Here is a 69822-nt window from a genome sequence, read left to right on the forward strand (position 1 = left end):
TCTGCTTCTGTCAGACTTGAATACACAGTAACTAGACCCACTAGAGCTTGAGGACCTGCTCTGTGACATAGGGAGCTTCTTTGGCAAAAGGGTGTCTCAAATACTATAGCAAAGCTAAACTATATTTTCCTCTCCTTCTCCCCCCCCCCCCCCCCCCCCAGAGGGCAAGTGCTTATACTAATGAGTTTGGATTCAAACATGTCCGGTAAGGACAGAATCAAAATGTGTGGCTTCTTTTTCCTCAAAAATGGGAGCGTTGCAAGCCCCTTAACCCTAAGCAGCAAAACCTCTGATTATTGTTCAGTTCAGAATCTTCTGAAACAGGCACACAGGCTAGTTTTGGAGAGTAGGGTCCTTCTGATTCTGCTCGGCGCCTGATTGCCTCAAACACAGGAGTCTTCAGCATTATTTGGTAGGACTCTAGGGTCTTTCCTCAAAACCTTCCCCAGACCATTTCCTGCAAGAATGCACTCAGTATCTTCCTGGGAGTGAGTACAGTAACTCCTCACTTAATGTCCTCCGGCTTAATGTTGTTTCAAAGTTACATCGCTGCTCAATTAGGGAACATGCTCGTTTAAAGTTGTGCAATGCCCCCTTATAAGGTCGTTTGGCTGCCTGCTCTGTCCACTGCTTGTAAGATTCTGTGGAAGAGCAATGACTTTACAAGGGAGCATTGCACAAGTTACTCTTCTCCACCTCCTCCCCCTCCCTCCCAGTGCTTCCCTGCCGCCAAACAGCTGTTTGGCAGCGCTTAGGGCTTTGGGGGTGTGGGGAAGGAGTGGGGCTGGAGCGGGGGTAGGAAGAGGTGGGACTGCAGTGGAGCTGGGACAGGAAGAGGCTGGCCTGGAGCATCCCCCAGCAAAGTCGGCACCTGTTCTTCTCTGGGGAAGCTGCTGCTGGGAAGGTGCTTCCTAGTGTCCTTGCCTGCAGCGGGCTGTGCCTGTGTGAGGTAAGCCAGGGGCACTTCCAAACCACAGTACCTTACAGTACTGTACAGTATACGGTATAATGCCTTTTGTCTGCCCCAAAAAAATTTCCTTGGAACCTAACCCCCCGCATTTACATTAAATCTATGGGAAAATCGGATTCCTTTAACATCGTTTCACTTAAAGCTGCATTTTTCAGGAACATAACTACAACGTTAAGTGAGGAGTTACAGTACAGCAAATCTAGTCCTTTCTGGCAAAGACCTCCATAAAGCTTTATACTGCCGAAGGAAAGAGACAAATAATTTCCAGATACTTTCGGATGCAGGGCAGGCGTCAGGGATGTCTGTCACTTACTGTTGCATTCAAGGCACTGGTTGGTATATGTGTCGCTAAAATTGACTGCATTTCTGCACTGAAATGGACAAAAATTGTTTGCCATTCTAAATATAAAGCTGCATTTGTGTGGGAAGTTTGTATTGTATTGTCATTTTTAGCACTTTTTTCACTGCTTTGGTTAGTCAATAAATTTGTTTTTGAAGATAAACTCATCTTTATTCGTTCACCACATGTTCTACAGAATGTATAGCAGTACTCAGAGCATTCAATACTTGTAAGTGTACAGCACCACAGATCTCTTAGGTTCAAGAAAACACCCTAGTCATATGTAAATGTACAGCAAGCACCGCATAATTCATAGTCTCAGTGAAAGTGTGATAGTGTATAACGGTAGAGGAGAACAGAATAATTCATTGGATGACAGGGGTGTAAATGTACACCAAGCACTACACAATTCTTAACAGGTCCCAGAATTTCAGGGCTACGTAGAGTACAGTCTGTCATATCACACTACAAAGTCACAAATATTATGCAGGACACAACAGGCAGCTATCACTATTGGGATATTTCTCTCACAAGATTGGATCGCAGTGAATAAACTAACACCTACATGCCTTCAAAAGCACAACTGTCATTCAGCACCTGCTGAGCTGGTAGTTGAATCTTTCTTTGGTGTTGTCAAGGTGGCTGGTATATGGCTTCAGGAGCCAGAGGAGCATGTGGTATGCTGGGTCCCCCAGGATTACTGCTGGTATTTCAACATCACCAGTGGTAATCCACCAGTCAGGAAAGAATGTCCCTGCTTGCAGCTTTCTGAACAGTCCTGTGTTCTTAAAGTTGCAAGCATCATGCACCTTCCCTGACCAGCCCACACCGATATCAGTGAAACATCCCAGGTGATCCACCAAGACTTGCAAAACTACAGAAAAGAAGCCCTTTCTGTTGATGTACTCTGGGGCAAGGTGGTGGTGTCAAAATAGGGGTAGGCATACTGTTTGTTTGTCCCACCACAGTTCAGCAGCCTCATTGCTGCAAATTCAACCGTGACATCCTGCACATTGCGGAGAGTCACAGACCTGCATAGCAGGACATGATTAATGGCCCTACACACTTATATGAAAACCGCCCCCACTGAGGATTTTCCAACTCTGTAATGATTTCCCACTGACCCGTAGCAATCAGGCATTGCAAGCTTTCATAGTGCAATCATCACTCGCTTCCGAACTGTCTCATTTGTTCATCCACTGGAGAGGTGAGCTCTGCGCACAGATCCAGGAATATGGCCTTTTGTATCCTGGAGTTCTGCAGCTACTTCTAGTCATCCCAAACCTTCATTGTGATGTGATCCCACCAGTCAGTGCTCATTTCTTGGGCCCGGAGTTGGTGCTCCGCCGTCTGCAGCTGCTTCATGAATGCCACCAACAGCCTTGAATTGTTTTTCACTATGTCCATCAGCAGTCCGTCCTCGAAAAAATCATCATGTCCCCCATTGTTGTGGTTCTTCCTGCATCTCTGATAATACTGGAGGATAATGCGTCCTATATTTGCAACATTCATGAGACTATACAGAGCTGTGCAGACTTCATCCTGCAGTCAGAGGGTGGACAGTGCCATGTGGGTTTGTGGGATCTCTCTTTAAAATAAAAGTGTGAATTATGGGATAGAGAAAGTTGCATGCTGGGAACTTACCTCCAGCTCCCAGTGACCCCTTGATACTTTGTTAGTCTCACTCTGTTCAGACAGCCTCCCTTCTTGCTTAGTTCCTGTAGAACTTTCAGATGCGAAAGGCTGTATTCCAGGTAGAGAAGCCTCTGGTGTCTGTGACCCCTGGCTAATGGGGTTCAAAATTGTGACCAGAGCATCGTAGACTCCCTTCTCTTTCAGGGTTTTACTCCTCTTCATGTAGGGCTCTCAAACAGGCCTTTGGCTCCTTCCCAGGCTTCTTTTGCATGTGTTTCCCTTTAAGCACTTTTCCTTTGACAAGGTGAGCCCTCCTGCCTTTCCCCAGTCTCCTTGACAGAGTCATTAAGTTCTATCATCTCCCTTTGCTGCTTTCCTTGGTCTGGTATTTTTGTTATTCGCATGCTTTGATGGCAGCATGCAGTTCCCATGACATTTGGACTGCAAGTCCCATAATCCCTGTCTTTGGCAGAGACCATATCACAAAAGTGAGCTGGACTTTGACTCTCATAAAGGTTGATGCTCCCATCTTGCAACACTCCCAGGTTGAATTTTGTTGACACTTGAAGCTAAAGTCAAGGAGGAAATTGAAAAGCTGTAAAGTTTCATTGCTCTGTTAAAGCATTCGTAAATTTAATGACGTTATAAAAACTAATGCTGGTTACAAACACTTTCAGAAAATTTCTTCAAAATGGATTATTGTCAATAATATTTGTAATTTATGTACATTATTTTCAGATGGTGAACTGAATGTTCTGGATGACATTTTGACTGATGCTCCAGACCAAGATGATGAGCTGTATAATCCTGATAGTGAGCAAGATAAAAATGAGAAAAAGGGTATGTGGCTTTACTACTCAGATATCTTGCTAAAAAGTAGACAGCAACATTTTACAGTGCAGGATGATTAAAGTCTGCAAGGTGACAATGTTCATACCCCCGGTAATGGAATCCCAAACGGTTTTTGTGCAACTGCGTTATGATGTAATCTCTGACCTGAATAAACATAATAAAGTAGAGCTTCTCTTTAGCTGAAGATGACAGTGAATCTGGGTTTTCTGCAGATATAGCTGATATCGTACAAATTATTTTTTGGTCTAGTAAACTGAATACAGGAGTAGGAACAAGAAAGTCTTCTTTTCCAGCTTTGCTAGTAACTTGTTTGGCCTTGCGCTTGTCACTTAGCCTTTCAGCATCAGTTTCTCCGTCTCTCACTATGGAAAACGTGAATGTGACTGGGAGGTTAAGGACTTAATATTTGTAAAATGCTATAATCTTGAAAGGTTAATTATTTTTAAGAGTGCTTTGGAACTGAAACTTCAAGACAGTAAAGCTGATTTTAAGGAGAAATGTTATCAAACGTAAAAAGAATTAGTCTAATCTGATGTGTAAAATAACTTTGAAATTGGTCTCTATTGGTCTTTATTTAAGGGTCAAAAAGAAAAAGTGACAGGATGGAAAGTGCTGAAAGCAAAAGACAGAAGCCTTCTATGCATTCATCAAGGCAAATGATTCCAAAGCCACCTAGCTCATCAGTTAGCAATAATAAAAGAATGGTGAGTACAAAAGGAAAGCCACTGTCGGAGTACAAGAATGAGGAATATCAGAGGTCTGATAGAAACAAGCGCCCAGATGATCGAAAGACCCGTATGTCAAGCAGCAGTTCAAGGGAACCATATAAAGGACAACTTGAAAAGACTTGCATGAGGAAAAGAGATGTTGACAGAAGGGCAAAGTCTTCCACACCAGATGGTTCTGAGGTAGTAAAAGTTATTGCAGCCTTAGAAATAAAACAATTGTTTGAGGCTTTTATAAGGCACATTCTCTTAAGGCACTTTGTGCATCCAGACAATGTGTTCTATGACTGCTGATTGATTTTCTCTTTGAACATCAGAGAATTAGGCACGACGTAGATAGAAGACTGAGCAGATCCAGCCATTCTTCTAAAGAAGACGTGAACTCTGAGGAATATGGCTCAGAACATGAGACTGGCAGCAGCGGTTCCTCCGAGCAAGGAAACACAGAAAATGAGGAGGAAGGAATGGAAGAAGAGGAAGATGATGAAGGGGAGGAGGATGAAGAGGTAGAAGAAGAGGAGGAGGAAGAAGAATATGAACAAGATGAGAGAGATCAAAAGGAAGGAAATGACTATGACACACGAAGTGAAGCCAGTGATTCTGATTCTGAATCCGCATCCTTCACAGATGGGTCAGTCAGATCTGGTTCCGGCTCGGATGCTTCAGGTAGATTGCTTCTTATTATACTACTTGATATCTGATTTTTCTTATTTGTTTTAAATCTACTGATATTTCAAGATTGACTTCTTCTTTTTGGCTTGTGCTAGTGAGGATTAGCTTTGACTTTGGTCATCAGGTGATTTTTTTTTTTTTTTTTTTTTTTAAGTGAATTTTTACAGCAAGACAATATAGTGGAACATTAGTACGAAGGGTTGCCTGGAAATAATGACTTTCCGCTATAGTAGGATCAAATTGCTGTAGATGAATTGGATTTGGCTTTGCTGTTTTAACACTTAAAGCTTCTGCAGTCAATACTACTTGACACTTCTTATATAGATTCGCTTATGATTTATCTTTTAAAGTTGATGGCAAGAAGTTCAATATAAATCAAGATGTGTGGCTGGGTGGAATAGTGAGGCTATTGCCTTAGCAATTTCTCCAAAGGTGAGAGAGAGAGAGAGAGAGAGAGAACATGGCTGGGTCTTGGTAAAAATGCATTTAGTGTTCTCATTCATTTGAGAGAACACCACACAACTTGGAATGATGAGGAGTCCAGGATCAGAATAATAGGGGAAATAGGGACTTAAGAAAATTGCATGGCAACTGCCCGCACCATGCCTGGTTCTCGCTTTTTCTGCTAGTGTTTAATTTTCAGGAATATTAAATTCCTCTCAGAATTTAAGAATCAGTGAAGCCCTTTTTATGAGGTGTTGCTAAATTTATTGATTACTTGGTTCTTTTGGCATAGACTAACTTGGAAGATAGGATGAAATCTTGAAAAAGATCATATAATATAATTTGGCTCAATGGAGAGATCACTTGATGGTATTTCTTTATTGTTGTTTGGTTTTGATGAGACGCATGCTTACAATCTTGTTAAAAAAGGTTCCTGTCACGTTAGCTTCCTTGATTTGAGGGTTTCATAGCTGGTCCTCCTGAGTAATTTAGACACAGGTGGGCCAGCGTTGGTATTTGGAGTTAGAGAGTGAGAACAGCTTAAAAAATAAGATGCTGTAGTAATTTTTCTTCCCCAAGAAAAATGTTTGAGGTATAATTTAACTTTTAGAGGAAAAGAGACCTATTGACAGTGTTCCCCAGTGTTTTATTTATTATTACTTCTGTCACTTTTCTGAGGTTTCAGATACAGAGAGTAGCATTAGGGGCAGTGGCAGTGGTCACAACACAATTTTCCTATTTGGTGTCACTGCAAATTTCTAAAGCATTGGAGAGAAGAACTAAAGCAGCCCCAAACCTAGTGAATCACTTCTGCATCTTAAACTTTGTATGGAACTTGCAGATTTCTTGCTGTTCACCTTTCCCTCATGAACTACACGTTTGAAAATTAGGGTAAATTATTGTACATGATATTTCGGGAGGAGGGACCTTAGGACAGAAACCTAAATCTTGTTAGAACCATATATCCTTGTAGTTATCACAAATCGCACTTACTGTTGCCAGTACTTTCATCCCATTCTTGTCTTCCCTGTGTGATATTTACAGTACTGCTTATCTTTGTTTTGGGATTTTTAGATGAGAAAAAGAAGGAAAGGAAGAGAGCTAGAGGTATCTCTCCAATTGTTTTTGATAGAAGTGGAAGTTCTGCATCAGAATCCTATGCAGGTATTTTTTTTCCTTTTACTGCCTGTCATGCTGACTTGTATCAAATCTTGAAATGTGAACACTGTAGAAATTTGTGGGGTATGCAGCTTAATATTTTAATTGTTAATTTTGTATTGACTTTTGGCATGTTCTGTGTGGATAATTTTGGGGAAGTAGGCTTTCTTGTTACTTTAATGCTATTCTGTTGCTTAAGTGGAATTTTCACTTTTTAAAAAAACTTGGAAGATGATGATTCAGTGACTAGTTTTCTGAGTAGGAAACTGTTCAAACAAAAACCAACCAAAACAACCCAAAAAACTAAAACAAAACACTCGTGCACATTGAGCAGTATTTTTGTGTGTGTGGGTGCGCGCCAGGAGGAATAATTTGTCATGAATGAAAATTGTATGTGACAAGGCTGTAGAAATTGTATCTTATCTCTATCAAGGCTCAATCTGAACAAATGTACTTTGGCTAAACACAGGTTCAGAAAAGAAGCATGAGAAATTATCATCTTCCGTTCGTGCTGTCCAAAAAGGTATCATTTAAATTTGAATTTTTAATGCATGCCCCATCACAAGCCATTGTCTCTGTCCATTCATTGATGTTATGTCAAAGTGGTAATGTTCCGATATAACAATCTGAATACTTGATTTGTGAGTGTAAACAGTGATGCATCTCCATCCTGATTTATTTTTGCATGTCATTAGAGGTGCAAAAAACGTCAATTATTTGCTTGTTGCAGGAGCAGCAAAGTAGCAATGAGATGCCCTTACTTGAAAAGGGGAATGTTTTAACAATACTCTATTCAACAATGCCTGATGCAAACGTTTCACATTACCTATCGTGGCGCTGTAAGCTGGGATACAAGTATATCGGAACATCACTAGGCTATGTTTGATTTTTATCTGAAGTTACTTAATTTTTTTTTCATTTTTTTTTTTTTTTTTTTAATAAAAGCTTGGCATTGCGTGCTCTTTGGCGTTGATTTCAAGGTTGAAGCTGGGGGTGGAAGGTTTTAACTCTTGATTTAGGTAGGGGTTGGGAGGGCTAAAAATTAACACCCACTACCTAGTGGAAATAATTTTTAAAAGTTTAAACTTGAGCTTATTTAAAATTTTGTTTTTCAGACCAAACCAGTAAACTTAAATATATTCTCCAAGATGCAAGATTTTTTCTCATCAAGAGTAACAACCATGAAAATGTCTCACTTGCCAAAGCTAAGGTACGTCAAACTTTTCCTGAAACTGATTTTTTTATCATGAAACTTAGTACAGAAAGGGACTGACACTCAAGCCCGTATTATCTCCTGTGCCAAAATTGCAAACCTGTTTTTAGCTTCCTAATTCTCAAATTGTAGCTGCTCTGGCTCCAACACAAATCAGAGCAGCTCCTTGACTGCTCTTAACTTATGCCAGCAGGCTGTAATTACTAAGGACTGTATGCCAGATGAGAATTGGAGTGTAGTTTTTATTCACCACTGAGACACCTCCTATATCAAGAGGGCAGTTGGTGATGGATGGCCCAGCCAACTTTATGCCACCTGAGTTATTCTCTTCCCTTGCCAGGGGCATAGCTGGGAAGCTACAGCCAGATTCTGGCCTCTAAATATACCTCTTTCAGTACATGGTGAGAGTTTGATCTGTGTGTAATTCCAAGTAAAACAAACGAAAAATTGAGTTGATGTCTGTTATTCCTGCAACAAGATTCTCTTAATATTAAATTTTGGCAAAAGAAAAATTTAGGCTGTTGTATTAAAGAATCAATGTAATGTTTTTGTATTCAGATGTCTAGATAATACTTAGTCCTGCCTTGAGTGCAGGGTACTGAATTAGATGACCACTTGAGGTCCCTTCCAGTCCTATGATTCTATGTTTTGGAGTATGGTCATGTAGGAAGTTAGTCTGGAAAACAGAAGTTCTTCTTCAAATGATGGTCCCTATCTGTATTGCACTGGGGGTTATATACATGCACCAAGCGCTCTGAGCTGAAGATTTTGAAAGTAGTAGTAGTCTGCTGGTCCACATGCGCCCTTGCCTCTGCCTCATGGTGTCAACCAAGGCGATAAAAGGGCGGGGCATACCGACTGCACCCTCAGTTCCTTCTCACCGCCGCATGGTCTGAGTTGGAGCCTTTTCTCTTCTCTCGTCTCTTGTGATGCATTTTCCTAAATACAGAAAAAGGACTTTTTTACTCTTGTATATAGTTAGTATTTTGTTACTGTTGTAGCAGTTTGTGTTAGAAGTAGTTTTTAAGATTTTAAGGACTTTGGGATGCCTTTTTACCTGCTAACCGCCTCCCCAACACCTAGGCCTGGGTATTGGATTACGCCAAAGACGTCAGGGTTCAAGATCTGCACGTCTCATTGAGGTGCAGTATCTGCCTCTGCTCCCAGCCCATACCTGGGAAGGCCAGACTCTCCGCCTCAAGAAGGACCTCATCAAGGTTGCCATGAGGCTGCACTCAGATCCAGGCTGGGGAAAACACCCCCACCACCCCGGTACATCGGCCTGAGCAGTTGAGGAACGTGTCTTCTACTGTGGAGTTCCGGTCCGGTTCTACTGGTACGAGCACTACAGATCCCGTGCAGGGGGCCTAGCCGTGAGGCAAGGAAGCGTGTGCATAAGCATGACAGTAATTCTGCCTCAAAGCCCAAGAAGGATGTTGCATTCTCCATGAGTTCCAGGCATGAAGAAGTGGTGCATTCCAAGGATCACAAACATGACAAGAAGTTGTATAGAACACTGGATCTGCCAGTTCTGGTTACAGAGCCATGTACCCTTTCTGGATCGATATCTCCAAAGTCACAGGAATTGTTGGTTCTGATGCAGTCCTCCATTCCATTCCCAGTTCCATCTGTGGCATGCATGGCACTGTCACTGGGGAGGCTCAAGTCAGCTCCTGGACCTCATGAACTGTTTGTCCTGGATGAGGTTACATCGCCATGTCTCCCGGTTCATTTGCCCCATAAGAGACCCCGTTCCTCTGCATTGGACTTGCCACCTTTGGGTTATGTTCCTGAGCACATCCCTGCGACTCACTTGGATCCACTCGATCTGACGGCAGCACCATTCGAACAAGGATCTGACTTCTCAGTGTCTGAGGACTCAGATGGAGCACCTGATCTGCCTCTCCCATTCCATCGGCATGAATACCCAAAAGCCCCATGAGCTCAGTGGCAATATCCTCCCTTTCCTCAGCACAGGAGCCACTGGTACCCCACTCCGTGGGGGACCCCTGTAGCAACCGCAAAATCCTCCTGGTTGGCCATACTAGGGGTCTTGGAACCTTCCTGATCTGCCTAAGAGGAATTCCCGCATCTCGCCACTCTGTCCTTCAACTATGCCATTTTCCAACTGGCCTGTACTGGCATACCCTGGCCACTTGCACACCCACCCCAAAAGAGACGACAAAAAAGATACTATGTACCAATAAAGGGTTTGAGTTTCTGCTTTCTCACCCCAACCCCACCACACTCCAATTCCCTGGTTATTCAGGCTGGTACTAAACGGGCCAGGCAGCAACACCCACGTTCCACTCCAACACACAAAGAGGGTAAGAGAGATTTGGACCTCCTAGATCATAAGGTCTTTTCTTCAGCCAGCCTTCAGTTTTGTATCTCTAATTGCTTGGCGTTACTGACAAAATATGACTTTTTGAATTATGACCAAGCAGGCTCATGCCCGCTTCCAGGCTATTTTAAAAGAAGGCAAACTGGTCACCTGGACAATGCTTCAGGCCATGGTGGATTCAGTGGACCCATCTTCATGCACTGTGGCTACAGGGATCGTCATGGGGAGGGAATCCTAGCTGCATTCATGTTGTTTCCCAAGGGAGGTGCAGAACACAATTGAGGATCTCCCTTTTGATGAATCTCACCTCTTCAGCTAGAAGACTGACGATTCTCTGCACTCCCTCAAAGACTCTAGATCCACCCTAAGATCACTGGGTATTTATACACCCATGTGCAAATTCTATCATCCACCTCCTGCACAATGACACCGAGCTCCTCAATTCTTCCATCACCAACCCTATGAGCCTCCCCATAAGTGTCAAAAGATCCAACGGCCCTGTTTGCATGGTCTGTCAGCTCAGTCTTTGACATCACACACTCCGTCTTTGTGTAAGCAATAATTCTTTGTGCTGTTAGCCATCAACCATCTTGCATCCCACAGTTCATACAACCCACTCCTTTCAGGGCTGTCCAGCACTCTTTCTACCAGCCTGGAGTGTAATAACAATGGACAAGTGAATCCTGTATGATGTTCAACATAGCTATATGATCAAGTTCACAGTGCTACCTCATCCACATCCCCCGTCCCAATCCCACCTCTTAGACAACTCTCACAATAGTATCTGCGCCTTAGAGGCGGACTGCAGAGAGGGGTGATAGAGCCTGTTCGCATGACCTTTCAGGGCGCAGGGTTCTACTCCACCTATTTCCTGGTACCCAAGAAAAAGGGGGGAAGGAGACAAAACCCTAGATCTCCGTGGTCTCAACCATATGTGGTCATTCTCACAGCCATCATATTTTGCTAGAAAGAGGCATGTGGTATCCAGCAAGATGTTTACTTCCACATAGGTATCCACCCAACCTACAGATGGTTCTTGAGATTTACAATCGTCCCTTGGCCTTCCAGTACAGAGTTCTGCCATTCGGGCTCACCATTGCTCCTCGGGTCTTCCTGTCATGTTCTCGTCATGTCATACAACACCGCCACTGTTCACTACATAAACAAGCGAGGGGGCACAAGGTCACCAGCGCTGTGTGTGGAGGCATCGCACACAGTATCCTGTTGTCAGTGGTTTATCTCCTAGGGACTCAGAATATGATTGTGGATGTTCTCAGCAGGAATTTCATGGCTGACCACAAATGAGAGCTAAACAATTCCGTGGTCACAGGCATTTTCGGCTGTTGGGTGACTCTGACCAAGGATCTCTTTGCCTCCCATGCCAGCACCGAATGAAGACTGTACTGTTCTGGGGCAGGTTCGGAGCCTGTTCCCAAGGTGACACCCTAGTCATCTGCTGGTCAAACCAGTTCAATTATGCCTTCTCTCCCCTATCTCTCCTGCCCTGGGTCCTCCCCAAGATTCCGCGGGGGAGAGCATGACTGTCATCCTGATCGCCCCATCCTGGCCTCTCTAGTTGTGGTTTCTGCTTATTCTCCGCCTGTCGAACCATACTTCATTTCTGTTACCAACATTCCCAGAGCTGCTCTCAACACATAACAGCAGGATCAGCTATCCTGATCCACGGACGCTTCACTTGAGACCCTGGTTTTTGGATGGGCATCTTGACTAGAACGGGAGTGCTCATTGGCCGTACAAGGTGCCCTCGTGAGTAAGCAGGAAAGAATCCACTTGGCGATCCTACCAAGCCGAGTGGAAACATTTTGCTTCCTGGGCCCTGCAGAAAGATCTTGCCCCTGAGGCCATGGGCATTCCTCTTTTTTTGGAATATCTCCTGTCCCTGAAAGTGTTGGAACTCAACTCTTATCAACATACACGTAGCAGCCATTAGTGCTTTCCACACTCTTGTGGAGGGGCACTTGGTTTTCACTCACATATTAACTGCAAGGTTCTGGAAGGGCCTCATATCCTCCCATTCATCCCATCATTCCCCAGAACTAAGGCTGTCAAGCGATTAAAAAAAATTACTCGTGACTAATCATGTGATTAAACAATAGACTACTATTTATTTAAATATTTTGGATGTTTTCTACATTTTCAAATATGTTGGTTTCAATTACAACACAATACAAAGTTTACAGTGCTCACTTTATTTTTGATTACAAATATTTGCACTGTAAAAAACAAAAAGGAATAGTATTTTTCAATTCACCTAATACAAATACTGTAGTGCAATTTCTTTATCATGAAAGTTGAACTTACAAGTGTATAATTATGTACAATGTAAAACTTCGGAGCCTACAAGTCCAGTCAGACGACCTACTTGTTCAGCCAATCGCTCAGACAAACAAGTTTGTTTACATTTGCTGGAGATAATGCTGCTTGCTTCTTGTTTACAATGTTACCTGAAAGTGAGAACAGGCGTTTGCATGGCACTGTTGTAGGCATCGCAGGATATTTACATGCCAGATGTGCTAAAGATTCCTATGTCCCTTGATCCTTCAACCACCATTCCAGAGGACAAGCGTCCATGCCGATGATGGGTTTTGCTTGATAACAATCCAAAGTAGAGTGGACCGACTCATGTTCATTTTCATCATCTGAGTCAGATGTAGACCAGCAGAAGGTTGATTTTTTTGGTGATATGGGTTCTGTAGTTTCTGCTTCGGAGTGTTGCTCTTTTAAGACTTCTGAAAGCATGCTCCACCTCTCATCCCTCTCAGATTTTGGAAGGCACTTCAGATTCTTAAACCTTGGGTTGAGTGCTGTAGCTATCTTTAGAAATTTCACATTGGTATCTTCGCATTTTGTCAAATTTGCAGTGAAAGTGTTCTTAAAATGAACAACATGTGCTGAGTCATCATCCGAGACTGCTATAACATGAACTATATGGCAGAATGCGAATAAAACAGGAGACATACAATTCTTCCCCAAGGAGTTCAGTCAAGAACTTAATGCATTAATTTTTTTTTTTTTAAACGAGCATCATCAGCATGGAAGCATGTCCTCTGGAAGGATGGCCAAATCATGAAGAGGCATATGAATCTTTAGCGCATCCGGGACGTAAATATCTTACTACGCCAGCTGCAACAGTGCCATGTGCCTGTTCTCACTTTCAGGTGACGCTGTAATTAAGAAGTGGGAAGCATTATCTCCCGTAAATGTAAACAAACTTGTTTCTCTTAGCAATTGGCTGAACACGAAGTAGGACTGCGTAGACTTTTAGGCTCTAAAGTTTTACATTGTTTTATTTTTGAATACAGTTCTGTAACAAACTACATTTTTAAGTTGCACTTTCATGATAGAGATGAAAGGGCTACTGTACTTGTTATGAGGTAAATTGAAAAATGTTTTATTTTTACAGTGCAAATATTTGTAATCAAAAATAATATAAAGTGAGCACTGGACACTTTGTAGTCTGTGTTCGAATTGAAATCAATATATTTGAAAATTAGAAAAACATCAAAAATATTTAAATTTCTATGGGTATTCTATTGTTTAACAGTGAGATTAATCACGATTAATTTGTTTTTGTTTTTTGAGTTAACTGCGATTAATCAACAGCCCTACCCTGAACCTCAACCTTGTCCTCATAGCATTGATGAAATCACCCTTCGAACCTCTGGCCTCCTGTTTCCTTTTTCTTCTCTCCGTGAAGGTTGTTTTCCTGGCAGCTATTACCTCTGCAAGAAGGGTAGGCGACCTGGGGGCCATGACGGCGGACCTCCCCGCTCTCTTCACCACATTCCAAAAGGACAAAGTTTCCCAGCGCTTGCATCCCAAATTTCTGCCAAAAGTGGTTTCCCGCTTTCACCTCAACCAACCCATACGTGTATGGCCTTCTTTCCGAAGCACATGCCTTCACTCTCTCAATGTCTGTAGGGCCCTGGTCTTTTACCTGCAGAGGATTAAGAGGTTCAGGAAGTCCCCGGGACTCTTGGTCGCTATAGTGGAAAGGATTAAGGCCATCTCCCCTCGGAGGATTTCTAAGTGGGTTTCATGTTCTTATCAATTATCGGGGCTGTCTCCTCCCCTTGAGGTATGAGCCCACTCCATGAGAACACAGGCAGCAACTAGGGCCACGTTTCACGACATGCCACTCATGGACATATATAGGGCGGCCACATGGAGTTGAGTACATACCTTTACCTTTTTTTTCCCCATTTCACCCTGGTACAAGACTCTGCTGCAGATGCCTCGTTCGCTGTGGCTGTTCTCCGTTCCATGGTTCTGTCATCTTCCTTACACCCTTCTCCTGACTAGGTACTGCTTGTCAGTCCCCCTCTGGAATGCAATAGGGACTACCATTCGAAGAAGAAGAGGAAGTTACTTACCTGTAACTGGAGGTTCTTCCAAGATGTGTGGTCCCCATCTGTTGTCCAGTCCCACCCTTCTTTCCCTCTGCTGCAGATCTGTTTTATTTGCTTTTGAAGAAGGAACTAAAGGTGCAGTCAGTTGGCCCCGCCCCTTATTGCCTCAGTCGAAACCATGAGGCGGAGCAAGGGCACATGCGCAGACTGGCAGATGGTATTACAGTACTTTCAAAAGCTCCGGGTGCATGGGGTGTATGCGTACAACCCCCAGTGGAATACAGATAGGGACAACACATCTCAAAGAATCTCTAGCTCCAGGTAAGTAACTTCTTTTTGGAGCAACATTTGACTTGCTACAAGAAAATAATTTCAAATATAACTTTTTAAAAAACTTGTCTGGGCATCTAGGGTAAAAATGGGGTATTTAATATTAATAATATCATTATTGTTGTGGCTCCTGGGAGCCCCAGTGATGGACCAGGCATTGTGCTAGGTGCTAAACAAACACAGAACAAAGTCCTTTCCGGAAAGAGCTTAATCTCTCAAACTTCTTAAAAAATTTGGCACATAGTCTCTCTTTGGTTACTAAATTTGTTCAGTGCCTAGTTCCTGCATTGCTAGATGTGTGGTACGTCATGACTTTTGATTTGGAGGATATTTCATATTAATGCAGTTAGTTTCAATAGCTGTCAAGGGTTGCAGACGTGTATATATGTGGACACTTCATCAGTTTAAAAACTTTAGTATCTGAAGTTTAATTAATGTAAGCTGGGGTGCTCGGAATCTGTGAAATCAGACCACATGTTATTTAGGTGCCTAGTTTCAGGCTTCCAAGTTTGACCTTTCCTGTCTGTTTAGTCTGCTTTTCTTGCAAGGTAATTTATCCCTCACTGAGGGTATGTCTACACTACCCACCGAATCGGTGGGCAGCAATCGATCCAGCGGGGATCAATTTATTGCATCTAGTCTAAACGTGATAAATCGATCCCTGAGCGCTCTCCTGTCGACTCCTGTACTCCACCACCGCGAGAGATGCAGGCAGAGTCGATGGGGGAGCGGCAGCAGTTGACTCACCGCAGCGAAGACACCGTGGTGAGTAGATCTAAGTACATCAACTTCAGCTACATTATTCAAGTAGCTGAAGTTGCGTAACTTAGATCGATTCTCTCTCTTCCCCTCCCAGACCAGGCCTGAGTAAACGGTTAAAATACAGCCTGGATTGTAGCCTCACTCAATGAGTGGAGCGGGGAGCAGGCTGTTCAGAAAGGAAATAAGTTCTCATTGCTTCCTGTCCGAGAGAAACTTGTGTGGAGTTCCATGTGCAGGGTTTTCACCATTTCATTGAGGGGCAGAGTTTGCCCCATTGTAGAATAGGGTACTGGGCTGGATCACTAATTCTTGGTAATAGGGTCTTTTACTGCCATGGCTTCTGAAGCCATCAGCTGCCTTGAGACTTCCACTTCCCTTTTAAAATGGGAGTTCAACTACACCCATGTGATAGGCTGGGTTGGAGGTGGGCACAGACCTGTAGTCTCTGGCTGTATTATTATGTGTCTACTCTGAGTAACGTGTGGGAATGCATCTCTCTGGCCACCCTATTGCCTGCCCTCCAGATCACCCTTCTAGGCTGAAAGAGGTGCTGCCACAGGGGCAGCTCAGCTGTCTTTCCACTTACACAGAGGATGATTGGGCAGGTTGTATTTGCACGTTACATGTTGGCAATAACGTGGAAAGGAAATACAGGAAAAAGTCAGTACAATGTTACCCGGTTTGGGTGGGGCAAGAGGCCTATATCCCTTTTTTTTTAAATTATTATTATTATTTATTATTAAACTGTGCTAAAATAAATTGAAAAAGTAAAACCATCAAATGAAGCTTAAAATTAAATCCTTTACAGTAGGGTTTTAACTTTGGGCTTCGACTGTGGAAAGTGAGCTGTGGGTGCTCGGCACCTTTGCTTTTCTGCTGAGAGGAATAAAGCCACAATAGCATGTGGTCTTTGTGTTTGAGCTGGCAACAGCACATTCACTGCTCAAATTCTTGAGCACTATTACTTTACTTGCAATCCTTATATGTAAAGTAACTGCTCTTCTGTGCCTTAGGCACGGGCTAAGTGCAATAACTGAAGCGAAGAGCCTGAAACACTCTGCAGGCAGAGCTCTCCCCCGACACTAACTATGGCCTCTCTACAGTATGCTTCAGCTCTGTCATCCCAGTGTTGCCAATCTTGTGATTTTTTTTTTTTTTTTTTTTTTTTTTGGGTTTAATTATCATAAGTCTCTTGATATTTGGTGTTAAACTTAACCTGACTGCAGGAGGTAGGGCTTTATGTGAGAATCCTTTTTTTAAATAAAAACTAAATTTCCCGCTGTCATTGTTGCAGAGAAAAACTCAGAAACCAGAAGGCAAAGAACCAACACATTGGCTTAAACGTGAGACTAATTTTTAAATCTCATGACTTTTTAACACTGGGGTTGGCAATACCACTAGGTCTCCAATACAGCTGCCCCACAGTATTTTCTTCCAGACCACTAGCCTGGCCTTTTTTCCCCCTTTAAATCTCTTTTAAAATATTGAGTTAATGAACAGTTCCTTGCAGTGACTGACTTGTGTACATTTCCCTTGGGTTTTTTTTTTAGGGTGTTTGGTCAACTCTTCCAGTGAACGAGAAGAAGCTTAATGCTGCATTTAGAGCAGCAAGAAGTGTTATTTTAATATTTTCTGTGAGAGAAAGTGGAAAATTCCAAGGTAAATGAAAGTAACATTTGATATGTTGGTGGTGGTGGCTTTATTTTTTTTTGTTTTGTTTTGTTTTTTGGTTTGTTTTTTAAGAAGCTGTTCTATTACCCTCTGCTATCTCGACTCCTCTAGGATTTGCAAGGCTCTCGTCTGAATCCCATCATGGAGGATCCCCAATACATTGGGTTCTGCCTGCAGGAATGAATGCTAAAATGTTGGGAGGTGTCTTTAAAATCGACTGGATTTGCCGGTAAATATTTCTCTTCTTTTAAATGGTAGCATTTATACTATACTACAGATGCTATTGTGGCAAGTCTACTAAGTAGGATCTCAGTCTCAGCACTGTTTCTAACTTTCATTTGTAAGTAGAAAATGCATGTCTCCATTCATTCTATCTGTTGTTTGGCTGTGCCCCTTTTGAAAATTCCCATCTGACTGAAATTCACTTAAATGGGGAAAAATCTGCCCCATTATTACTATAGCTGGGTTTGGGACCCCTTCCTATGAGTGAGATTGCTATAGCAAATGCTTTTTGTTTGCATCGTCCTAAACATTTTATACAGGGATTTTTAACTGAGCGTTTCTTCTTTTTCTTTTCTTTTCAGTAGCCTAGTAAACTGAAATTAGATGCATTTGTTTGCAGTTATCTTAAAATCTTCCTTTTATAAAACAAAGTGTTCCTTTGAAATGTTCTGGACTCTCAGTCCTGGAGAGCAGAATAAAAACTCAAAGGGGGAAGTGTTTTGTACCCTGGGGTCTGGCTAAACATGAAAGATGCTACTATCTCAAAACTTGTTAAAATGAAGGCCAGGTCGGGAGGAATAGATGCTCCTTTTTGGATGGAATAAATTTATGCATATCTGATGTAAAACAGTAGGTAAAGTGATAGGATGCACCTGCTAAAAGGTCACATAAAACAAACATTAGCAAGCAAGACCATCAAGTTCAGGTAGCACTTGTAGGAAATTTCCTCCAGTGATTATCCAATAATCTAATGCATCCTCAAAGATGTAATGCTACTCCCACTTGGCTCAGATAAAATTCTAGAGAATTGTACCCACCAGAACTCGAACGTTACCAGGTTTATATGCGTTAGCATTTTAGGCGGCAGTATGTCAGAGTTGGAACTTCTGTTATTTAGCAGCACACAGCACTAATAGTCTTATCTATACAATGGCACCCTGCTAACCAGCATTTATAAATTAGTACATGATCTTTTCACCTCAGAGGTGAACTAGCGGAGTGCTGTAGTGAGAGGTCTCAGTGCTAAGCTTGTAGTTGGGTTTTTTTGTTTTGTTTTTGGTTTTTTTGTTTTTTTTTGTTAAAAAAAAGACTAAACCAAATAATAATATTGAATTACAGATGTCTAAATGCATGGATTCTTAAGTCAGTAATTCACAAAGGATCATGTCGTGGGGCAAATGAATGAGGTTCTACAGTACGTAATGTCCTATTGTGTGCGTTTTTTAAACTAATAGAGAAAATAACTATAAATGATCCCACTTGCATATTTAGGCGTGAATTACCCTTCACTAAATCTGCTCACCTGACCAATCCTTGGAATGAACATAAACCAGTAAAGATTGGACGTGACGGACAGGTTTGTCAATTTTTTTTAATGAATGCCTTTAGTAATAAAGTGAAACAAAAGACATGATTAGATAAACTTACTCAAGGTGTGATAACTTTTAAGTGCTTATAACTATTCAGCTTTGCAGTACAGCTTTCATTGACAAGGGCATATGTGGGGCAAGGTTGATTTCTCATAGTACTGGAGAGGGAACAGAATTGCAAAAGTAAGTTTGTAGCAGTTAGATTAAGCAAATTATCAGCAATTTTGGTCTGGATCTAATGTGACTAGCAGCAGTTGGTGCTGACAAACTTTGTAACATTTCAGAGTTGCAATGTAACAAATTTTATGTTAAGTTTGTGGTAGTATAACTTTCACTTTGTCATAGAGTATTGTGCTGTTTAGAACAAGTTCTGGTGCTTTCAGTTCTGTCTTTTGCACTGCGTTTGCCTTATGTATTAAGTTTCTTCTGACACGTATTCTACCGTTATAATAGGCACACCTTTAAAATGCAAGCTGGTACCTCTTAGTTCTACCAAATATTCGAGAATACACTGAAATGGACACTGTCAACTCCAGTAACTTGGGCTTTATTTAAAAATACTCTTACAAAATCAACATGAATGGTTTTTATTTATTTAAAAAAACAATTTTTGTTGGTTTGTTTTGAAGGAGGATGGGGGTTAAATATTCCCCTGCAGTGTAGTAGATCCAAACACAATTCATCTTGTACATAGGAACAAAGTAAAAGCGACTCTCGAGGCAGTAGAACTATCTATCTGACTTTACTGTTCAAAATTAATAATTTACAAAAAGCAAATGGACATTGCAAATCAGACTTTGCTTTTTAAAATTATTAATACTGTTTAAAGGAATTGTATCTGATTCTTTGACAGTTGCCCTTTAAATGGCTAAACAAATGTTTAAAACAAAAATATTTTCTGTCCACCTAACTGTCGGTAGAATTGCAGTCAATCCCGTTTTAAAATGATTATATGAAATTGCTGAACCTTTGGAGAGAATATTCCCGTATATTCAGGTAACGTGTAATTAAAATGTATGCATTAAGTTAGCTGTAACAAACTGCCTTATACGCTAGAAACATATTATACAGTAATTACACAAATTAAACCTCACTTTCACAAACTACTTGTGGCTCTTTCACTGAGTTTGGATAACATTTAATTCTTGAAAATAAATCTGCTTCACCATGCTTGTGGGATTATCATCCATATATTCCAGACTACAGTGTAAACTGATTAAGGTACGTGGTGATTATTTTCCTTAATTTTATGTGATTACAAAAAACTCTTCCAACTTTAAACAATAATGAAATGAAGCTGACCCGAATGTCTGTTAGGAAGGTATTGTGTCCCCAGCATAGGGGTATTTTATGATGATGCTAAATATCCCCCAAAGCATTGAAGCTAATAAAACTGTACTGTGCTCATTATTTTGTGGGATTGAAGTCTCCTCTTCAAAGTGTTTCTGTACCTGGCGAAAGTAATTAATGGGAGATGTTCCCTGTTTTCAGCTTGTAAATCACTGTTTAACTTCTAACTAATTCTAGGAAATTGAGCTTGAATGTGGAACCCAGCTTTGTCTCCTATTCCCTCCTGATGAAAGCATTGACTTGTATCAAGTCATTCATAAAATGCGGCACAAGCGACGAATGCATTCACAGCCCCGATCAAGAGGACGTCCATCCCGTCGAGAACCAGTCCGGGACGTGGGAAGGTTAGAAACGTTCTTTGGACTGATAATAGGCACATGTATCAGAATAACGTGATGGAGGAATGTGATTCATCAAAAGCTTTCCCTGCGATAAAGAAGAGAGAAAATCCTCAAATCAAGCTGCATGGAGGAGTTTGTGGCTTCATTGAGGATTTCACATTGTCCCCCGATCTGTCATATTTCAAGAGGAAAATGGGGATCTTTGCTTTTGCAGAAAAATAGTTCTTAAATAAATAAAGCTCTCTAGTTTAGACTAGATCTTTTATACAGATAACACAACATGTAATGTCAGCCATAGGTAAGCTTGGATTTATTATGAGCAGGCTAGATGGAGGAAGAGGAAGTCTTTATATGCCAAAATATGTTAATATCTTGTAAAAGCCTTTTCTTTCAGGTGTGTCTCTGGATAAGCCTTATGAAATATGGGACTTTTATAAGGATCACTTATAATTTTGCAGAAGATGCCGCCTCATTTTGAGGATAAAATATTTAAATAATTTTGATATTCAAGAGGAGCATTATTGGGACTATTTCAAATTGTATCACCGTGATGTGTTAACCCCATTGCCAAATATTCTCTAACATGTAACCACTGAATTCACACATCTTGCTGAGCTTCTGAAAACAGTAGGTTCTTTCCAAAGGGGATCGAGTGGCCCTTGGAGACCCGGCAACAAACCAAAAAGAATGGCTGTTGCTGTGTCTATATATACAACCTTTCCAGATGTTGGCAGTACCTGTGGACTTTAAAGTGTTTTTAGAGGATCGACATGGTTATTGATCACTGCTTTATGAACTTAACAGCATTTACCAGGAAAAGGGGGTATAACTTGTTACAGAATTGGAGAAGTCTTTGCAAAGAACTGATATAAGCCCTTCTACCAAACACCTTTTCCCTGTGTGTAGCCACTTTGCTTACAGATAAATCTAAAGTTTTTTTTTTCCTGCTAAAGACTGTATGGTTTGGGCTGAAACCTTTGGTTAAGTTTCCTCTTTGCGGAAACATGCTGTGGTAGGTACAGATACCCAACAAGAGTCCCCATTTCCTTGAGCTTAAAAAGGACACTGTAACGAGTAGGTAGGAGGAAACCTGGCAGCGCCCCCATATTTTTGGCTTTAAAGGACTGAGCACCAAGATGGCTTTTGAAGTTAAGCTAAGAGGTTTCCAGTGCAATAAAGTATTTACAAGTGAAGGTTTTGCAATGGACTGCAAACTATACATATAACACCACCACACCTTCTCAAGCCTGCCAGGGCCTCCATTTATGTATGTGGCTTACAGCTTAAAGTCAGTAGTTGGACTACTATATGAACTGTTACTATCATGTTTTATACCGGTCGTAAATGCACTCTCAAAACTACAAGAAAGCGGTATGTTTATTCTTTACACCAGCTTTTATTTTTCTTAATCTGATTTTGCTGTAGATGCAACTGCTTTGGTTTTTGGGTTTTTTGCTCAGAGGGTGAAGAATCTGCTTTCATTTAAAAACAAACTTGATACTGGGTAAAGTGGGCTTTTAAAAACTAGAAAGTGGGAGGGGGGAGGAGAAATGATTGTTATGGAAACAGGTCAATTAGTAGAGCTTTTAACAGCTGGTATCGTTTGCAAAATGGTTAACTGATTTGAAGGAACTTTAATTTGAATCTTTTATCAAGGGAACTGTACCTGTTGCTGGAAAATTCATTTTTAGCAGAATGTTTTAAACAATCTAATACTAAAAAGTGATTGGCCATTGTAATGCTGTATATTTTCTTGGTGGAGGGGCACTACTGACCAGCAGAAGTCTATTGAAGAACTAACTCAAGCCCATAACTGGAATGGAGCTGCTTTTAAAATGGGTTCCCCCAGCATGAGTGAAGTTCTTGCAGATTTTTTAATGCTTCATATCAGCAACAGAGCAGTCGTCTTTAGAGAAGAGCTCTAATTATTTCAGTTAGGATGCTTCAGAGTTTTTAGAATGAATCCTTCCTTGGAAGGAACTGAGGTTAAACTAGTCATTAGTCAGTGACAATCCAAAAATACTTCTAGCCCAATCATGTTAGATAGCTGATGGTGAAAGAGGCATGTGTGCAAATCATGCACACTTATTTTTAAATGTACCTGGAAAGAAGCTTTTATTTTACAAAAGTTTTGTCTGCCCTGTGGCTAACATTTTAGCAAAAATGTGTCCATGTAAAATGGATAAAACACTTTTTGCAAATGAGGTAACTATATTTAGATTTGACTGATTAATCAGATTTACTAAGTCTCTTTTTTGTCTAATTCTTTTAGGTTAAATTAAGATGGAAAGTATAATGTTAAAGCGTAAGTTAAGAGATTGTTTTAGATCAGCTGGTTAAATATTCTCTTTGGATATTAAGCTATGGTTGGATCAAGTTCCTCTCTTACTGCCAAAGTCTGTTTATAACTATAAAGCGATAATCAAGTGTATTAATCTAGCACAGAGTAGGGCTTCTGATGATTTGAAGTTAAACTTTAAAGCTTAAATTTATAAACTCTTGACTGTGAAGCATATGCAAAACTGACTGAGTTCCGAATGACTCTAAACAGAGATCCTGGCCAGCTCATGGTGATTTTGTTCTGTGAGGGGATGCTGCTGTGAAGAACACGCCAAACAACCTTGTTTAATCTCTAATGTCTAATTTGTATAGGCGTCGACCAGAGGATTATGATATTCATAACAGCAGAAAGAAACCAAGGATTGACTATCCCCCTGAGTTTCACCAAAGACCAGGTTAATATCTCATGTGCACAAATGTAAAAGTATTTGCATTTCTGTGATGGAATTTTGAATTCATACAGGCCTAATGAGCTTTTAATATGTGACTAGGATTTAGAATGGGATTTTTCAAAAGTGTTCAGCATTGCTTACCTCTCCTCTCATTGAAGTTGATGGTAAATCTCCCACTTGTTTCACTGGGAGCCGAGTTAGGCCAGTGCTGAGCCCTCTTGAAAATCCCACCTTAAATTTAGTGTAAATTCTTCAGTAGTCTTAAAGTAATCGGACCACCCCGCTTATATTAGGTGGTAACCCAGACAGTTAAAATAGCCACTTCAAACTCCATTGCTTCCTAAATGGTGGGAGTGTTTCATTTCTATGAGCAGCGCCTTTCTTGCCCGTAAACCGTAACCTGAAACTTAATCATGAAGGTGACCTATCAAAGTACCACTTTGAATGTATATAGCTACAAAAGTAGGCCATGATAGACCTTTGTTAACTTTTTTCCATAATCTTTATATTGGTTTCAAATTTAAATTGGTAATTGACAAGCATTTATTTGCAATGAATTGAGAGCTTTTTTGTACCCTTTTTTGTAGACTTTTAACTGGGATTCACAACTGGGGTCCCATAACCCTTAAGTCATGTGTGGGATGATACTAGAAGTTCCCATTTTGTTTTCAGAGAAACTTTTAAAAACTTGATATGAAGCAGGTCAGAGTGTCCTCATGCTGTTTTCAAGGGCGGTCCACTGGCAGGGTGGGGAGGAGTTTCAGCTGGAAAAGTTAAGGGCTTCAGAAATAAAATAGCTTTTTCAGCAGCGTAAATGCAACAGCCACAGATTGCAGTATTACCAGTGTACCTTTGGTGCTGAAAAAGGCAGTGTCTGGACAGGACAGACTTCAGTCTAGGAAGTCTTAATGGAATGTGCACTTCTGCGTATAATGCATTATTTCCATAGTAGATTTCTAAACCTTAAAAGCCTGCTTATATTTCAGTGTCCAGTTTGAATAGACTTCAGAGGCTGATTTCTTCAAAGAAGAGTTACTTTAATAGAGTGCTGTCATCATTAGTCAAACTTCCAAGAGCATTATTTACAGCTGAGAATTAAAGTAAAAAACCCACTTCTGTAGCACTGCAAAAATGCTTTACATCGTTCTGATTCCTCCCACCTTTTACAAATGCTTTTTGCTGAACTGCTTAAAGCAAGAGGTGCCAATTGCTCTCTTCTTCTTAAGACTATACTAGTGCCATCATCATCCGTTGTAAATTTTGACCCAATTTTTAATATCTCATACATACAGCTGTCCAGATTAACCCTGTCTATTGGACGTGCAGTTAATAGGTAGAAATCTTGACCAGTTAATCAATACATGCCAATAGTCAAGTGCATGAGCATTGCCAAGCAATTCGGTCTAGTCTTTGTCTGCACAAATATCCCTTTCCCAATTTCTTTTGTACTGCATGCAAGCTCACCAGAGTGTATTTATCCATTCTTTAACATTGGAATGCCCCTTTGTGTAGGCCATTACTTTACCCATCAAAGACATGCAGTAAGTCTGTAGAAATTACTTTGCAAGCGCTTCTGAAATGAGATAAGAACAGCAGTACATACAAGAACATACCTTTTAAGAGGAGGTTGTTGCAGAGGAAGGGTGGATGCGAACGACTGTAATTTAGGATTGTTATGGTGAAATGGTAAATTTGATTGATAACACTGCTTGATGTTTGAACAGGGTATATAAAGGATCCCAGGTATCAAGAAGTAGACAGGTAAGATGTGTTCATGTTGTTCATTTTTATGTCCTGGTAACTTGTTAATATCAGTCGCCTGGATTGAGTTTTACAAATCTTATTCCCAACAGACGATTTTCAGGAGTTCGCCGAGATGTGTTTTTAAATGGGGTAGGTTGACGCATTTGTTTTTAACGTAATTTCTTGCACTTCCAAAGTTGGTATCAAAAGTTCATGTTGTTCTCTTTCATTGTAGTCCTACAATGATTACGTGAGGGAATTCCACAGTATGGGACCACCGCCACCATGGCAAGGAATGGTTTGTGTCTTGTTCAGCTTCATTTTCTAATTCAAAATAACCCCCCACGTTACCCTATGGATGTGCCCACTCTTTCTGAACTGCTCTCGGCCTTCAGACTCTCTTTAGGAAGGTGCCAGGTACTTCTGCTGTGTACTCTAAATTATGAAGTGTTGCAGGAAAACAAAATTGAATGGGGTAAATTACAGTAGGTAATGTCAAGATACGGTGATCAAACAATATGTTTGTTTCTTGAAGCTGTCTTGACAACCTAATATGTACTAGGACATAGGAATCCAGCTTAGTTTGAATGCATAAAAAAGTGAGGAAATTTGTTCTCATAAAACAAAAACAAAGAACTCTCCGTACAATGCACTATAACAGATGTGATCAGATCAATAATCCATCAATATTTGAAGAAGGTTGAGTAGGAATACAGAATATAGCAGGAGGGAAACTGGCCACTGAGGGGTCTCTGAGTGTAAGAGTTGTCTGGCATTGGCAGTGAAGCGTCTAGGGAGCACTGGAGTATATTTAGCATGGTCCTCGTTAGGTATGCTGCTCTGTGGCACTGGCTTTTTGGTTCCTTTGTGTATTCAGTTGAATAAACATACCAGCAAACTATTATTCATACACTGAGTGCATGATAATGTACCAGGCGCTATCTTTGTTATACTGAGATAGGGTTCTCTGTCAATAGGAGGGCAATTCTCAGTTACCCAATTCCCTGCATTCTGGCTGTGTCTGGAGTTGGATAATCACTGTGCAGTTATTTCTCAATATCAGTTGCATATTTATAGCATGATCTCTGCTGTGACTCTTGTACTTGGGAATTGTCAAATGGTTTGTCAGAAGCAAAGATGCCCCCATGGCTTCTCACTCTTGGATGAAGCAAACAAAAAGTCTGTGTGCACAAAAATACCCAAACAAATGGGGCTATCAGACTGCAGGAAGGGAAGAGCTCAGTTCTCTGACCCATCTATCCATCCTTCTACCCAGCCCGTCTCTACAGGTTGGCTAAATACGCATTTACACTAGAATCCAGCCCTCCCAAGCAGTTCAATTTGGAACCACTATGCAAGCAAAACACTGTGGTGACTATTTATGGGAGAATGGCCTAGCTGATGCAGGGAGTGGAAGTAAGACGAGTTGAGGGGACATGGAGAATAGCCAAATTGCCTGGTGTGGTTTTTTTTTAAGATTAGTTTAGCTTCTGGCTTTTTGGCAGCCTATTCTTGTGGAATAGGCCTTTCATTCAAAATGTGAATATCCTAATAAAACTCAGCAGAACAACAGGTGCTTTGGCCTTGAAATCTCCCTCAGCCCAGTATATGCTTGTCTGCATGACACCTATCTGAGGTAGCCAGTACAACACCTAGTGAACTAATGAAAGCTGAAGTGTTCACAGTATTGCTCATTTTCATGACTGACAGAGAGAGAGAATCTTAGTGCTTTTGGGATATAGTTTTAAATAAATGCTGGTAGCTGAAGTTCAGTGAGAAGATCTGGTTGGAATCTACGCAGTGTCCTGCTGTCCACTCCATATGCAAGATAATGTTTTAAACCATAGTCCACCTGCAGAGGAGAATATATTTAAATGTTGTATTTGTTTTCCTTCAGAGTGGCAGGTAACGTGTCCTTGTAATCCTAACGTTAAGGATGATTTGCTCTGTATCTTGGAGTGTTCAACAAACCTCCTTTAATTTCCTTGTAGCCACCCTATCCAGCTATGGAACAGCCTCCACATCACCCTTATTATCAGCACCATGCTCCTCCACCTCAGGCCCACCCTCCATACTCAGGACACCACCCCGTACCCCACGAAGCAAGATACCGAGACAAGCGAGTAGTAAGTGTACATGAAAGCAAAGGGGAAGGGGCAAATCATACAGACCGGCAGAAGTAGGAATGGGGGGAATTTGGGGGTTGTTAGGAGCCTAAGCATACAAGAGGTTTCTTATTTCTGAAAATCTTGGCCTTACACCTGGGCTCCTAAATGTACTTGTGAAATCAGGTCACTGAGGTGCCTAAATCAAGGCTGTAGGTGCTTTTGAAAATCCCCCTGAGGGACTTAAGAGCACAAGTCCCACCATTTCTTGGCCCAAGTTTGTGGAAGGCTTCCAGCTGTCAATGTGTACACTTCCCTGGTTGAAATTCAGTCCAAATCGGGAAGGATTTTTTTGGTATCTGTAACTTGTCTGGAGAGGGGAGGAAACTTGTGCCGTTGCTATGAAAAAGTTTATGCTAAAGTTTCTTATCAGCTGCCTTTGATCCTGGCTTTCCAAAAGGCCCTAGTAGTGGATGGGTGAAGTGTTGGGACTTTGATTGGGCAATTTAAATAAATAGCCTTGTCCTTCTCTTTCACAGCACGACTACGATATGAGGGTAGACGACTTTCTGCGTCGCACACAAGCAGTGGTCAGTGGCCGGAGAAGCAGACCTCGAGAGAGAGAGCGGGAGAGGGAGCGCGATCGTCCCAGAGACAACAGGAGAGACAGAGAACGGGGACGGGATCGGGAAAGGGAGAGAGAGAGAATTTGTGAGCGGGACAGAGACAGGGGGGAAAGAGGCAGATATAGAAGATAATCCATCTGGAACCAGTGGTCATTTGAAACAAAACAACAAAGCTTGTATTTTTTTTTTGTGTGTTTACAAGTAGTACACTTTATTTTCAGCTGTCTACTTAAAGTTTGTTGTGTAGAAGGTTTTACAATGACCCTCTTTGTTCCAAGCATGCAGTAAACTACGAACTGGAAAAACTCAATCAGCCAAAAGAAAAAAATGCACAAAGTTGATATTTGAGTTGACATTTTTATTGGAGAATGGGAAACAGTTAAGAATGTAGATATTGGTTCATTTTCAATAAGTGTTCATCTACTTCTAGTGACTTCCTCCTAGGTTTTTTAAATATTGCTGGATAACTGCCATCATTTTTTTTTTTTTTTTTTTTTTTTTGCTTTATTTTCTTACGTGTAGTTTCACATGGTTCAGTGGGAAAAAATGCTGCTATCAAGTATGCAACTATTGAAGTATGATGATTTGACTGTATGGCAGTGTTGTAGCAGCCTTTTGTTTTTCTGTTTTTTAACCTTTGCTGTAGAGTGTTTTGTCAGTCTTCAATAATGAAAGCAATATTAAGAAGACACTATTGATATCTAATTTTTAATCTTTTTAAAAATCTTCCTGTGTTCAGTAACCCTCTGGTCCATGCTATTGTCTAGCCTCCCTGAAACGTACACATTGCTTGGAATGTTCACAGTTTGCGTGTGTGGAAGCAGAAAATGTTGCTGTATTCTACATTGCTACCATTTTTTATAAAAAAAATAATAATAATAATAAATTGGTAACAATTGAAATTTTAGCTTGGCTTGTTATTTTAAAGGCTTCCAGGTTTGCTAACAGTTCTAGGAAGGCTGGCCTGTGTATTTAAAAGTTACCTATTTTCCCCCTCAGTAAAGATCTTTCCAATGGGTGAAATTCAACCCAGACAGCTGTAAGCTGGGGCTTGGTATCCCCAAAACTAAGGGCTAGCCTACGCTAACGCTTTACGTAACTGAAGTTGATGTGACTTCGGTTGACTTATGGCGGTGTCTATACTGCGCTGTATCAACGGAAGATGCTCTCTTGTCGACATAGCTTCCACCTCTTGGGGTGGTGGAGTACAGATCGACTTAGCGTGTCTTCACCAGACCAGCTAAATCAATACCGCTCCATCAGTCACAGCAGTGTCGATTTCACCGGGAGGGCAGACATGGCCTTTAATGTCCTCGCCCTGTGCCAGTCTCGACACCACTTCATCTAAAGAGAGATCCAAACCAGCCCCGTGTCAATCAATTGCTCAATCCAGACAAAATTACAGGGCACACACCCACTGTGCAGAGCCAACATAGGCATGCCTCTATGTAACATGCCATAGCAAATGCCCTGGGATATTTCATTGACTTCTGTATTGTAAATGCTCTTGAACAGGACGGATTTGAATTTAAACTTGCAATAGTAAAAACCAGAGAGCTAACCTACAACTTGAGAGTTCGATGGAAAAAAACTCTTCTTTGCATGCAGTTGGAGGCTTTTCCCTGTTCTCACTTTACTGTGAGTTAACTTTTGGGTTGAAATGTATTATTCTTAGGCCATGTCTACAGTTACTGGTAGATCAGCACTGCTGCAATCAATGCAGCAGGTGTCGATTTAGTGGGTCTAGTGAAGACCCACTAAATCGAAGGGAGAGCATGCTCCGGTCGACTCCGATACTCCACCTCCCTGAGAAGAGTAAGGGAAGTCGACGGGAGAGCATCTCTTGTTGACGCAGCATGGTGTAGACACCGCAGTAAGTCGACCTAAGCTACATCGACTCCAATTATGTTATTCACGTAACTTAGGTCATCTTACCATGGTAATATAGACAAGGCCTCAGTCATCTCAGGAGGCAGGAACCTCCTGGATCCTAGCAAGTTTAGACTCTTACAGCTGTCATACAGTGCAGAGCCATACATATGCTAGCTGTAATTTGTCACCTGAATCATGGCTTGTAGAGCTACTTCAGTAACTGGCAAATTCTAGTGTGAATGTGTGTCTGCGCACATGTGTGTGCGTCATCCTAAGAAGAATAAATTAGGGCAGTAGCAATGAGGCAGCATCTGGCCAGAGTATAAAAGCCAAGCAGGTTTATGTCCAGATTTCACATGTTCAGCTCCTTCACATGCGGCCAGGCTTGTGAAAGTCTAGCACTCAACTTGCTAACTTCTTCTGAAAAAGGCAGCCCTTTTGTCTCCACATACTTGTTCTCGTCCATCTTCATTCAGTCCTACTTCCTCTGACGGCATTTGTCTCCTGCTTAGGCAAACTTTTAAATAACCTGGTCCAGTAAGGCTGCAACTGTGCCTGGTAATTTCTGTGGGTAGCAGTCCATCTGCACTAAGTGCAATGCAGGTTACTGTGGGATCTCCTACAGCTGAATTCCCTCACTTGAAACTGACATGTATTAACCTAAGCATTGCATATTTTAGTAGAGGGAATCTTTCCTAGACTTAATCAGTTTGACACTCAATAATAGGAATAACAAATCAACCCAAGGAGCTGAATGCTCTAGCCACGAGGTAGCAAATATTTTGGTTAGCAGCAGTGGCGATGCTGTAGTATTAAGGGAGCTAGTTCATTCGACGAGTGCGACACGCGTTGAATTACACCAGAGCCTGAACTTGTATGACATTTTACATTCAAATAACATGCCTGCCCCCTCTCAGGCAGAGATCTTCCTAGGGTCATGCTAATGGGGTTTCATGGAGTGGGCTCACAGTTTTGTCTTTCCCTGTGAAGGGAAAAGTAAGACTAGAGCTGGTCAAAACTCCTCAGTGATACTTTCCACAAACTCTACTCCCTCCCCCCCGCCAAGCAGGTCGACCTAACTTACTCTGGCTTCCTGCTTCCAAGTATCAAATCTCTGAATGTTTTATATGTCAACAATCAAGGCTGTGATCTTGCCAACTGCCTGTATGGGCACATGCAGCTCCTGCTGACTGCATTCAGCCTGCATGCGTTTCGCTGCAGGATCGGGGGCACAGATGTGTACGGAGTTCCAGCACAGACCTAGGCAACCTGTAGATTTCTGTAGACATTTTGTAATAGCTAATTGACCTAATTCTCTGGGGTGCACTGGCCTAGCTCCACTCAAGTGATTACAAGAGGGCAGGTTACACCAGCTGAGGAGCTCACCCAGTGTTTCCAATTTGGATTCAAGTTTCCAGTGATTTACAGCAACAAGGGGAATCTCAATGATAAATCACATAACTGGTGGCTGTAGCTGACTACCAATTTGGGTATTTTTCTGTATACGCAGTATAAGCAAGCTCAGAAACATGACTATTCACATTAGTGTGTCTTATACTCCGTATATCTGCTATGATAGGCCCCAGAGGCTAGATTCTCCTAAATCAACATCAAGGTGTCCCGTTTTCAGTTTAGCATCAAAGCTTTAGCTTAAGGCTTAAGATTTGTCACAACCAGCTCCAAAAATTAGCGCTAATAAAACTGTTTGGGGCAAGAAAAAATATTCAGTAAATGAAGAACCTTGCTGTTTTCTCGAGCTGCTTTGTCTGCAGGCAAATATAAGTTGCCTTCCATTAAGCGCTGGATCGTATTTACAAATGCAACCCAACTCTGACAAAGGCAAGTTTAAAGGCACTCTTCGACATGAGCTGGTGGCTTGCTTATTGTAGCAACCATGCAATACTGTTGCTGCATAAGTGATCCTCAGCTGTTCTAAAATCTTCATGGCGCTCAACAGAATAATTGATATGGATTTACAGCTGCTGAGGAGTTGGCCCACTATGCAGATAATAGGTTTGCCCGTTACTGAGGGAAATTAGCAGTTGCACTTGGTGGTTCCAGGAGCATTTTAAGACAACCTCTTACAGACCAGTGAAGCCACAAGGTCCATTATTCAGCAGGTCTCCTCTCCAGCAGCTCTGGAATGCTGTAGCACAGGTGACCCACTCCTGTGTACGGCAGCAGACGCTTGGGAATTACTGACGGCACGATGAGCTAAGCCAGTAAAGGCCTGAGCCAAAGCCCACTGAAGTTAAGACAAGTCTTCAGGGAGCTTTGGCAGCTGTCAGGATGTGCAAGTCGCTGGTTCTGCTGTGGAGGCCAGCGAGCAAGATGAACAGAGACCATGTACCCTAAGGCTAACTTTCCACGGCCCACAGAAGGGGGACCATTGGGAAGAGAGTCCTGCAGCACAGGGAGGCCCGTATGTGTGTATGGAGGGGATGGGACACAGTGGAATGCCTTCCCTGCACCAGTCTGTCGCCCCACCTTGGTTGGGCAGAGCAGCTGTTTCCTCAGCTTTCTGGGTTGCAGTGGGCCGGCGCTGGAGGCTGAGCACTGGACTATGGAGCAAAGGGGGCAGACCTAGATGCACATAAAACCCCTTGAGTTATTCTGCCATTTCCTGGATCCCCTTGTGTACTGGTTTGACCATTGGGAGTTCTACGCTGTAGCGATTGTGATAGTTACTGCCCTTCAATTGCATGTCTGGGAAGGCTGCTGTTCGAACAGCCACCTCCTTTCTTGGGCCCACACTCTAACACGTGCCTACTGAATTCCCAGCGCTATAATTCTCAGCCATCAAATTGTGTCTTCACCCACAGAAATTTAACTCAGGGTAAAGTCTCATTAAACTTTGGAGAGATTTTTCACAAGAGCCAATGCAGAAGGGATCTGATTGGAGCCTCCATATCACTACACAAACGAGTCCCATTTTATACACCGGATCAGGCTTTCAGACACGGGACGTGAAGTTCCTCTCTTTGGCTGAGATTTTGAAAGGAGGCCAAGAGAGTTGTGAAATTCAATGGGAGTGGCACCCTTAACTACCATAGATGCCTTTGAAAATCCAATTCCTTGATCCTCACCATGGTTGCTAAAAAAACCTGATTTTCAAACATGTTGAGCACTCAGCATCTCCAACTGAAGTCAGAAGGAGCTGCTGCATACCCAGAACATTTGAAAATCAGGTCATCTATTAAGACACTTAAATATGGACATAGGAACTTACAGGCAGATGGCTATTTTCAGAAGTCTTGGCCTTTCGGGTGGGCATCTTCTAGGAGCATCTGACCGCTTATCTGGACTTCGAACTAGTCAGTGTCTGCTCTTCCAGGAGCCATACAACAGACACACAGACATTTTGGTTCTGGGTGATCTAGTGAGGGGACACACTCACAGATCGCAGGGTGGGCAAATCAACTTTAATACCCGCAGGTGGAAGACACAGCAAAGGACCTAAAATATATGGGCTTTGTCCTTTTAAAATAAAGTCTCTGGAAAGTTACATTCTGAACATCATTGCCCCAGTTAGCATATGACAAGCCCTGTGTAATCACCGAAGGAGTCCGATTGGTGGATCAAGCTAATGATTCATTCTTATTCAAGCCAAAAGGAAGTTACTGTCAACATCACATTCGCTAAGTGTGCAGCTTTCCTGATACTACTTCACCAGAACATGGCCCTGATTACGCATGGGTATTGCAGCATGCGCCTCATTTTCAGCATATGCCTAGATCAACAGGACCACGAACAAGTTGAAGTACCTGGCTGAACCACGGCCGAACCACGGCCTAACCAGAGACAAGCGTGGCCAATGGGAACAGCAAATCTACTCCGTTTTCTTTTTCTTTACAATCCTACCGCATTTCTTACAGCAAAACAAGCAGCACCTGACAGCAATGAAAACAGCAGCTACTGCACAGACGAGCAAGAACGCCAGGACATCCAGGCAGTGATACTGGTACCAGGTGAGCTCGTGAGCTGCTGGTCTCAAGTGCTTTGCCCCTTTGTGGCGCATGACAAATTCGATCCAGAAGACAGCTCGGTCCAGGGGCTTTATGGGCTGGTCGTGGTGAATCTCGGATAACCTCACTGCATTTTCTTTATAGCTGAAGGAATGGGGGGAAAACCAAAACAACATGGTGATTATTCTGAAACAATGCTTTCCTCAACACAGCTACAGGATGGGGCAACTTGCAAGCAAAGGGATCACTGACCCGGCTCCCTCCACACTACAGGGTCAGGTCAATGTAAGCTGCCTTGTCTCGACCTAGTTGTGGAAGGGGGAGGGATAGCTCAGTGGTTTGAGCATTGGCCTGCTAAACCCAGGGTCGTGAGTTCAATCCTTGAGGGGGCCATTTAGGAATCTGGGGGGAAAATCTGTCTGGGGATGGGTCCTACTTTGAGCAGGGGGTTGGACTAGATGACAACCTGAGGTCCCTTCCAGCCCTGATATTCTATGATCTAAGCATCTTCACTTAAATTTGGCACCCACCGACATAAGTGCCTCTCTACACTGATTTATTAACACCCCCTCCCCGAGCGGTGGAGAGTCACGGTCGATGGCATTAGGTCAATGCAGTGTCAGCGCAGACACTGCATTGCTTACGGTGACTGCTACCGGCTTTCAGGAGCCATCCCTCAATACCCCGCACTGACAATGCAGTCGATAGAAGCGCTCCTGGTGAGGATGCGCACCGCCGACACAAGGAGCCAAGTGTGCGCACACAAGCGATTTAATAAGTGCGGTGACTGCTGACAAAGTTAGGTTGACTTAATTGTGTAGTGTAGGCATGGCCTCAGTCAAGATGTAAAGTGAGCTGAAAAGATGAACTAGCCCCAATTTGCTATTACATAATGAGACTTCTTCAGCGGGTTCGCCACAAAACACTCCTAGCATCCAGCTTTTTCTAGTGTCATTTTCCCTTGCAAAAAATACTTCTGGGAAGATAATTTGCAGGGTTTTCCCTCCTGATCTGGTGTTTCGTAGCTTGAGAAAGGTGGAATTCCCCCAGTGCCCTATGGACAGTGGTAGCAAGTTGGGAAGCCAAGACGCAGTGTCACAAACTAGCCAAGAAGGAAGTTTGCCCATGGTCGCATGTGTGCATTGGAAATTGGCTGGGTGACTTCATTCGAACTTGCTGCAAGAAGGGAGCAGAAAACTACACAATCTCAGGGGCTGCTCCAGGGCCTTTTCAGAGGGATCTTTCCCAAAGAGATCACAAAATACAATGTGAGGGAAATTGATTTCCTGTCCACCCCTTCCAGGAGCTGCTGCATTCTCAAATAGAGACATGCTTAATGCAAGAACCTTTGGGAGGTTACCACTTGTTTTATGCCCAGACTGTTCAGCATTTTTGGTGATAGAGTTCCCAGAGGAGAAAGCCAGCTGGGTTTCTCGCCTCAACAGCACTGTTTCAGTAAACTGACCCTGTCCCATTAGAGATACAAGGTAATAAAAGATATTCCCTCGCCCACCTTATCTCCTTAGTATCCTTGAACCAACACTGCTACCACAACCCTGTCCCATTAGGCAGAGACTGAACTCACCTGGAGTTGTTAATGACCATATTCAATGCATTGATTAAATCCTGGGTTTGCATTGTGTTAAAATCCAGCTCGACTGCCATTCCTTTCGCCTTCATGTGAGCAATGTTATCTGGCTGGTCAGCGAACATGGGAATCCCAACCATGGGAATCCCATGGTAGATCGCTTCATAGATCCCGTTGGTTCCACCGTGAGTAATAAAGGCTTTGGTCTTGGGGTGGCCTGGAATAGGAGGAGAGAAGCGTTTAGGAACAGTGGGTACATAAATGCTCAGATTCCAGAGAAAAGGCAACAATTTTGTACTAACTAGGTAAATAATGGTTTGTTTGACAAGGGGCTAGTCCTGATTACTCCAGATTAGCATTAGGAACAGATAATGGGGTGTACATGTTTGAACCCTAGCCAATGGGGAAGTACCTTGCAAAACTTTACAAACTCTGCTGTTGATCTACGATTAAGGCTGACCCAGCAGGAAGTTCTATTTCATTCATACCGATCCCTGCACAGGTTATACTGCATGGGTGGAGCTGGAGAAGTGGATCTCCTGGAGCCAGACTGGCTCACATAGAATCATAGAATATCAGGGTTGGAAGGGACCTCAGGAGGTCATCTAGTCCAACCTCCTGCTCAAAGCAGGACCAATCCCCAGACAGATTTTTGCCCCAGATCCCTCAATGGACCCCTCAAGGATTGAACTCAAAACTCTGGGTTTAGCAGGCCAATGCTCAAACCACATGTTCTGGGACTGGGACACAATCCTTTTAGCTAAAAGTAGGCAGGAGGGTTACGATGATGATAGATACAGAACCTCCCTAAAAACTACTTCCTGAAGTGTGCTTTGCAATCTATCCCATCAGCTGGGCAACTCTCTCTGGGTGGTTACTGTTTCAGAGACGAGGGACCTCAGACCAAGTATTTTCAAATTGGTTAAACTTTTTGAAAACTTTGACTAATCCCTAGAGGATGGAAACGGAGATGTTACTCTCCTTCCCCTGCCCTTTCTTTCCTTTCCCCTCACTTCTTTGCTCTTTTTACTCCCCCGTTCTCCCCTTATTTTTGTAAAAAAAAGATTCAACAGAATACAAATAAAAAGGGAAAGGCAGTGGCTGCCTTCTAGATACTTATGTTTAAATGCTACACACCAGTTACTGGGCCTGTTTCACTCCCGTTTATCCCAGTGTAACTCCAGTTTTTGCATCACTTCTGCTGCCCTTCTTTGTGTTTACTCTAGTTTTTGTCACGGGAGCCACACACACTGATTCCAAGGGAGGGGCACCAGGACAAAGCAATGTTGTTATCTCTCTGGTTTTATGGCAATGCTATTTTGGTCCATACAGCTGAGGACAGCCCTGGCTGGTTTCAGGACTTCAGACCCAAAGCTGCTACGCGGATAGAGCTTTACTGTCGCTCCCACTTGGCTCACTGCTTTCCTAACAGTCAACTGTGCAGTTTACACCCCACTGCCCCAGGAGAAGACTCTCTGCTTGTCCATACTGAGTCTCAGGTTGTTGCCTGGTCCCCTCTCTCCATAGCTCTGGTCCCCAGCGCGCTCGTCTAACTGAGCCTACGTAGGCCAGCAGCCAGCTTTGAACCTGGGACGCACAGAGCTAGAAGAACAAGTCTTCACTGCTGAAGTTAAGCTACTAAGGGCCCGTGCCACACAGGTATTCAGGCTTCTAACGTCCACTGTTATCAGTGAGAGTTAAGCACCTTAGTACCTTTTGTGAACCCTATCCTTGCTCTGCGACCATCACGAGGGTAATTAAGGCTGAGTAAGCACCTCTCCCTAGATAACAAACACACTAAGTACCCTGGCCTCCAAGTGACCTCTGAGGTACTGCATTTGGCTACAGGATGAGCTTGTGTGTGTATAATGGGCCAGCTAGTCTCTTTGTGTCATAAATGAAATGAGTAAAGGGAGGAGTGAACACGCTTGTCAATACTGAGAAAAGCTCAGCTAGGAACATTTCCAGCACAGTCTTACCAAGCAGGTCATTCTGGGGTATCCAGTCATAAATCCTAGTGTTGGGTCCTAACGTTTCTGGTTTCTTCCCTTTGTACCTCCAAAGGACCTTGAATGAAAATGTTTGAAGATACACGAGCTGTAGTTCAAGCTGCACTGTGGCACCGCAGTGCAATCTGGGGCCTGATCCAAAGCCCACTGACGTCTACTGGAGTCTTTCCATTGATTTCAGTGGGCCTTAGATCAGGCCCTTGTTTAGCAAGGCTTCTTTTGAGCTGCTTGAGTTATTTACATAATACGGTATTGATTAGATCTCTCAAAGCGCTTTGAGAGCAGTTTCATTATCCCCATTGTACAGATGGGGAAACTGAGGCATGGGTGGGGAAGTGACTTGCCCAAGGTCACCCAGCAGGCCAGTGGCCAAACCAGGAATGGAACCCAGTCCTGCTCTCTATCCACTAGTCCACACTGCCTCATTGCGGCATGGGAACTCACCCCACATGGTTTTGTTCAAGTGAGTCATATACCAGAAAAATACTATAAAGTTAATTTCTGTGACCACTCGGGACTCAACCCTGCTTCTTTGCAAGCCCCAGACCCAGTGACTTCAATTGGAGCTGCAGGAGGAAAAACATCAGAGCACTTCTATTGAGGGGAAGTAAAGAGCCAACCTTTAGGCAAGGCAGTTTGAAAGCTGTGGCCTGAGGGATTTTGCAGCAGGCCTGCTGATCTTGTTGGCAGGAATGCAGTTCATTTACAGAAACTGACCTTTTGTGGAATCTGGCTGAGGGCCAAGGCAACCATGTTACTTTTCTCCTCAGTTAAGTTGTAAACCATCGAGCCAAGAGAAAACACCACGATACCATGTTCCCCTGAACTCTGGACAAACTCTTCCATTTCCTGGAGAGAGACAAGAGCCTTTTAGTTTTGGAAAGCAGCCCACACCGTCCAGTGCTGTTGTGTTCTGTTCACGGCACGCCTACGAAATAAAACCGAAATACTCTAACTGAAAGTCTAAGCGTAACACTATTTTTATCCTTAGACTCCAGAAATCTCACACACAACAACCAAATACAGAGCCGCACCTCAGGGAGAGAGGCACAACCCAATTCACCAGGACCTAGGCTGCCTCTTTTGCAGATTGACTGCTGATTTCAGCTTCCCTACAGCGTAGTCTGCAAGCATGAGCAGCAAACCCCTTAAAATGACAAGCTATCACTTTAAATTCTAACCCACTTTTCAATGCACTGCAGAGTGAAATAGGTGAAAGGTACTCAGTAGAAATGCACGTGGCAAGAGACATATTTATGTAAATACAGAGCTTATCAAAGAGAAGGCTAAAATGTTATTTGCTCACGGTCTCTAAGCACCTACATGGGGAAATTTCTTATAGCAGAAGGTTCTTTAATCTAGCTGACACAGGTATAAGGAGCCAATGGCTAGCGATTGCGTGGGTAGCTGGTTTAACAAAGCTTTCATCGTCATCGTTTGTTAGCTGTTCAGCACAGATACGTGCCTGGCGCCGAGCAGTTCAATCCGGCCGTCTTTCCTATCTGACTCAGGCGACGTCTACACTACACACCACTTCCGTCGGCGCAGCTACACGCTGCGGGGAAAGGCAGCACCACGTCCATGCTGCGGGTGTCAGGGAAAGGGCTCTGGCAGAGGGGAGGCAGCGAGGAAAGGCTCAGTCTGTCCCTGCTGCTTTTCCCCGCTGCCGGAGCCTTTCCCTGCAGCGCCTGTGGAGGGAGGGAGCAGCTGGCACCTTTCCCTGATGCTTCTCCCCCTGCCAAAGGCTCCAGCGGCCAGATGTGATGCTGCTAAAAGCAGCAATACAGATGTGGGAGTAGGGTGACCAGACAGCAAATGTGAAAAATCGGGACAGGGGGTGGGGGGGGGTAATAGAAGCCTATATAAGAAAAAGACCCCAAAATGGGGACTGTCCCTATAAAATCGGGACATCTGGTCACCCTATGTGGGAGACATAGCTTGGGTGAGTAGAGAGCCATGGGATGAGGGGTGTACTCGGGTATTTTTTAAGCTGAGCACTGGATTCACTACCGGGGGGAGGGATAGCTCAGTGGTTTGAGCATTGGCCTGCTAAACCCAGGGTTGTGAGTTCAATCCTTGAGGGGGCCATGGGGGGGACAAAACAAACAAACAAATAAACAACTGTCAGGGACAGTACTTGGTCCTGTAGTGAAAGCAGGGGACTGGACTTGATGACCATCAAGGTCCCTTCCCACTCTATGAGATAGGGTTGTGGAAGCACAGAAAGAACTGACAGGAAGGGGATGCAATGCATGACAGTTCATTAGCAAGAGTTAGGCTAACTGTAACCCTAATAACGTGAGATTTGTAGAAGCGAGGAATGTGTGAGGCAAGTGGGAAAAAACTGTGTGAGAAGTTGTTGCGACCTTGTGTAGATAATATGGAATGTAGACTAAGAGTCTACATTAGTGAGCAAAACAAGATATCAGAATGACCTATGTATAAACAAAATGCAGCTGTTGCTCATTATTGTCTGTAACAAAAGGTATAAATGCTTGCTGTAATTGTTTACCTGTTGAGAGACCTGCTTAGATCTCTCCCTCTGCGCAAATGTGAGAGAAATAAAGCATCTGACTAGCTGTACCCAAACAAAAAGTGAGAACTGCGTTTTTCTCCGACAGGTATATCTCCATATATTACTGCTATGCCTTAACAACCCTCTCCCCCATAAGGATCCACAGGTGGGTCCTACATATGGTGTACCTCATCCAGTGCACTAAATATCTCAACAACAATTACGGGGGTGAAACCAGACAATCACTACACTCTCAAATGAACTCACCCAGGGAAATGATAAAAGACAAAAACACCCTGTCACCTGGGGGTGAACACTTTTCACAGAACGATCGCTCCCTATCCGAGCTCTCAGTCCTCAGCCTCAAAGGAAACCTGCCCAACACTTTCAAAAGGCGAACCGGGAAGCTTAAATTCATGACTCTGCTAGAGACTAAAAATCAGGGACTGAACAGAGACACTGGACTTATGGCTTATTACAACAATCTCTAACCCCCTAAATGACCCCTCCCCCAGCTGTTTCCTCCCCCCTCCCCCCTTCCTTTCCTCCCTATCACCGGAGAGATGTTAACAGGTCACTTCACTTCAAATGGTCACTTGACATGTGGTAGTTATTTACGCTAAACAATCTGTTCCATTTAGCTGGGACACTCTGAAGAAGAGCCGTGTGTGCCTGGAAAGTTTGTCTCTCTCGTCAATAGAAGTTGGTCCAATAAAATATATCCCCTCCCCCACCTTGTCCCCCCCGCAGGCAGACAGGCGATGGACTACAGGATGGAGTAAATTAGCACAGCTCTGGAACTGGCCCTGTATTTTCAATCCGCAACGGAGCATCATCCAACATTGCAGTGATGCAGAACAGATTTCTCCTGCCCAGAGCGGACATTGTTCTCAGCGAGCGCCCCAGGATATGGCACACCCTGCGTGTGGAAACCAGGGAAACAAACGGCGGTTGAGCTGATGGGCAGATGACTAGACCAAGGGAGAGTATTAAGGTACCTCAGGTAAAGGCTTTGCAGGCTTGCAGTGGAGTCCCCCGACAAACTCAAAGTTAGGCAGGAAAGGGCGAGGGAATTCAAAGTCCCAGTACGTGCGGATCAGCCACATCTCTGCTTTGCCCATCGTTTCACACAGCGTCGTGGGCCTTCCTGCAAGCAAAAGATAAGGCGTTAAAATGAGCCGCAGGAGGGAGCAGTCTCGCTCATTGTCTATTGAAACATACCAGCCCTACGTCTGAGACCCAGCGCTCCTGGACTCTGCTCAGTGCCGCGTGGCCTAGTGAACAGAACTGGGACTCAGGAGACCTGGGGTTTGTCACAGCTCTGCCGCTGGATTGTTGCATGGCCTTGGGCAGGTGACCTCAACTCTCTTTCCCCTCCCATCCTTCAGTCTGACACACTGCAGCTCCACTGATTTACCTTAAACTGGGTTTATTCAAATGGTGCAACTGTGTGTCTGGACTTTCTTAGAACTTGTTTTAGTCACATCTATCAGCTGAACTGGAGCCTGTACACTTCTGTATGTACAGTGAATCAATAGCAGTGGCCACACACCGTTACAGACGCTTAACTAAATTGGTATAAAGTGACCCCTTTAGCTGAATCGCTACAACTGTGTGTTTAGACCAGGCCTCAGATTGCAAACTCTTCAGGGCAGGGATTATGCGTTTGTCCAGGGCTTAGCACTGGGGACACTAGCTGCTACTCGCAGATAAATAATAGGGAACTTTGTCTAGAGTCTCAATCACAGCTAGGAATGAAGATTGTCAATGATTGAGCCCCATGTCCTGCCCTTGTTCAGAGCTGAAGTGCTGACTAACAGGATTTTCACACCCACATGACACCATGACACAGTAAACTTTGATCATGACACAGGTTAGTTAGTATGCAATGTTGTTGTAGCTGTGTCGGTCCCAGGATATTAGAGAGACAAGGTGGGTGAGGTCATCTCTTTTATTGGACCAACTTCTGTTGGTGAGAGAGACAAGCTTTTGAGCTACACAGATCTTTCCTTCAGATCTGGGAACTCAGGCCTGGTCTACATTACACGGTTAGGTCAATGTAAGCTGCTTTGCGCCGACCTAAGTGTGGAAGTGTCTTCATTTAAATTTGGCTCAGTCGACCTAAGTGCCTCTCTATGCCGAGTTAGTAACACCATCCCCACAGGCCGCCCACAGGGCATCCCCGCCCCGAGCCACTGATCTCGCTGCAGAGCACAACCTACCGAACTGGAGAAGGGGAGCGGTGGGGAGGCAGGGAAGACTCTGCTAAAGGAGCCAATAAGTTCAACAGCAGTCCCAGAAAACTGCTCCCCTGCTGGGCAGCTGATGATCATATAGGCGTTTGCTCTCCTTTCTGCATAGACAGAGTTTGGAAAACAATCCATAGCTGACAACACTATAAAGACCTCTCAAATCATCAGGCTACAGCACGTCTGTACTTTGCTGGGCCAAGCGTTCTATTGGGCTCGCAATGCTTACCCACATCTTTAAAGTGTGTTGGGATCTACAGATAAAGCACTACAGACATATACATCATTGTTAGTAACCTTATCTTTTTCAGATGGGTTAACTAAGGCCCGGCGAGGGTCAGGGACTTGGTTGGCAGGGCCACTGGCCTAGGGATTAGGATATCGGCTGCCTTCTGTCTGATACTTAATTTGCTCTGATCGTTGATCACTTTTTCCTGATGTTGAGAGGGAAGGCAGGCTGTGCTGCACATGCCTCGCCAGTGTAGGCCTCAAGCCTGCACATACAACTTCACTCCAGGAAGTTGTCTCAATGCGCAAAAATGTCAAAAGCTCCCACCTCACAAGGCTCTGGCGCCCAAGCTCCAGTCTGAGCCCAAACACCTACACTGCAATTAAACATCCCCACAGCCCACGTGAGCCCAAATCAGATGGCATGGACCAGCCGTGGGTTTTTAACTGCAGTATAGACATATCCGAAGTGTCTTAGGGTTAGATTTTCAAAGGTATTTAAGTGCCTAAAGATGCAGCTAGGTGGCAGTGTGGAATTTATAGATGTACCTCGGCAGGTTAGGTGTTTAACTCCCATTGAAACTCAAAGGGACAAACTCACGGGGGTGCTTTTGTAAATCCTGCTAGACGCCTAAATTCCCTTTGCCAATTGGATCCTTAGGCCTGGTCTACACTAACCCCCCAATTCGAACTAAGGTACGCAATTTTACCTACGTGAATAACGTAGCTGAAGTCGACGTACCTTAGTTCGAACTTACCGTGGTCCAGACGCGGCAGGCAGGCTCCCCCGTCGACTCCGCGTACTCCTCGCGCCGAGCAGGATTACCGGAGTCGACGGCGAGCACTTCTGGGTTCGATTTATCGTGTCCAGACAAGACGCGATAAATCGAACCCAGAAGTTCGATTGCCTGCCACCGAACCAGCGCGTAAGTATAGACAAGCCCTTAGTCATTTTCAAAAATATGCTTGAAAATGTTGCCTATTGTCTGCACTGGAACTAGCATATGGTCATCATCTTCGCAGGATCAAGTCTTCAAGTTGCTATCTGAAAGCCGTGGTCTTACCTCTCATGTCCATTACAAAACTCAAGCACTTATGAGCAAGGAAACGAGTATTTAAGATCACACCTCTTACACTGCCCATATAATAAACAAATATTATTCTTATAATATACAAGGTAATTAAGATATCAGCACAATCTGGCCCCAATTCCGGAAAGCACATGAACACGTGATTAGATCCCACTGACTTCAAGTTAAAGCACATGCTTAAGCACCCTTCTTGAGTTGGGATACTTTGCTGAATTGGGGGCTTAACTTTGACCCTGGGCCTCATGTAGATACTTCCCAGGGAAATGGGACTAAGAATGCAAAGGTGGTTAATTGGAGATCAGTGGTAAAGTTTAGCTCCTGTTTATTAAAAAGGGAGCAGAGCTGTGCCCACGTTCAGGACATGTTTGGCTGACACTTTAGGCTTTGTGAATACAAGTTTCTACAAAACCTAGGATGTTAAATTTCATTTAAAATGTAAACAACTTATTCTTATGCACGGTCCCTGCAGGACTGTGCTAACATGGGAAAACCAGGAAGTGAAATGTATTCGAAACTTTTATAAAACTAATTGTCCCAGCTCAGAGAAATGCACAAATTGATCAAACAGTGAAAAGAAAATTACATTTAAAATTTCTTTCAATCTCTGTATCTGGCTTTGGAGGTGAAAGTGCTCAGTGCTCTTGAAAAAGCAGGCCACTTAGGGACCTAAATGCAGTTCCTAACTTGAGGCCCCCAATTTTTAAAGTCTTGGCCTGGGCAAAAAAGCTATGTCTGTCCAGTCACTGCCTTACCTAAGACATCACTGTAATACTGATTCCACTCATCCACCAAGAAATGCAGGAAAAACACATCATGGTAAATATAAAGCAGCAAGTTTGTTATCTTCTCTGTGAAGGACATCCTGTCCGTCAGTCCCCCCGTGCTGGCAGGTACGTACGAAGGAGGGGCTGGAAGCCCCCCACACAGCCGCTCCATTGTGTTCCCTTCAGAGAACCGGAAAGTATAGACAAAAGGGATTTCAAGCAACTCTGCTACCAGCTCACCGCCCGGAGAAAGAGGGTCTGAGATTAGCACATCAAACCCTGCTTGCCGGAGCTTTGCTATCAGCCTGGGGTTCCGTACGACACTGTCACAGGTCTGCTTGAATATCTTGATAAAGACTGCCATGCTTTCCACCATTTTCCTCAGGCCCTCCCAGTAGGACAGATGGGGAAGCTCGTACAGCCACAGGTGCAGGAAGTCCTCCATCAGGGCCACTATGGTCTCCCTGGTATAGGGCACTGGCAGGACCTCAAAGTCAAATGGGGAAGAGGACTCATTGTAATCGATGAGTAAATTTGCTGAAGGCACCAGCACAGTCACATCGTGGCCCCGAAGGGAGAGTTCCTCCAGCACCAGTTTTACGTTGAGCCAGTGACTGGCATCGGTGGGCCAGACCAGCACCTTCCCACAGGATCCTGCGCTCCAGCAGCTCATGTGAGCCCACAGCACCAGCAAAAGCCACTTCTTCAACATCATGGCTGCACATCTGCAACTCTTATCAGAGCGAAGTTCAGTTCCAAAGTCCACAGTGTAAACGCTTCTAAGCACAGCCCTCAAAGACTGGATCCTGAACGTTCCAATCTTGATAGAAGAATAAGGTCATTTCAGTGCAAAATTACCATATGTGGGGAAAGACTCAGCAAGTACCAAATCCTGTTCTGGATCACCTAAGATTCTCCTTCCGGAATGAAACTGATGGATTCTCGTGCAGGACTGAAAACAACCCGCTCCCTCTGCTGGACAGCTATTGTGACACAATGTGCATTTTCAGATCTGCAGGGAAATTCTAGTCTGAACTGCAAACTATGGCCCCAGTCCAAAGCTCGCTAAATCAATGCGAGTCTTTCCACTGATTTCAGTGGGCTTTGGATCAGACCCTTGTTACCAGGACTTGACCCTGTAATCACTGGTTTCTCTTCCACCAATCACGACTCACTGTCACCAACTTAGTCATGAGTTGTGATTGGCTGAGGAACAGTTTTACAGACGCATTATTTGGGAACACTTGTCCTGAATGGGAATGTGTGACTGGGCGCCTGGCTTCTGCCTCCGCGCTGGGTGATAGGAGTAGTGCTTGAGGAGGTCCGAGGGGAGAGTCAGCCATCGTGGGAGGCACTCCAGGAGACGGGCAGGCAGAGGAAGCTTTAGGACATCGGCGTGTCACAGTTCTTGCCCACTTGGCTGCCGCTGTGGCTTCCCTTGCTCCCCAAGGGAAACACTCTCGCTGGCTCCCAATTTCTCCATGGTGGTGGGGGCAAGGCAGCAGAGCCTCTGTGTCACACGGGCCAGCATCAATTCACACAAAACATAGGGCCAGATTGCCCCTCCCCCTATGGGAAAACCCCCAGGGCAAAGCAAAGGGGGACAGCAAAGGGAGATGCTCCCTGGGGGATGGCTCCACACAGAATGGGGTAGCCCACTCACCCCACCATCCCCCAAGAGCCACGTGGATCTCACCAAATCAGCAAGAGGCCTGGGCAAATTGCATGGAAGCCCTGTGCCTCCACACTTGCACAGAGGGACTCGGAGCCGTTCCCTAGCCATGGTGCAGTGGAGTCAGGATTACAGGGACCCCCCCCAAACACAGCTGTCTCCAGGATCCCTCCTGTAAGGGGAGTCTCACACCGTGGGGGAGGGGCAGAATGATAATAGAGCTGGGGACCGTATTATCTTCCTCTGGGAAACTGCAGGGCTGATGGCGAGACAATCCTAATCACCCTACCCCAGCTCTGTGTGTGCGCAGATCCTTGGCCCCACAGAGAGCTCTTTGCCAGCTCTGGGAGCAATTGAGGAGGTGGCTGTGAAGGCAACTGAAGGATGGAGCATGGGTCACTGTATTATCGTTCCTTGGGACACTGCATCACTCCTATCTCGGCCCCATCCCACTCCATCACTAGGGCACAATCAGGGCCAAAGTTGTTTTGCATGCACTGCAAAGTGCGATACTGCTAGTGCATTTAGATAACAGAGAAGCTAGGACACTCAGCCTTGAACATTAGAGCCTGCTTTTAGCAGCATTAAGAGGGAAATTGGTTAGGAGCCAGGTCTCTCAGCGTAATGTTCTCTTCTGCAGTTGGAGGAATGCCATTCTTGATCAACCAATTAAGCCTTTGGGAGTAGAGGATTTCATGAAAGTGTCCACTCTCAGAGCAGGTGTAATGCTGGCAGATCCTGGTTCTCTTCAGGCAGGATCAAACCTGGGACATCTGGAGCTAAATGCATGAGTCTCTACTGCATGAGCTAAAAGCCACATGGCTGTTAGCTAAAGCTGTAGAGCAGATTCAATCTCGCTAAGTGGTCTCGGTGCCACTACATGGGACAGAACACCACACCCCAGGAGGTGTGAAGGTTACACAGGTAGAATCATAGAATACCAGGGTTGGAAGGGACCTCAGGAGGTCATCGAGTCCAACCCCCTGCTCAAAGCAGGACCAATCCCCATTGTCAGTGCCCGGCTTCCTCATAATATTGCCTGTAGTTTGTTTCACAAATCTCTGATAAAAATCAGACTCCAAGTTTTAACTACTTCTGCCATGATGCCAACAAATCACTCCTCTCTGGCACTTCTTAGGCATATGGCAAGCTGACACTTTCGCTTCTCTGCTGAACTCACATCAATGTATTGTTACCGCATCCTCTCAATAGCATGTATCCGTTTTGTCCACCTCTCACATCAGGTCTGACACCCAGATTGCAAGATCTCGGAGTCAGGGCTTATCTTTTCTGTTACTTATCTGTACAAGGCTTAGCACAGGGGCCTTGATTATGGTTCACAGGAGCTACCATAGAACGAACAACCAATTACCATGAGCATAATAAATTAGATTGGTATCAGGAAAAGTAGCTAGTTGATTTGAATAAATAATAGGGGGAGGGAGGGTTTCAAAAACAATCATAGAATCATAGAATATCAGAGTTGGAAGGGACCTCAAGAGGTCATCTAGTCTAACCCTCTGCTCAAAGCAGGACCAATTCCCAACTAAATCATCCCAGCCAGGGCTTTGTCAAGCCGGGCCTTAAAAACCTCCAAGGAAGGAGACTCCACCACCTCCCTAGGTAACGCATTCCAGTGTTTCACCACCCTCCTAGTGAAATAGTTTTTCCTGATATCCAACCTGGACCTCCCCCACTGCAACTTGAGACCATTGCTCCTTGTTCTGTCATCTGCCACCACTGAGAACAGCCGAGCTCCATCCTCTTTGGAACCCCCCTTCAGGTAGTTGAAGGCTGCTATCAAATCCCCCCTCATTCTTCTCTTCTGGAGACTAAACAATCCCAGTTCCCTCAACCTCTCCTCATAAGTCATGTGCTCCAGACCCCTAATCATTTTTGTTGCCCTCCGCTGAACTCTTTCCAATTTTTCCACATCCTTCTTGTAGTGTGGGGCCCAAAACTGGACACAGTATTCCAGATGAGGCCTCACCAATGTCGAATAAAGGGGAACGATCACGTTCCTCGATCTGCTGGCAATGGCCCTACTTATACAGCCCAAAATGCCGTTAGCCTTCTTGGCAACAAGAGCACACTGTTGACTCATATCCAGCTTCTCGTCCACTGTGACCCCTAGGTCCTTTTCTGCAGAACTGCTACCTAGACATTTGGTCCCTAGTCTGTAGCAGTGCATGGGATTCTTCCGTCCTAAGTGCAGGACTCTGCACTTGTCCTTGTTGAACCTCATCAGGGTTTTTTTGGCCCAATCCTCTAATTTGTCTAGGTCCCTCTGTATCCGATCCCTACCCTCTAGTGTATCTACCACGCCTCCTAGTTTAGTGTCATCTGCAAACTTGCTGAGAGTGCAGTCCACACCATCCTCCAGATCATTAATAAAGATATTAAACAAAACTGGCCCCAGGACCGACCCTTGGGGCACTCCACTTGAAACCGGCTGCCAACTAGATATGGAGCCATTGATCACTACCCGTTGAGCCCGACGATCTAGCCAGCTTTCTATCCACCTTACAGTCCATTCATCCAGCCCATACTTCTTTAACTTGGTGGCAAGAATACTGTGGGAGACCGTATCAAAAGCTTTGCTAAAGTCAAGGAATAACACATCCACTGCTTTCCCCTCATCCACAGAGCCAGTTATCTCATCATAGAAGGCAATTAGGTTAGTCAGGCACGACTTCCTCTTCATGAATCCATGCTGACTGTTCCTGATCACTTTCCTCTCCTCTAAATGTTTCATAATTGATTCCTTGAGGACCTGCTCCATGATTTTTCCAGGGACTGAGGTGAGCTGACTGGCCTGTAGTTCCCCGGATCCTCCTTCTTCCCTTTTTTAAAGATGGGCACTACATTAGCCTTTTTCCAGTCATCTGGGACCTCCCCCGATCGCCATGAGTTTTCAAAAATAATGGCTAATGGCTCTGCAATCTCACCCGCCAACTCCTTTAGCACCCTCGGATGCAGCGCATCCGGCCCCATGGACTTGTGCACGTCCAGTTTTTCTAAATAAAAAGGATTTAGAAGGATTTAGAAGCTCAAGTCCCTCAATGGTGCTTGTGCTCCTAAACCCCTTACACACTTTTGAAAATCTCTCCTTTGGTCTAGATTTTTTATTTTGTAAAGACAGTTGAAACCCTTTGTACATAAGACAAAGAGCCAACTACCTAGTGACTTTATATCAGTGGGTTTAAATTCTTTTTTTAGTGAGCAATGTCAGACAATCAAACCAGGGAAAGCAAACCAGCATGACTCCATTTTATATCCAAGTTCACATGGGAAATGATTCGTCTTCTTTCCCTTTGCATATCAGCATTATTTGCAGTGCAGTAGCCCCTGATATAGGCTAGGTTCTGTACTGTGACAGACCCAGACCAGTGGGGTACAGGAGTCTGGTAGAGGGCAAATATACTGGTCACTGATGACCACTGAGTGACCAGAGCAGGGGCTGCACTAGAGTCATCAGGAACCTGTTAGAACCAGTTAAAAGGCAGGCAGGCTAATTAGAACACCTGGAGCCAATTAAGAAGAAGCTGCTAGAATCAATTAAGGCAGGCTAATCAGGGCACCTGGGTTTTAAAAGGAGCTCACATCAGTTTGTGGTGGGAGTGTGAGGAGCTGGGAGCAAGAGGCGCAAGGAGCTGAGAGTGAGAGAGTGTGCTGCTGGAGGACTGAGGAGCACAAGCGTTATCAGACACCAGGAGGAAGGTCCTGTGGTGAGAATAAGGAAGGTGTTTGGAGGAGGCCATGGGGAAGTAGCCCAGGGAGTTGCAGCTGTTACAGGAGGCACTATAGACAGCTGCAGTCCACAGGGCCCTAGGCTGGAACCCAGAGTAGAGGGCGGGCCCGGGTTCCCCCCAAACCTCCCAATTGACCTGGACTGTGGGGTCTTCCAGAGGGGAAGGTCTCTGGGCTGTTCCCCAACCCACATGGTGAATCTCTGAGGCAAGAAAATCCGCCAATAAGCGCAGGACCCACCAAGATAGAGGAGGAACTTTGTCACAGTACATACACACAGGACAGCAGGCTGGGCCCCAAAGAGACGACTGTCTCAAAAGACAAAACCAGATGAATGTTACAACAAGTCTACTGCTACCCCTTCTAATTTGGGAAACTCAGTATACTGTGCCTTCACTGGGTGATGTCCCAAATGTCTCCATTTCAACAGCACTAGTCGCTTATAACTAGCTACTCATTGTTCCACTGCAGTATTTGCCCTGATCACACCTTAATTTGAAACAGATTCTTTGAAAATGTAGACTAGTCAGGACCTGATTGAAAAGCCCTGGCAGCTTTGTTTACATCAAGTGGACCCGCACACGCTTAGCCCCTTTGGAAATCAGGCCTCATTTTGTTATTCTTATAATAAGGTTCAAAATAGAAACTAGAGCCCAGAGTGTAATGTTTGATCAATTCACCGCAAACAGCTTTCAAAATGGTTCCTGGTATACCTATTGTGAGCCACCTTATTATTACTAATGTCACAATAGAACCTAGAGCTGCCAACTGAAAATCAGGCCCTGTTGTGCTAGGAGCTGTACAAACACATAGCAAGAAAGCTTGCCATCTAAATAGGCGAGACGACAAACAGATGGGAGAGAGGAAGGATTATTTTACCCCTAGTAAATGGAGCCATGAAGAAGTGAAGTGACATGCCCAAGGTCACATAGGTAGTCTGTGGCAGAGCCGGGACTAGAATCCAGATCTCTTGCATTCCCAGTCCAGTGCTTTCACCACAAGGCCTGGTGGTTACTTGTTGTGCTGCTTTATAGGATCATGCCAAAAGAAACGGATGGAATGATTTTAGGTCCCAGTTTCCTCTACTGGGAAATAATCCATGGAGGGGAGAAAAAAAGCTGTGTTTCAACCAGCAGCGTTTCCTAGGGTCTTTCCCTTTCTCCTCTGCCTCCCACCCTCTCAGCTGCACCATGTAGAGCAGGAAGTTGGCACAGCTGGGCACTGAGACCAAGGCTTTTTCTTCTCCCTCCCCTTTCTAGCTGTGAATGGAAGTGGCAAAGCTGGAAATGTCACAAGAATGTACAGCTGGGGAACTAAGCACAGAGAGATTAAGGTGTGGGCTCCATGCAGTTCTTGTATTGATGTACCTTTTCGGTTTAGGGATGTGATTTTTTACCAAAATACCTATGCCGGTACAACCCCTGGTGCAGACACAGTTAAACTGATATAAAAGTGCCTTAGGCCAGGCCTACACTAGGAGTGTTTTGCCAATATCCTAGCTTGGCAAGTGCTCCTTAGAGGACTGCAGCTTATACCAGCAAAACTGGGCTTTTCCGGTGTAGCTTATTCCAGCCCCTCTAAGCAAAACAAGCTATACAAGTAAAACGGCAGTTTTGCTGATACAACTTTGTTTATGCTAGGGGCTAGGGCCAGTACAGCTGCCGGCAGCAGTCTAGACTTGGCCCAGGAAATTGAAGCCGAGTGCCTGGAATCCTCACCCACTGGACTAGGCTTCCTTTCACACAATGCAGCCCAAAGTAAAGACACAATCACGGCAAACAAGAGCAGCCTTACCTAAAACATCGCTGTAGTACTGACTCCATTCTCTCCAAAAAAACTGGTGAAACAGAACATCCTGAAGAGCATAAAAGAGCATGTTTTTCATCCTCTCCATGAAGGACATCCTGTCCGTCTGTCCCCCCATGCTGGCAGGCACGTACGACGGAGGGGCTGGAAGCCCCCCACACAGCCGCTCCACTGTGTTCCCAATAGAGAACCGGAAAGTATAGACAAATGGGACTCCAAGCTTCTCTGCCACTAGCTCCCCACCCAGCACTAATGGATCTGCAAGGAGAATGTCAAAGGCAGCCTCTCTCAGCATCTTCATCAGCTCCTCATTCCACACCACCGAATCACAAGTTGCTTTGTTTATAGACACCAACCGTGATATTAAGTTACACATCCTGGAAGTGGTCTCCCAGTATGAAAAGTTGGGCAGTTCATAAACCCACATCTGGAGAAAGTCTTCCATCAGGGATGCCATATCCTCCTTTGTGAATGGCACAGGGATCACCTCAAAATTGAAAGGAGAAGATCTGGTGGGATCTGTGCCCAGAAAGGATGAAGACAACAGCACGGTCACCTCATGGCCCCTGTCTGCGAGCTCTTCTAAAATGGACTTTACATTGAGCCAGTGACTGTTGTCAGCTGGCCAGACCAGCACCTTCCCACAGGACCCTGAGCCCAAGCCAGAGCCCAGAACCAAAAAGAGTACTGTAATATACTTCTCCGACATCATATGGCTGCGTTTCCTTGTAAGCTGTTCCACTCTGCCTGCTTGCTTGCCTACTTCTTTCGATCCACGTGCTGGTACACAAGAGGACAGCCCACGGTGGAGATTATTCTAAAACTTCCAACATTGATTAACCTTAGTTATCTCAGAGCACAGGGAATACCTTGGCAGTAAAATCAATCTGTGCTAACACAAAATCCTGTCCTGGATAAGACAGTATGAATCGCCTGCTTCAATCTACAGCAGGAAACAAGAGTCGAGTCAGATCACTTCCTCTGTTGAGCAATCACTAACATTCATTCTTGCTCTGGATGAATTACTGCTCTTCGTACTAACTGCTACTGCCCCTAGTGCTTAGAGAGAACTAGCCACCAGATAGAGTAAGGACTCTAGAAAAATAATATTGCCTTACTGTAGGCGAAAGAGCATTAAGGAGAAAGAAAGAAAGAAATGCATTGCAGCATGTGGGTTTCCGTAACTGTTTTTCAGTGATAGATCCTACAGAAGCTGTGATAGGGAAGCCAGGAAAGTGACAGCATGTCTATTATAGCCAGTCTGTAAAATTAGGGGCTTGCTTTCGCAAGACTTTTATACCTGGAGTTAACTGATTGCCAATTAACTTGAGGTAATTACCAGATTTGTAAAGGCTGGTGTGGACGCAGGGCACACATTTCATCATGTTACACAGGCTTTCTTCTTTTCTCTAGGGATCAGCATAGCCTGTCTGCAGTGGGGAGTGTCCACATTAAGCCTTTAGAAACATGTTAATTACCTCAAGTTAACTGGCAATCAACTACCTCAAGTTAATTGTCAATCAATTATCTCCAGCTACCAAAGTCAAGTGAAGACAAGCATAGGCCCCTTCTATTTGGGATAGTTCACCTGTGACTCTCTTGGCCTCTGTTTTCACCAGTTTTTTTTTCTTCCCTCTGCTTAATCTGGTTTCCTATGTTGGCTGCTTCTCTCTAGGCTAGTAGGCTGGGTTAAATACCCTGGGTCTCTTCTCACTCTGTCATACCCTCCTTCTATCACTCTATGGCATAAAAGGGACCCAAAGCCAGATGACCTGGCCACCTGGGAATTCTCCTTATGCAGGGAGTATACAGCCTTTAATCCTCTTCATGCAAGGGTTTCCCTCTTATGTGTTAGAAAGGCTCGGTTAAGCCAATGGGATTCTTTCCAATGGGCTGTCAATCAGCCCTAAAATTGTAAGTAATCCCCAAAAGAAAATAAATGCAGTTTCATCATGAAGCAATGGCAAGAAGCCACGCAGAAGAGCAACAGAACAATAGCAGTCATCAGCGCCAGCTCCTTCACAGGCCTTAGATACTCTCAGGTGTATCTCGCAGTTTCAAAATTAGGTACAACCTCCATTATCTGAATGCAATGAAGGCAAGAATAGGCTGAGATAAGTGAGGTTTCAGATAGCAGAAGCGTTTCTGGTGTAAGGGCTTGTCTATGGGTAAAGTTGGTTTAACCAAAGATGGACATGACCCTAGTTTGGATAATTGAGGCGGACCGTGCTGCATTTGACATGAGAAACAAGAAGTGTCTGACTGAGGAGGGACATTTTCAACCCATGTGCATGATGGCATCCTCCTGCTGTAAAGAAATACTGCACCATGACAAAGAAAATAACTCCTCATGGACCCTCTTGTTGTTCTCTTCCAATGGCATTCCAGGCCAGTTGTGGTTCGGTGAAACATACTGGTAGCAGCCACGTGTGACACCACGGTACATAAAATAACATTCCTACAAGGTTTTCACAAGTGCTTCCAAGGAGATTCCAGCCACACACTTCCCTCATCAGAATAGACAGCGTCACTGGCTGAGGAGAAGGGGAAGGAGGAGAGAGGTCGTATGGATTCAATATAGCTGCTGTAATCAGAGGGTCCTGGACCTCATTTATCCCTGTTTTAGGCCAGCGTCTCTGTTGATTTCAGTCGAGTCGCTCCTGAGTTACAACAGTGTCAGAGGAGAGGCAGCCCCACTGACTTCATCAAATATCATCCTCTGTCTCAGAGGAAACAGACCATTGATTATGTTTCCCTACTTCTGATATACAGATGTTTACCCTCCAGTGAAACCTCTAAGTTGGCCACATACTCCGCTCATATAAACCAGCGTCATTCCACTGAAGTCCATTTACACCAGCTGAGGATCTGGCCCTGTACTCAATCACTGTGTCAGCTTATGTTACCCATCCCTTTTGAAAATAGAGGTGAGTACTTACAGAAACTCACCCAATACACTGCTGTAATAGGAGTCCCATTCCTTCCAAACCAGGAGCTGCAGAACGTCATGAATGAGATAGAGCAATAGGTTTTCAGTCCTCTCCAAGAAGGACATCTTTTCTTGTAGTTCAGAGGTGGCAGCTGGCACGTAAGAAGGAGGAGCCAATATCTGACCACACAGTCTCTCAAATGCAAAGCCTGGGGAAAACCTCAGGGTGAAGATAAACGGCACCCTCAGCAGCTCCGCCAGCAGCTCCCCACAGGGCAGCACTGGGTCTGAGAGAAGGACATCATACTGGGACAACCGCAGCTTTTCCAGCAACTTCCTGCTTTTTACTGCCCCATCACATATCTGCCTCTGCGTGTGAGAAACGCTACGCGAGAGGCTCCTCATTGTGCTATGCATTTCCCAGAAGGAGACCTGAGCTTTCTCATAGACCCAGAAACGCAGGAATTTTTCCCACAGTGATCGCAGCCTGTCAGATGTAAATCCAACCTCGATGGGTTCAAAATGAAGAGCGGAAGCTGAAGTAGCGTTGACAGAAAGGGATGCTGAATGGACCAGCACTGTAATGTTATGGCCCATGCTTGCCAGTTCTTCAGTCACCAGTTTCAGATTCATCCAGTGGCTGTAATCCGCAGGCCACACCAGCACCTTCCCAGACAGCACATTCTCAGCCAGCAAGGAGAGACAAAGAAGTATCCTGCAGGTGCACTGCAAATTTAGCATCGCTGCAGCAGCTGTGAATCAGCAGACAAAGGCTGTGTTCACACAGGGATCTGCCTTAAAAGAGTGAGTCATAAAAAATTCATGCTGTCAGTAAGAAACATCCATGATTTATGATACACCCATCTCTTTCTGGAAAACCTGGATGGGAATTCCATTCAGCATGGAATGGAGCAAACTTTGCAGCTCTCCCTATCAGACGGTACAAGCAGTGAACACGTGAACTTGCTGTTCCATGTGATTTTTAAAGCTAACGGCACAACTGGGAGTTAGGCAATCACTGACTTTTAATCAGAGATAAGGGCCAGATTTACAAAGGTACTTAGGTGCCTAATGAGGCAGACAGGTGCTTAACCTGCTTAGGTGCCTAGTGGTATTTAGACAAGTGCCTAACTCCCCTTAGCTTCTTCAAAGGGAGTTAGGCACCTAACCTGCTCAGAATGAAACCGCTCTAAAGCAACACTGTTTGATCACACACACAAATAGGGAAGTGGTTTGAAGAACTTGCCTCCTCTACAGCATCCCCAACGATCAAGGATGTCTTTCAGATGGTTAAATTGGTCTGCAGGTTGGGGTCCTTCTGGACTCCTCGGTGTTACTGGCTGGCCAAATAACCCTGGCCGCAAACAATGCCCACCCACTGCCACCTGCTGAAGAGAATGAAATACCCATGTGCAGCAAGCCCAGGGCTCTGTTGAAACAAAAGAGTTTGCAGGTAGCCTGTTCTCTCAGTAACTGGCTGAAAGACGCCTGCTGTGGCCACTGAATATGCGCTGCACTCCAAGTTCTTCCCTTGGCAGAAATGTGAGAATGAGCTACAGGCCTGTTGCTACTATCTGCTCTGATAAATGGGTTTCCTCTGTTTAGGAATGGGCCCTGAGTAGTACAGCTAATTTAGAAGGGGCTCTAACTTTTCTGGGGGGCCCCTCTCCTCACACCCCCATGCAAGCTGGGATCTGGGGAACTCTGCCCCTCCAACACTGGGTCTGAGCTCCTCTCCCTGCCCCCCCCCCATATGTGAGCCAGGAGCTGAGGGCCTCTGCCCCTTTGGGGGAGTTGAAGTGGAGCTCCTTTCCCTGACCCCCTGGGATCTGAGGTGGCCTTGACTCTGTACAATGGAGATAATAGCACTTCCTTACCTCACAGGGGTGTTGGGAGGATAAATACATTAAAGATGGTGAAATGCTCAGATGCTATAGTAACACAGGACAAATAAGTACAGTACCTGAAATGGAACTAGACTAGATCCCATGCAATGAGATGTTTGGTATAAGAGCTGTAGGCTCTTCTGTATGCCACTAGGTGACAGTAACATACTGTAGACTGGATTTGAAAGTCTTTGATAAAGCACTAGCTTTTTCCTGGTAACCTGTTCTCTCTGCACTTAAGAAATCACTTGAAGTCCCTTTCACTGTGAGAAAAATAGCTTCTAAGCTTCTGCTCTGCAAAAGTTCTCATTGTTTGTCCAGTCACATTGTTGTTGTCCTAATGTCTTTCATTGCAGCTTATGCGTACTGTTTGGATCATTCTTTCCTTTTTCATTCTCTCTGTCCATTCTTCCCATACAAAAGCAGACAGGTATTGTAATGGAATCGCTATGGGAAACCAAGCTGAGTCAAGTGATCTGCTGCGATTGCAGTCTGACAATAGAGGTCCATTTTCTTGAAGTGTGAAGGGCTCAGACTTGCAAGGAGCTGAGCTTCAGTCAGGTGCCGGAGTCAGTGGGAGTTGAAGGTGCAGTTCACAGTTCAACCCTATTAAAATGTCATTCACTGATCCTATGTAATTAATATTTAAGTAAATGATCAGCGTTACAAGACAGATTAGCTCCACTGACAACAATTCAGAACAAAGGTTCTATGTGAAATGAAAGAAATCGCAGAGCCCTCATTGCGTATTACTGGATGCAGTGTATGTAAGCATAATTTGTTTTGAAAAGAGAGGCTTGGTTTTAACTAACCTGTGATGTAAGTATGGGCTTTGGTTATCTGCTGAGAACCTCTGAATTTTCCTCTCATTCACCCGGCCAACTTGTCATGCTGGGAAGGAACGGTTTCGGGCAGAGTGTATTTTGTCTTCAGCCTTTATCCACAACTGATTTGTAGCACTGACACAGAGAAAACTGGAAAGCCATCTTCACGATATTCATAGATTTTAAGGCCAGAAGGGCTCATTAGATCATCTAATCTCATCTCCTGTGTAACACAGGCCAGAGAATTTCACCCAGTTACCCCTATATTGAGCCCTATATCACAGAAGAGCCTCCAAAGTTACCATATCTTGCCATTAGGGGAAAATATGGCTTGGGTTCTGGGTCAGATCAGTGCTACCCAATACGGAAGCGGTTCAAGAAGGAGAGTACCCATGGTGGTGGTTTAGAACATCGTGGCAGCAGCCTCTCTGTAATTTAGGCTGTAAGTAAGATTCTAAAAATGCCCCAGAAAAGACAGTTCATTCTGAATGTTGGCAGGTTGACCCATGGGCCAGGGTTGGCTTCATGGGGAGAATCTCAAGTCAGTTGAACTAGGGGTTCCTAAGAAACAGCACACTACAAAATTGACTCTTTTCAAAATAACAAAAATATTGTAACGTTTTCTGCTCACCCTCCTGGAGGGGTGAAATGTCTACCCCTGTGCTTTTGTGGCTGACATTTTGTGCCTGGGCCCACAAAGAAAATTTGGCGCGTAAAATACAGAAAGGTATTAGCAAAAAGAACAAGGAGTACTTGTGGCACCGGCACCTCGTTCTTTTTGCTGATACAGACTAACACGGCTACCACTCAGAAAGGTATTTGGCTTTTTTTTTAGGAGCTATGGAAAGACCATGGGGACTGCTGGTGATCCATGGATAGAGGTCAGACTAAGGGATCTAATGGTCCTGTCTAGCCTTAAAATCTAGGACTCTATGGCTCACTAGCATTGTGTGCAGACTCCTGACTGAGTTCAGCACTAGCTCTCCTCTGAACCTAACAAAAAGCACAGAGGGAATGGGCAAAATGATGTGCTTGCTTGCTTCTCAGGTGGATTTGAACCCAGGACCTCCAACACCACAGTACAGACTTTTACCACTTGAACTAAAACAGTAACTACCTCAATTAGCTAGCAGCCCTTGTAGGTTTTATCATCTTATGGGAACCAGCCACTGAAGAGTCCACATAACATCACTGAACCAGTGGGTTGCACTTATATACTCCCATCAAACATCCTTTGGTCTAGGAGCAGCACTGGGCTAGGGACTTCTAGTCTCACCTCTTCCAACACACTAGTAGTTCCCTCACACCCCTTATTACTGAGCTAGTCATTGTGCCCCTGTCCTGGAAGAGAAACAAGCATCATTAATCCTCTTTTAGAGATGGGATAACGGTAGTCGACTGGAGACACAAGTTCACTTCTGGTACTGCTGGGAATAGAACCCTGGTCTCTCATCTGTCCTCTTGTAAATACACATTATAACCATCTGTAATTACATGACCGCATGCAATTTGTTCTATAGGACCCCTACCTCATTCAGGGACAGTAAATGAGACAGACAGTTGGAAAGGTTAGATTGTAAGGTCCTTAAAATGCCTAGCACAATCGGGTCCCGGGGTGACCAGACAGCAAGTGTGAAAAATCGGGACAGTGGGTAGGGAGTAATAGGCGCCTATATAAGACAAAGCTCCAAATATCAGGACTGTCCCTATAAAATCAGGACATCTGGTCCCCCTATGGGGTCCTGGTCCATGAGTTGGACTCCCAGGCCCTACAGTAATACAAATAATAATAATAAAGGCTGTTCTCCCATGGTTAAGGCACTGGACTGGAACCTAAGAGAGCTGACTTCTATTCCTAGCTCTGCCACAACGGTGTGGTGTGGGGCAAGGCTCAGTTATGCCCATGCAGATGCACAGTGGGGCCGGACTGATGTTGTCTGGGGCAACTTTAATTCTGGTGCCTCCTAACTTATAAGCGCTTGTCTTTGCAACATGAACATTCTTCTGACATAGATTTTTGGATGTAATATCGTTTGAGAATGAAAGAGTTAAATGCTTACCTAGAATTTCACTGTAATATGAATCCCATTCTCCCCAGTAGCTCTGAAACACATAGTCTTGTAGGAGGTAAGACACTATGTTTTTTATTCTTTCACTGAATGACAACGTGTCTGTGAGCTCAGACAGGGCTGCGGGTGCATACGAAGGCGGAGAGGGCATCTTCCCACAATGCCTCTCCACTGTTGAGGCTGGTGTGAAACGCAGAGAGTACACAAATGGAATTCCGAGTTTGAGAGCAACTAGGTCACCACCGATAGTCACCGGATCGGAGAGAAGCACATCATACTTGTCCCTCTGCAGCCGGGCCATTAAATCCCGGTTGGCTAGCACGCCATCACACACCTGTCTGTTCATCTCATTCGCTTTGCTGATCAGCTTTCCCAGTTCCTTGTAGAACTGCCAGAAGGTCAGTGTGGTTGGTCTGTTATACAGCCACAAGTTCACCATCTCTTTGATCAAGGAGTCAATGTAGTTCTTTCCAAAGGGCACAGGGTACACCTCGAACCTCTCAGCCGTCTCAGCATGCGGTGTGATGAAGAGGGAAGCGTTTGACACTAGGATGGTGACATTGTGCTCTCGGCGTATCAGTTCCTGTATAATGATCTTAACATTTAGCCAGTGACTGGCTTCCGTAGGCCAAATCAGCACATTCCCACAGAAGACCGTTCCTATCAGAGTGACCTGAAAAGCTATAAATTGGATGTGCTTCTTTGACACACTGGTTCGGGCTGTAGCGGAGGCCATGGCAGGTTTGGTGACTGGATAGGAATTATATTTTTCACTCTCAATCACTTTCTCAGTCTCTCTCAGTGATGTGGAATAGCCACTTGACCAGTACTCCTAATGCCGAACGGACATGCTCCAGAAGAGTGGGTTTTCCAAACCTGTACGGCGATGGATACACCTGGAACACAAGTACAGTTTAGGTGTCTGGATTAAAAAGACAGAAAGGGTTACAACATTTATTTCTCATTTAACTCTTCTCTTTCCACTTGTGTTTTTAATCGTTAGTTTTGGCTGAGGAGAAAGCGGGCCAGTAGAAATCCTAAACATTAGTTTAGCCTTCAAAAATAGGGCTTCAAATGAGACTTAAGTGGGAGCCTTGTGTTGATCCCTCTGCATAGGGGTGAATTTAATCCTTTGGCTTTATCTGTGGTAGGACCATAGTATTTCCAGACAAAACTATTAATCATGGAAATGAGGATAAGTACGGAATGTCTCATGATGCTCTTCTTGTATCGATTTGTTAGGGAAGTGTGACGATATGCCGCCTGTTAATTTTCCCATGCAGGGCCACTGGAAAGCATATGATCATGTCAGGACTGTGACAGTTAGCTTTTTTAACTGTAGCATGATTGGCATTTATTTGTTCTAATGTTTGTGTTACTTACTATAGTAACTTTACCTTTAATTTAACACAGGTTTTTCTTTTGGTCTAAATATTTTCTTTTCTTCCCCCCCCCCCCCCCCCCCTTTTAAAAAAAAAGATGTGGTGACACTAGTGGAAGCCAGCAGGTGGCGCTGTTATAAGCGGTGTGATAAGGTCTATTCAAGAAATGCTTATTGGCGATGGAGAGGCAACCTGCCACCACAGCACTGAGCCTTGCGTGGGGAGAGGCCGCTATAGCAGGGGCCAGAGGTGCTGAATCCCCCATAGGGCTCTCTGCAATGAGGAGGGGCTGGCACTTCCCATAGCCATCTGCTCCAAGGCTGGTGGGGAGAGCACCACTTTCCTGGCCCTCTGCCCTGAGGATGGGTGACCCATAGAACAGGAATACTGGGCCAGGGTAGCCCCCTCTCCTCAAAGTCTCATGAGTGGCAGCACCAGCTGTGGTGGGTTAGGGAGGCGTGAGCTTTGCCTGCTCACTGAAGGACCAGTGGTGGAGGCTGGAGGGCTTCCTCCTCTTTAAGGAGAGCCAGCAGCAGCAGTCAAAGGCTCCCCTGCTCCCACAGTAACCTGGGCCCCAACCTCTCATCCCAATTAGCTGCCCGAGGAGCAGAAACACACTAAGATCCATCTTAACCAGGGCCGGCTCCAGCTTTTTTGCCGCCCCAAGTGGCGGGAAAAAAAAAAAAAGATAAAGCCACGATTGGCGGCACTTCGGCGGCAGCTCTATCGCGCCACTTCATTCTTCGGCAGCCAATCCTTCCCTCCAAGAGGGACTGAGGGACCCGCCGCCGAAGACCCGGACGTGCCACTCCTTTCCAGTGGCTGCCCCAAGCACCTCCTTTCTGCGCTGGTGCCTGGAGCCAGCCCTGATCTTAACCTTATTCACTGATAGCTTGGCAATCTACCAACTCACATGACTGTGTACGTAAGGACATACGAATGGCCATACTGGTCAAACCCATGTTCCATTTAGCTCAGTAGCCTGTCTCTGACAGTGGCCAATGCCAGGTGCTTTGAAGGGAATGAACAGAACAGGGCAATTATCAGGTGATCCACCTTTGGTCATCCAGTCCCACCTTCTGTCACTCAAAGGTTTAGCCATTGATGGACCTATACGCCATAACTTATCTAATTCTTTTTTGAACCCACTTTCACTTTTGGCCTTCACAATATCCCCTGGCAGTGAGTTCCACAGGTTGACTGTGTGTTGTGTGAAGAAGTACTTCCTTTTGTGTGTTTGAGACCTGCTGCCTATACATCTCATGGAGTGACCCCTGGTTCTCGTGTTATGTGAAGGGGTAAAGAACTCTCCCCTATTCCCTTTCCACACCAGTCATGATGTTATAGACCTCTATCATATCCCCCCTTTGTCATCTCTTTTCCAAGCTGAACAGTCCCAGTCTTTTTAAGCTCTCCTTATATGGAAGCTGTTCATCATTTTTGTTGGCCTTCTCTAGACCTTTTCCAGTTCCAGTATTCAAGGTAGTGGCGTACCAGGAGTTTATATAGTGACACTATGATATTTTCTGTCTTATTATCTAGCCCTTTCCTAATGGTTCCTTAAATAACAATAGCTTTTTTGACTGCTGCTGCACATTTGATGGCCACTTCACACTTAGTGGATGTTTTCAGAGAACTATCTAAGATGACTCCAAGATCTTTCTTGAGTGACAACAGCTAATTTAGACCCCCATCATTTTCTATGTATAGAATCATAGAATATCAGGGTTGGAAAGGACCTCGGGAGGTCATCTATCTAGTCCAACCCCCTGTCCAAAGCAGGACCAATCCCCAGGTAGATTTTTGCCCCAAATCCCTCCCTCAAGGACTGAACTCACAACCCTGGGTTTAGCAGGCCAATACTCAAACCACTGAGCTATCCCTCTCCACCCCCCATATATTTAGTATAGTATAGTATAGTAGAGTAGAGATTGTTTTCCAATGTGCATTACTTTGCACTTATCAACACTGAATTTTGTAACATCTGTAAATTTTGCCACTTCATTGTTTGTCTCCTTTTTCAGATAATTTATGAATACGTTGAACAGCATACGTTCTGATGAGGTTCAACAAGGACAAATGCAGAGTCCTGCACTTAGGAAGGAAGAATCCCATGCACTGCTACAGACTGGGAATCGAATGGCTAGGCAGCAGTTCTGCGGAAAAGGACCTAGGGGTTACAGTGGACGAGAAGCTGGATACGAGTCAACAGTGTGCCCTTGTTGCCAAGGATAATGGCATTTTGGACTGTATAAGTAGGAGCACTGCCAGAAAATCGAGGGCCGTGATCATTTCCCTACATTTGGCATTGGTGAGGCCTCATCTGGAGTACTGTGTCCAGTTTTGGGCTCCACACTACAAGAAGGATGTGGAAAAATTGGAAAGAGTCCAGCGGAGGGCAACAAAAATGATTAAGGGTCTGGAGCACATGACTTATGAGGAGAAGCTGAGGGAACTGGGATTATTTAGTCTGCAGAAGAGAAGAATGAGGGGGGATTTGATAGCTGCTTTCAACTATCTGAAAGAGGGTTCCAAAGAGGATGGATCTAGACTGTTCTCAGTGGTAGCAGATGACAGAACAAGGAGTAACGGTCTCAAGTTGCAGTGGGGGAGGTTTAGGTTGGATATTAGGAAAAACTTTTTCACTAGGAGGGTGGTGAAGCACTGGAATGGGTTACCAAAGGAGGTCGTGGAATCTCCTTCCTTGGAGGTTTTTACGGTCAGGCCTGACAAAGCCCTGGCTGGGATAATTTAGTTGGGGATTGGTCCTGCTTTGAGCAGGGGGTTGGACTAGATGACCTCCTGAGGTCCCTTCCAACCCTGATATTCTAACATTCTATGTCCCAGTACAGATCCTTAGGGGACCTTCTATTTATCTTTCTCCATTCTGAAAAGTGAACATTTATTCCTACCCTTTGTTTCCTGTCTTTTAATGAGTTACTGATCCATGAGAGGACCTTCCCTCTTATCACGACTCCTTACTTTAAGAGCCTTTTGTGTGGGATCTTGTCAAAGGTTTTCTGAAAGTCCACGTATACTACATCAACTGGATCACCCTTGTCCACATGTGTGCTGACACCCTCAAAGAAATAGATTGGCGAGGCATGATTTCCCTTAACAAAAGCCATCTTGACCCTTCCCCAACATATTGTGTTCATCTATGTGTCTAATAATTCTGTTCCTTACTACTGTTTCTACCAGATTGCCTAGTACTGAAGTTAGACTTACTGGCCTGGAATTGCCAACATCGTCTCTGCAGTCTTTTTTTTAAAATAGGCCTTACATTAGCTCTCCTCCAATCATCTAGTATAGATGCTGATTTAACAATGTTTTCCGACTGCCATGCCCTTCTGAGCCTCCGTCAACACCCGCGAATATTGGTCACTCCCGATACCATCCAGCATAACTAGTAATTCACATATAACATTTAAAACACAGGCACCGCAAATTCAACCCCATAGTTCCTACTTAGGTACCTAAATAAGTATCCTATGAAGCTTTCTCTCTAATAGAAGTTGTGGGTACTCAAACCCTCTGAAAATCAGACCCGTTATTTAGATGCCTAAATGTGGATGTAGGAGTCTAACTTTACATCCCCAATTTTGAAACTTTTGGCCTTTTTCATATTCAGACTTTTTAAATTGACAAAGTTCCCCAAATCCATGAGTCTAAAGCAAATTAAGGCAGTGTCCTGAAACAGTACAGTATATCCCAAATCAAAATAATTTATCATCACAATAATAATTCATACCCAGTTCTGATAATCAACAGGTAGTTTTTCCATTGCTACTAATTCTATGAATTAAGTAGACAAGTGGGGTTCACTTATATACCCCAACACAGTTCACCACTAACCTCGTAACATTAACTATTCTACCCGTGCCTGATTTTCCACTAACCAATTTTACCGTTATGCAGTGGCTATTCTGGAATAGCCCCCACTGTGGACAGACTATTCCAGAATAAAAGTCACTGTATTCTAGAATAATCTGTGCACTCACAAAGTCCACTAATAATTCCAGAATAAAGTGACTTTTAGTCTGGAATAGACTGCCCAAACTGGGAGCTATTCTGGTCAATTTCCCCATGTAAACAAGCCCTAAGAGATGATGCATACACATGTACCAGAAGGCAGTCTTCTTGGGCCCTAATCCTCTTAGGCAGATTCCTGCTTTGGGGCCTGAAAGCACAGATGCAGTTGCAAGACCTGGGCTTTGGTTTGCCTATCATTATCTCAATAAGATGATCCTGTAAGAAATCGATATAAAATTATATCACCAATCACACAAAATATGGAACTTCCCCACAGAAAATTGCAGAAAAAAAATCATGCAAAAATCTCTTACCTAACGGAACATCCTGATATATATATATTTAAACTAATTACTTCTTTTTCTTCATAATTAAGTACAGTTTATGTCAACCTAATATATTACCAACTGCACACACTGTCCCATTGCTACTCACCTGATCTTTCCCTTAGAAGCTCTGACAGCCCTTGTGCTCTGGCAAAAATAAAAGGAGCTTAAATATGTTTACCCCGAATAGAGCTTTTAAATAGGAAGAAAGTAATATGATAAGGAGCCAACCTCATCTGCACCAGGAAATGTTTTTTGGAGTCATTTATCACTTTTTTATGCTCCAGTTACTAAATAATATTTCCACAGATCTAGTATGGGTGGGAACATCGTAATTGGCAACCTCCAATAGCCAAATAGGGCCAGATTTTCAAGTGCTAAGTATCTACTTCTAGGGCCAGATTTTCAGAAGAGATCAATACAGTTTAGGCATCTAAATCAAGGCCACATTCTCAAAAATGCTCAGCACCCAGCAGCTCCACTGAAAAACATGGGAACTTCAGAGTGCTGAACCTTTTTAAAAACCTGGTCACTTCATTTAAGTGCCTAAATGGGAGCTGTGTTTTTCTGAAAATTTGGCCCTTTCATAAAAGCCTGATTTTCAAAGGTGCTGAGCACTCCGTAGTTCCCCACCGAAGTCCCGAGAGAAACTATTGCTTACGGTTCGTATTGACGATTTTCAGAAATGCTCAGTGGCTCACAGCTCCCATTGACTTCAGCAGGAGCTGCTAGGACTGCAGCACTTTTGAAAATCAGGACGCTTACTTATGCACGTCATACTTAGGAGCCCCCATTTTAGAAAATTTTGACCTTAGTATCACATTTCAATTTCAACCTTTCAGAAAAAACCTTCAGAATGTTGGGCACATTCTACCACTAAAATCAGGCCAGTAAGGTGAACGTGAGGCAAGATTTTCAACAGTACCTATGGCCTTGTCTACATGGGAAAGTATAACCTATGGTGTGACTTTAAACCCAACATTATCGTACCACTAAAACCCCATGTAAACACTTATTCTGATATAACAATGTCTTTTTTTGGTTTTGTTTATGTTGCGTTGGAAAGGATTTTGTTAAATCTAGATAAGGCATTCCTATACCATAAGAAGTGTCAACACAAGGGATTATATCTGTATAACTCTACTGACACAACTGGTAAGAGATTAAGGGTACGCCTACACCACAAATTAAGGTGTGATTGTAACACAGGTAGGCATACAGTGCTAGCTTTAATCTAGTTAGTGCAGGTAACAACAGCAGTGAAAATGCGGTGGTACAAACCCTCCAGGGACTCTGGGTATGTACTTGAGTTGCTGACCTGCGCTGGGGTCCTTGCTGCTATATCTTCACTGCTGTTGTTACCTGAAGTTAGGTAGATTAAAGCTAGTGGCAGGTATTCCTGCTCATGTTGCAATTATACCTTTATTTGTGGTGTAGACAAACCCATAGAAGCAAAAGTCCCTGTGAAAGTCAATGGAAGCAGTACTTCTAAATCTTTTAGGTGCTTTTGAAGACCTCCTTCTTAATAAATAGCTCCATGGGAAATTAGAGCCACTTCTAATGGAAGCAAAATGGTTTCAAGTTCCAGTATTCTCAGTGGTTACTTTTCAAAGCTGATAATCAAAGTAGAAGAAAAGCCTTTTGAGAGGATTAACTGACAAAGAATTTTTTTAAGGTTTGTGTGCCAAACAAATGAGAAAAGTAGGTTGGAAAATTGCAGGTGTCGTGTTTCACACCTGTTTCACAGTTCTAGTATTACAAATCCCAAATATCATAGTAAATGACACTGCTTTAGTGTCCACTGGTTCTTCAAGGTTGAGATTTAGTCACACAAAAGTTATGAAATTCAGAGTTATGGTTCCCACGGTAACCTATGGGACTTAAGCACATGCTAAAATTTAAGTACATGTACAAATTAAGTACTTTGATGAATCGTGGTCTAGGTGTATATGACATTTCTATTTTATTTCCAAATCATTTTTGAGCCATCCAAAGCCAAGAAGATTCTGAACAGAAAAACAATTTTTCTTCATATTGGGATCACTCCAAACAACTCTGCAGTTTTCCGTTAATTATTCTGAAAAAAGCAACTTCTAAACTGAAGGCTACCATTAGGAATCTAAGCCCAAAAGCTCATTTTATTTGGGAAAATGATCAGACTGCTAAAAGAAGAGGTCTATAATTTAAATCCCAATTCATTCCTAACTAGAGATGCTAGTTACAGTGCAATCATACAGACTTAACATCAAATTGAAATATCTGCAGTGGCACAAGTGTAACTGTTCAATAAAGCACAGGCTTGTCCTTTTATTATGGCAGAAGTAGTATCCATTGGAAATTTGTCCCAATGATGTAGCTGAACTGGTACAAACTTGTAGTGTAGACAAGGAAAGCTATGATTTGTACTGACCGAGCTTTGCCTGGTTTACAGCATGAGACCTCATTTGAGCACTATGTCCCAAATTTTACTAGAATGTGGTGTAGCAACACAGGTTTGTGCGTGAATTACGCAGTGTGCAATCTAGCAAATTAGCAAGGATGGGGACAGGACCAAAACTGGAGTTTACCATGCCAAACAACTAACTATAACAGAGATTATGAAATGACAAAGTAAGAAATTACAGGTCAGATCTGCAGCTGGGGTATATCTGCACAACTCCGATTACTTCAATGAAGCTATGCCAATAAACACTAGCTGGGGACATGGCCCTGTGCATTCAAACTGTGTGGCACCATCTCCAGAAAAATCTCACAGGTTAAGTTTGTTATTTTACAAGGTTTTATTTGTTTAAATTCAAGTTTTTACTAGTTCTTTTTATTCCCATTCCGGCGTCGTGGAGTCATCTTTACATGTAAGTGCACAGATATTGGTGTTGCTCGTGTCGAGGTTTTTGTTAGTCTGCAACAAAAAGACAAACAATAAAGGAAAGGGGTTTAACTATCCCTGCCTTGTGATATATACTCATTTTCAATCCTTAGGTGGCGCCACCTCGTTTTTTGGCTGGGACTACTATAAAATATGGTAACTGAGATTATTCAGAGCTGCTTAAAAGATCGGGACAACCAGTTCTTGCCAAAATTAATGGATTTTGAGCATCCAAATCCCCTAAGTTGCTTTGAAAACCTCACTTGGTATAGATCAACACATCTGCAAAGGTTGACAATAGCATTGGGCAAATTCTAATTTATTTATTGCGCTTCTGCAAAACTTGCTCCTCAGGATTTTGCTCTAGGAAAACAAAATCCAAATCTGGGGTGATTTGGATATGGGACCCTTACATCCACATCCCCACAGTTTCAGGGCATAATAGATAAATGCTTCTGGCTCGGACGCATCTCTAGCTGACAAACATCTCAAGCTGCCAATCAGGGTTCAAACCGAATAATTTGTTTAGGGATGAGGGTGAGATAAGGCATTGGTAGGTCCATTCTCTGGCAGGAAATGCTGGTTATTTGGAGCAACTGGAGTCATTCCAAAGGAGAAAAGAAATTACTCTCCAAATATAAATAAATCATAATAAGAATAAGAATGCTTTAGTAGATTATACATACATATTATATATATAGAGAGAGAGAGAGAGAGAGTGTTTTTCATCTTGAAAGCACGTAATGTTAACCAATCAGATATATGTATTTATTTTATTTTTATCATAAAAAAATAAAAATACACCCATTGCCTAAAGAGGATGCGCACATGAATAACAATCCAACATTTTGGCTGCATTTAAGGGAATGCAACCTACTCTTCAGTTAAAAATTCAGTCTTTCTGAATATACAAAAGAGCTATGCACTGAATGTTATAACCAACTCTTTCAGACAATTGAGAAACCCCAAAAAAGCCACCCCATTACCAGTCTCCAGACATCTAGACCCTTGAGTGTGTAAACAGGGGAGGTGATTTTGCCTCTGAATACAGCATTCTGTTTTTGCCTCTGAATACAGATATCAGAATACTGCATCCACACCGATGCCCATATTTTAAAAAGGGAAGTGGTGGATTCTCCATCTCTTGATGTCTTCAGATCAACACGGAATGCCTTTCTGGTAGGGCTGTCAATTAATCACAGTTAATTCAAGCGATTAGCTCAAAAATTTAATCACAATTAAAAAAATTTATCGCGATTAATCGCACTGTTAAACAATAGAATACCAATTGAAATTTATAAAATATTTTTGGATGTTTTTCTACATTTTCAAATATATTGATTTCTATTACAACAGAGTACAAAGTGTACAATGCTCACTTTATATTATTTTTATTACAAATATTTGCACTGTAAAAGTGATAAACATAAGAAATAGTATTTTTCAATTCACCTCGTACAAATACTGTAGTGCAGAGGTTCTCAAACTGTGGTCCGTGGACCACCAGTGGTCCACGAGCTCCATTCAGGTGGTCCATGGATAGTTCCCTCTAAGGTGCGTGCCTGGGTGGCCACACATGAGAGAATGAAGAGCCACCCACCAAATTAGTGGAGCCACACAGGTGTGGCTCCACTAATTAGGTGCCTGGACCCTGGAGAAGATGCACATGTACGGTGAGTTGGTGGCCTTGGGGGGAATAGGGCATAGGTGGGAGGGGGCAGTGGGGTGAGAAGAGGGGGTGGGGGGAACTTGGGACATGCAGGGCTGCGGCAGCCAGAGAAAGAGGTGATTTTCTCCAGCTCCAGGGCTGTGGCTAGGGTGACCAGACGTCCCGATTTTATCGGGACCGTCCCGATATTTCCTTGTTTGTCCCGCGTCCCGACCGACATGCGGTCGGGACAACCGGACAAACAAGGAAATGCCCCGGAGCCTAGAGCCCGGAAGTGCTCGCACCCCCCCCCCCCCCCCCCCCCCCCCCCCCCCCCCCCCCCCCCCCCTCCTCCCCCCTCCCCCCCCCCCCTCCC

At 44.0% G+C, this 69822-nt stretch overlaps 2 protein-coding genes across 6 annotated transcripts; one reads left to right on the top strand and one right to left on the bottom strand.

Moving 5' to 3' along the window:
• The first annotated feature begins 3662 nt into the window (after positions 1–3662).
• YTHDC1 (YTH domain containing 1) lies at positions 3663–28877 on the top strand. 2 transcript variants are annotated; one of them, XM_034771830.1, is made up of 16 exons: positions 3663–3785; positions 4377–4705; positions 4840–5188; positions 6713–6802; positions 7266–7319; positions 7912–8006; positions 17366–17474; positions 17598–17715; positions 18981–19065; positions 20606–20772; positions 23422–23504; positions 25226–25262; positions 25355–25394; positions 25480–25542; positions 27236–27370; positions 27889–28877. In XM_034771830.1, exons 2-16 carry the CDS (start codon positions 4400–4402, stop codon positions 28105–28107), a joined length of 1950 nt encoding a protein of 649 aa, XP_034627721.1. In that variant the 5' UTR covers positions 3663–3785; positions 4377–4399; the 3' UTR covers positions 28108–28877. The 2 variants fall into 2 exon arrangements, with proteins under 2 accessions (XP_034627721.1, XP_034627722.1); XM_034771831.1 differs by lacking the exon at positions 7266–7319.
• Positions 28459–59943, bottom strand: LOC117878009 (UDP-glucuronosyltransferase 2A1-like). Of its 4 annotated transcripts, XM_034771828.1 has the most exons (7): positions 51480–52438; positions 44245–44896; positions 40923–41071; positions 38127–38258; positions 37380–37467; positions 35398–35617; positions 28459–33956 (listed from the first exon to the last, which is right to left on the bottom strand). In XM_034771828.1, the coding sequence occupies exons 1-7, from the start codon at positions 52194–52196 to the stop codon at positions 33677–33679; spliced, it is 2238 nt and encodes a 745-aa protein (XP_034627719.1). In that variant the 5' UTR covers positions 52197–52438; the 3' UTR covers positions 28459–33676. The 4 variants fall into 4 exon arrangements, with proteins under 4 accessions (XP_034627719.1, XP_034627720.1, XP_034627718.1 ...); XM_034771829.1 differs by lacking the exons at positions 44245–44896; positions 51480–52438 and adding an exon at positions 59184–59943; XM_034771827.1 differs by lacking the exon at positions 44245–44896 and having other exon boundaries at positions 51473–52429.
• Between the last annotated feature and the right edge of the window lie 9879 nt (positions 59944–69822).

The sequence above is a fragment of the Trachemys scripta genome, chromosome 5 (assembly GCF_013100865.1).
Source record: "Trachemys scripta elegans isolate TJP31775 chromosome 5, CAS_Tse_1.0, whole genome shotgun sequence".
Taxonomy (NCBI): domain Eukaryota; kingdom Metazoa; phylum Chordata; order Testudines; family Emydidae; genus Trachemys; species Trachemys scripta.

Excerpts from the sequence above, each read along its gene's own strand:
- YTHDC1 (XM_034771830.1), top strand. The coding sequence starts at position 4,400 with ATGGAAAGTGCTGAAAGCAAAAGACAGAAGCCTTCTATGCATTCATCA. Across the intron at positions 4,706-4,839 it reads CCACACCAGATGGTTCTGAG|AGAATTAGGCACGACGTAGA; the intron begins GTAGTAAAAGTT and ends TTTGAACATCAG. Across the intron at positions 25,263-25,354 it reads AGGTATCAAGAAGTAGACAG|ACGATTTTCAGGAGTTCGCC; the intron begins GTAAGATGTGTT and ends TATTCCCAACAG.
- LOC117878009 (XM_034771828.1), bottom strand. The coding sequence starts at position 52,196 with ATGATGTCGGAGAAGTATATTACAGTACTCTTTTTGGTTCTGGGCTCT. Across the intron at positions 44,897-51,479 it reads GGAGTCAGTACTACAGCGAT|GTGCTGGTCTGGCCCACCGA; the intron begins GTTTTAGGTAAG and ends TCCTGTGGGAAG. Across the intron at positions 38,259-40,922 it reads CTGCAAAGCCTTTACCTGAG|GAAATGGAAGAGTTTGTCCA; the intron begins GTACCTTAATAC and ends GTCTCTCTCCAG.